Source organism: Hemiscyllium ocellatum, chromosome 17 (assembly GCF_020745735.1).
Source record: "Hemiscyllium ocellatum isolate sHemOce1 chromosome 17, sHemOce1.pat.X.cur, whole genome shotgun sequence".
NCBI lineage: Eukaryota > Metazoa > Chordata > Chondrichthyes > Orectolobiformes > Hemiscylliidae > Hemiscyllium > Hemiscyllium ocellatum.
In genome coordinates this window covers 38,958,494-39,030,582 of record NC_083417.1, presented here as the reverse complement: position 1 = coordinate 39,030,582, position 72,089 = coordinate 38,958,494, and positions in this window count along the sequence as shown.

Here is a 72,089-nt window from a genome sequence, read left to right as displayed (position 1 = left end):
GACATAGTCAGTCCTCCACTTGGGACATTTACAATCAGGGGATCTGTTCCAATCCAGTCCAACGGTCAGTCTTGTAGGTCCAGCACATGCAGTCAGGGGTCTGGTCAGTCATATCTAAGGACTGTGTCGAGAGTGTGCTGCTGGAAAAGCACAGCAGGTGAGGCAGCATCCGAGGAGCAGGAGAATCGATGCTTCAGGCATAAGTCCTTCATCAGGAATGAGGCTTGTGGGCCGGGGGGACTAAGAGATAAATGGGAGGGTGGTGGGGCTAGGGGCAAGGTAGCTAAGAATGCGATAGGTAGATGAAAGTGAGGGAGACTGTGATAGGTCACAGAGGAAGGTGGAGTGGATAGACGAGAAAGCTGATGGACACGTCAGGAGGGTGGTCGCTTGGGACTGGGATAATGTGGGGGGGAGGGAAATGGGGAAACTGTTGAAATACACATTGACCCTATGTGGTTGCAGAGTCCCAAAGTGTACTTCTTCCAGGCGTCGAATAGTAAGGGTTGGGCAATGGAGGAGGCTCAGGACCTGCAGGTCCTTGATGGAGTGGGAGGGGAAGTTGAAGTGTTCAACCACGTTAATGCAGGTGTCTCTGAAACGATCCACAAGGAGGTGTCTTGTCACCCGATGTAGAGTAGACCACACCGGTACAACTGATGAAGTAGATGACATTGGTAGAAGTAGAGGTAAATTATCGTCAAATGTGGAAGAATCCTTTGGGACCTTGTACGGAGATGAGGGGAGTGGTTTGGGTGCAGGTTTTGCACTTCCTGCGGGGCAGGGAAAGGTGCCAGGAATGGGGTGTGGGCTGGTGGGGGGTGTGGACCTGACAAGGGAATCGCAGAGGGAATGGTCTCTCCAGAATGTTGATAGGGGTGGGGAGGGAAATATATCTGTGGTACTGCGGTCCGATGGGAGGTGGCGGAAGTGGCGGAGGATGATGTGATGTATGTTGAGGTTGGTGGGGTAGAAGGTGAGGACCAGGGGGATCTATCCTTGTTGCATTGGGAGGGGTGGGGTTCAAGGGCGGTAGTGCGGGTAAATGGAGGAGATGCGCTGGAGGGCATCGTCAACCACGTGGGAAAGGAAATTGTGATCTTGGAAGAAGAAAGCCATCCGGGATTTTCTAAGGCAGAATGTTGGGAAGGGTAGGGTTCAAGGGCAGTGGTGTAGGAAGTGCATCACATCATCCGCAGCCACTTCCGCCACCTGCAAATAGATCCCACTGTGGAAGCTCAGCTTTGAGCTTCTGGGCTTCTTGTGAACGCCTGTCCAAGAACAGAGAACCACCACTTGATTAACACATTTCAACAGCACTGTTTTTATTCAAGACTGTCAGTATACGAATATACAAACAAGGCTTGGGAGAGAAAAGCCACCTTAGACCATGCCGGGTACTAAAGAGTGGATTCTCTCACCGTTGATAGGGAAAGTTGTTAAATTTATACAAAACTTCGTACGCAATACAGAGTCCCGTATCATTAAGCTATCGCACAGTGTAAAATTAAACAAAGCATACTTTATTGGAAGCTTACACATCAAAAAGTGCTCTAAATCTAACACACACACAGATACCAACAGCCTTCTGGTTAAGCTCTTAACATAGCCCTCATTATTCCTACTCTGCTTTTCAAGGTAACATTCAGATATCAAAAATTGCTCTAAACTAAACATGTATTCATTAGTACAGCTCTAAAACAATGAGGCACCAGTATTCCTCTGATGGTTGCCCTTTTATCTTGTGCTATGTACTATCTCATCCTTGGACCTGTGGGGAGGATTGTTTACCGCTAGGCTGGCTTCTTACAAATTGCTATGTTAGCAATTAGTTTCGCTTAGCCTGTCGCTTAGGATGCAGGGAAATACAGCCAATATGCCGGGGCCATTTTAGTTAACATTTCTGAGCTCCATTTTCTATATGGTCACTATATCTATTTCCAACTTATCACCACCATCAGAGATACATTTCCCTCCCCATCCCTATCAGCATTCTAGAGAGACATTCCTTCCGTAACTCCCTCATCAGGACCACAACCCCACCAGCCTACTTCCCACTCCCAGCACATTCCCCTGCCACTGATGAAGGGCTTTTGCCCGAAACATCGATTTCACTGCACTTTGGATGCTGCCTGAACTGCTGTGCTCTTCCAGCACCACTAATCCAGAAACTGTTTACTGTGAGCTGCAATCCCAGCCATCACTTTCCATTCTACAGATGAGAAGGGTTACGAGAAAATGGCAGGAGGGTGGACGCAGTTCATGCCACTTTGATGAGCAAAAGTGCAGGTAAGCACATGTGCTGGATACGTTGATGTTATAGCAATCAAAACATGAAGCAACCATTTTATAGGCCTCACATATATTTCACTTGCAATAATTTCATCGCTCATCTATCATGCATGCAGAGTGAAAATGCTCAGGGGATCAGTTGCTGGTCAAAGGTGATATGGAACATACCATTGGGGATTGCAAACTGAACTTGGGCATCTCAGTAATGTTCGAATGAGCAGCAGTGATGTTGCAGAAGGCCACTGTTGGCTGAAGGGGAGCCACACGCCATCACTTTCATAGAAATATAATGATGGTCTATACTGAAGACTGAGGTTGAGCATTTGATGTGTGCCAGGGGTAGGAAGGATGGTTGAGTGTTGCAGACACTCCCTTCCTGATGCCGTTGGGTGGTCCCTCAACTGGCATGGCACCTTCACCACGTTACTGCACATGTTGAGCCTGAAAATGAATGGATGATGGAAGTATATCCCTCTTTAACAGGGTGCAAAATATCTCATTGTATGGAGAAGTGTACTTAGCCCTCATCTGCAGAGTATGCCCCTGTTGATTATTCCGGTATCTAAGGAACTCTTTCACTCCTTCTGTGCTCAGTTCAGGTGCTTTCCACTGAGAGTCTGAGACCATGTACTTCCAAATAAACCTGTTGGACTATAACCTGGTGTTTATGTCATGTTAACAAAGTTGAAAAGACAGTGTTGGACCTTTGGAGAATGGTGAAGCTCCTAGGATGCATTTTTAAGCAGCTTAAGACCATGTTATATCTATCTGCATCTTAAGCAAACTAAAGCACACTGAAACATAAAGGTAAGGGTGAATGCAGGAAATCATCTGTTACTGTGTTATTGGGCAGACATCGTAGTGCATGGACTAGAGGGCTGCAAAGGCCATATCTTTCAGAAAAGCTATTTTAAGCAGACATGCACTGCAGGTTAAACAAAAGAATTAGACAGTTCCTGCTGTATGCTGATTGTCACTTCAAAAAGAGTTAGGATGAAGAATTTTCAGTCAAACTATAAAATCAAAAATCTTGAGATAATTGCGAAACTAGAAGAAAGTGAGGACTGTAGATGCAGGGAAATTCCTGATGAAGGGCTAAAGCTCGAAACATTGATTCTCCTGCTCCTCAGATACTGTCTGACCTGCTGTGCTTTTCCAACACCACACTCCCATCATTGCTAAACTGCTAATGTCAGTGCTACTAAAGCCATCCGGTATCCACTGATGTATAAGTAACTGCTGCTCATGGACAATTTTTGAGAATGGTCCATTCTTTTAATTTCTATCTTTTGGACCCATCTCTTTTTCACTCTAATCTGTATTTATATGTTTTACGTTATTATTTCTTCTCGTCTTTAATAATGAATAAGTTCAATGTTTTTGTTCATTTAAGAAAGCCTGGTTAAATTGTTTCCTTCTAAAACATATGTTCATTTGGAGTTTGGGGGACGGTATCTACAACAGAAAGGATCCTTTTAAAATTAACTTTGTTTTGATCAGCCAAGCACGTTGGTGAAAGTGAACCAAGAGTTTAATAATTTGAGGTAACCCACTTGGAAGAGAAACAATTCAGGGAACTATGACTAGGCTCTGATTGTAACAATGGGTTAGCTGAAAATTTCAAAAACTGAGATTGATAGATTTCCTTTAGGTGTCATTGAGAGGTACAGAACTGGGTAGATGGAGTTAAGATTCAGAACACCCAGGATTCAGTAATTGACACTCTGAGTCTTGGTCTCAACTTTTATGTTGGTAGAAACTAATTGTGAAGAAAGTTTATGTTTAATTTTCTATAAACCAGCAGCAGCATTATCTTTCCAGTTACCAAAGTAGAATTTGTGCAAAATACCAAAGTACAGTCACCAAACTAGCTACCTGACAAAGGAGCAGTGCTCTGAAAGCTTGTACTTCCAAATAAACCTGTTGGACTATAACCTGGTGTTTATGTCATGTTAACAAAGTTGAAAAGACAGTGTTGGACCTTTGGAGAATGGTGAAGCTCCTAGGATGCATTTTTAAGCAGCTTAAGACCATGTTATATCTATCTGCATCTTAAGCAAACTAAAGCACACTGAAACATAAGGACCATATAGCAGCATTTTGTTAACAATTAAGAGAAAAAAAAACACCTTTACTCTTAATTGAATTCACAATTAGGTATTTTATTGCAAGGTAGTGTATGGAACATATGTCAGTTCTGTGATATGGGTGATTTATTTATTTGATTTGATCTTCTTCGAGAGTCATAATTCAAAACTGATCTCCTGAACAAACTGCATTTGGGTTTTTGGTTAAGATCAATCTGAACAACTCAAACAGAAAAGCAAAAATGTATAATAATGTAAGGAGAAGTATCATGCTTGATTTGAAAAGATTTAGGATCTCTAAATTAAACCTTCTTTGTATGAAAAGGTTATTACTCTTAATTTTAAAAAAATTCAAAATTTGGGCAACGTAGTGGCTCAGTGGTTGGCAATGCTGCCTCACAGTGCCAGGAAACCAGGTTCAATTCCACACTGAGGTGACTGTCCATGTAGGGTGTGTACATTCTCCCTGTGTCTGCATGACCTTCTGCCAGGTGCTCCCTTAACCTTCCACAGTCCAAAGATGTGTAGGTTAGGTGGATTGGCCTTGCTAAAATACCTGTAGTGTTCAGTGATGTGTAGGCTAGGTGGATTAGACATGGGAAATGCTGGATGACAGGGATAGGGTAGGGGGTTGGGTCTGTGTGGGATGATCTTCGGAGGGTGGGTGTGGACCTGTTGAGCCGAATGACCTGTTTCCACACTGTGAGGATTCTATTCTAAAATAATTTCCATCAATATTCAATGTCACTGTGATCATAATAAATTATAATCCATTTATAGCTTTATTCTTACACAAGCAGAGTATTACAGATCATCAAAGATGCCTCCCACCTTGATACAGTTCTTCTCCAACCTCTTCCATCTGGCAGAAGACACAGAAGCTTGAACACACACACCAACAGGTTCAAAAACAGCTTCTTCCCTGCCATTATTAAACTGAAGACTGTGTAACTTTAAATAATGTTAATCTTGTTAATGCTGATTCGGCTTTATACACCTCCTGTGCATGTAACCTGCAAGCTTTGCTCTGTCGAAGCACCCTATGATCTATATATCCTTGTTTGCTATGATCTGCCTGCACTGTTTGCAAAACAAAGCTTTTCACTGTACTGAGGTAAATGTGACTAAAATAAATCAAATCAAAGCTTTTAGAAATCTGCAATAAAAACAAGAAATGATGGAAGTGTTCTGCAGATCCGGCAATATCTGTGGAAAGGTAAAAAAAGGGATTGCAACATCAAAATGACAAAAAAAACTTAGATCTCTATGTCCTGCCCAAAGTGAAAGTCAATCAACTGTTGATTCCTTCCTTTTTATCCATGATTTCTGCACTTTCTACAAAAGGAAAAACTGTGGAGTCAAATATTCTTCTATCACCAGTGTGCAGAATGCCATCACCTTAGCGGATACTGCACACAGAGCACTCCTTACAGGTGTCTATGGCACTAAAGCCAGCATTTTTCAAATATGTGCATACTGCTGTCCTGCAGATTCTGAATAGCACCATCATCTCTGATTGTAATATGTTCAATTAGATTCTGGACCCGATACAATCTGTTTTCCCACAAATCAGTGGCAGTGCTGAGGTAACCATACAATAAGAGGGATAAATATGCAATGGGATTGAAACATTGGATGGAATTCTCCCAGTCCCTGAATGACATGGCAATGGTGAGCTGTTTGGGACAATGCAACAAAATTAAAAATGAGATTCTCGACATCAAGAAAAACAAGGTCCAATATTGCGCCCAAGGTCTGAATGACAAGACGTGAATCTTACTAGGCAGTTTATTTGCATGCATTAAATGTGTCAATGATTGCCCATTCTCTCCTCATTTCTATGCAGTTTGCTACTCTCCCAGTCAGTCGAGTGAAACTGGATGGTGTTAATTCTGGACATGAAAGTCAGAGCAGTGCTAGGTGTGAGGAAATCAGCTCTGTACCCTGGGGCAGCCTACGAGATCTTAGATTGTCGTTGTGAATTGTAGCCAAAAGATGTGACTTTAAATGCCATCTGTGATTACTTCTACTTCACTGAGATGACGATCTCCAATCTGCAATGGCCAATGGCATAGTCAAGATGATTGTGACCAGGATCTGTTCCTTACACAGTTGGACACTGCATACAATTCACATGCGAGGTGCTGTGATCTCAGAATGACTTACTGCTAAACTCTGGACTGATTGTATTGGACCTGCAGGACTAACCATAGTCAACAGACCGGAAAGTAACGATACAGAACTCTTGTTTTTGACCACCAATGTGGCCAATTCACCATGTGTAAGCACCTGGAATGAAATCAGGTGCTTCCTTTAACTTCTGATTCTGGTGTTGCCCCCCCACCCCGAATGCTGACTGTCTCTCTTTGACTTGAGTCACAGTAGGTCAGTCACAAGTAATTAGATTAGATTAGATTAATTACAGTGTGGAAACAGGCCCTTCGGCCCAACAAGTCCACACTGACCCGCCGAAGCGCAACCCACCCATACCCCTACATTTTACCCCTTACCTAACACTACGGGCAATTTAGCATGGCCAATTCACCTGACCCGCACAACTTTGGACTGTGGGAGGAAACCGGAGCACCCGGAGGAAACCCACACAGACACGGGGAGAACGTGCAAAGTCCACACAGTCAGTCGCCTGAGTCGGGAATTGAAACCGGGTCTCAGGCGCTGTGAGACAGCAGTGCTAACCACTGTGCCACCGTGCCGCCCACATCTTGACCATGTTATTGGTGATTATAGATTGAAGGAGAAGTAATCATGGGTGCCTTTTAAATTGACATGTATGGGTCACAATTCACCAAGATTACATAGCTGCTCAAGGGCCTGGTATTGACCTCCCCTCACCTTGTGCTTTGTGTTTTCACCAACATCCTTTTACATTCACTGTTAGAGAGGTGTGGTAATGGAAAGACGAGATCTCATTAGTCAGGCTGCTCTTACAATCTCCAATCGTAATTTATGCTGAATTCAAGAATAAGGCCTTGCTGAACACCTTGGACAGAATCTCTGTGTACTGTGCCCTGCAAAGGTGGGCACAGGGGGATGTGATGGACATGGAAGAGCTAGAACAGTGATTAGAGTTTTCCAAGGAGTAAGATGAGGATATTGCATAGGAGGAACATCACCTTCTGCATGGCAGAGCACAGCAATGTGTGGCACAACAAGTCCAGACAGGACTTCATTATGGTGCAGTGTGCATTCATTGACTAAATATGTGATGATAAAATCTGTATCTAACTCTAAAAAAGAAAGTGGTCCCTGTCTCTTCCCAGATGCAAAAGCAGATTCTATTGGTTTAATTTTTTTTAATTTTTTGTTGTCGAGTAAACCTGCATGTTTTCAACTTTTTGAAGGCTTTCCTGTATGCAATGGTCACACATTGAACATTGAGATGATGTTAGGTTAGATAAAATATGGTTCCATGATGGAATGATACAAGATAATGCATGTATGAAAGGATGGACGCTGGTAATTTGTTTCCATCAGGTGGGGATACTAGGACCCATGGGCGCGGCCTTAGGATTAGAGGGGATCAATTTAGAATGGAAATGAAGAGACATTTCTTCAGCCAGAGAGTGGTGGGCCTGTGAAATTCACTGCCATGGAGCACAGTGGAGGGCGGAACGTTAAATGTCTTCAAAGCTGAGATTGATAAATTCTTGATCTCGCAAGGAATTATGGGCTATGGGGAGAGTGAGGGTAAGTGGTATTGAAATGCCCATCAGCCTTGATTGAATGGCAGAGTGGACTCGATGGGCAGAATGGCCTTACTTCCACTTCTATTTCTTATGGTCTTATGATATTAAGAAAAGTGAAGCTGAGTAGTTTGTTTTTAAAGAAAAGGCAATAGATTTACAAGTGTGCACTTATATTTGCTGTGTTACCTATATACCTTGAAAAGTGTTTGCTTTTCAGTTCCTATCCCACTATGTGCACCCTCACAAAGAGCGGTTCCAGATTGACAGCACTGTCAGAATTGACTGAAAACTAACAATTCCTGAAAAGCTTTCTTAACAATATCCTCCAGACTATTCAGGAAGAGTTAAAGAATAATTTTTCAGTGATTGTATCCTCTTTAGTGCTTAAAAACATGTCCTTTAAGATTGACAATATTAGATCCAAAAATTATTGATGTGAGAAATTATTTTATCAATGTGCGTGTTTTCACTTCACTAATGAGATAACACTTTCCAGATGCTCAAACCTTTTAATTGAAATGTTGATGCCAAGATAATGCATGTGGGTGCATATTTTCATTACAGATCAAAGTGCTTTATGATTTCAGCTCTAAACACTCTGGTCCCTATCCTCTCTTTTTTCACTATGTGCTTTTGATTTTCTTTTTATGGATTATAGGTACTGAGGTAAACTATTACCTTAAACTTCCGCTTTCATTGAAATTTGTGTTGGATTACATCAATGGAAAAATAGTAAGGGATTATATAAGAGTAATCAATTTGCCATGGCTCCCCAAAAGAAATACTATAAACCTGCGGTTTTATAATAGCTGAGTTTTACACATAACAAATTTATAAATACACATGTATAATGGTGATTGTTTACAGTAAAATTCACCTTCATTACATGAAATTCTAGAATTTTTGACCATTGTTTTGGGCATTTGTGGTTCGGTCTCATGGAAGTTAAAAAGGTAAGGTCTGAAAGTAGTAAAGGCACTTTTGGAAGACTGCGTGCATCCATTTGTATAACCTTTCCAATTTTAATCAATGTTGGCATAAATTCCAAACCATCAAAACACTAGTCAGGTACAATAAATGGTGGATTGAACTCATCCAGTGTGGCTTGTGGGTCAGAAAGAACTGGAATACCCACCCCAGCCCAACCATCTAATCTGTAAACCTTTGTACTACTTCTATGCCTTAGCCTCAAACTCTCACATCACTAAAACTGGAAATCCACCTCTCATTGATTTCGATCTCCAAAACTCAGATTGTCCATTTCTCCCCTAAGTTGAGACTGTGGTGCTGGAAAAGCACAGCAAGTCAGGCAGCATCCAACGAGCAGGAGAGTCAACGTTTCGGGTATTAGCCCTTCGCCACCACATTCACCAGCTTCAGTATCCAGTCCCTTCGTCACTGACAATGTGTGAGCAGTGTTGTTCCATCTATAAGGTGCAATGTATTAACTCATCAAGGCTCTTCTGACAGCATCTTGTGAACCTGAAACTTATGCCTCATAGAAGGTCAAGGGCAGCAGACATTTCAAAAATCCCACAACCCATAATTCCCCTCCCAGTCACAAACTATCCTAACTTTGAATTATAGCACTGTTCCTTCAGCGTCACTAGGTTAAAATTCTGGAACTCCCTTTTGTAATAACAATATGGATGTCTCTACATTATATGGTAGCAGTTCAAGAAGGAAGCTAACCATCACATTGTGCAGTACAATAAGAATTGGACAATAATTACTGTCTGTCTAGTGACATGTACATCATACTAACGAATACATAAAAGAGATTAGACTTTCTCCATATTCAGAGAGCACTGACCAACTGGATGACTGGAAACTGTCATCCAGGAGTGCTGGCTGGGAATGGTCACCACTGCCAGGACTAGAGGCAGTCCCATGACACTGAGAAGTCCAGGACAGTCTGGAATCAGGGAGAGCGGGGTGCTAAGAACCCATGTTCAAGCAACTAGAGGATATGAATAAAGGGGAAGAGGAACTTTTTAAGTCAAAACCTCCTGCGAGTACTAGGGGGCTTTTAAGTACCTAATAATCTTCTTTTTTAGGCTCATGAATGGGAAGGAGAAAGTGAGGACTGCAGCTGCTGGAGATCAGAGCTGAAAATGTGTTGCTGGAAAAGCGCAGCAGGTCAGGCAGCATCCAAGGAGCAGGCAGTATCCAAGGAGCTCCTTGGATGTTGCCTGACCTGCTGCGCTTTCTCAGCAACACATTTTCAGCTCATGAATGGGAAGGCCAGCCAACACTACCCCTGCTTCATATAATCTTTCACACCAAGTGAGAGTAGGTGTTTGGCCAGCAGGATTTTACATGCACCTCATCCCTATGCCTCCCCCTGCCTTCAAACTCATTATTGGGAAGTATATTATGAGCCTCATATAAAAGTTATTAGGGATTTCAAAACTGAAACATTAAATTAAAGATTAGAACTTACGATTACAATGGAGACTTAATTACATCTGAATCCTGTTTCACATGGAAGATATATGGCTCTGAGACATCATTTGTGATGATACGTCTTTATTAAAGATTGAGATATTTATGGTTAAGTAATTTTTTGTTGTCGGCATTTGCAATGGAAACTACCTTTGTAGTCATTTATGTCATTAATTTTCTTGCTTGAACTCTTATCTGTCTTGTACTGTGGATCTCCCATTATAGAAGGCACTAGACACCCACGAGATCCTAAATTTCCAGTCTCTCTATTTGCCTACCTACAGTGCTGGTCTTCCTAACCCATTCTTCGGCCTGACTGTACTTCAGAAACAACTTTGGACTTACCCAAAAACATTCTCCTTTACCCAGAGTTTCAGGGACAAAGGGAGAACTGAAAGAAAGTAATAAGCCAAGCATGAAATAGTAAAATTAAGGCAGAGTCTGGGTTTCAGTTGAATATTTTTACCTTAAAATAGTTAATGAAAAATTCTAACTACACATGTGCATCATTAATAATCACAGTCTCTGTAATTTGTATGATTAGCATACAAGAGATGTGACAAAAATTGGTGGTGTAGTAAATAGCAAGTAGGAGAGCCTTGGACTACAGAACAACACAGTTGGGCTGAGGAGTGGCAAATGGCATTTAAGCCTGGAAAATGTGTGGTGATGTATTTTAGAAGTACTACTGATGCAGGGGCATTTATGTTAAATTGTAGAAATACAGAGGATGAGGGGGACCTTCATTTGCATGTTCATTGGTGCTTGAAGGTGATATGACAGATAGATAATGTGATTAAGGTGATAGATAGAATATTGCCCTTTGCAGTCAAAACATTGTATACAAAAGCACGGAGGATATCTTGGAGCTGTAATAGTGTGTGCAGATCTGGTCACCACAGTATAGAAAGAACATGGTTGAATGTTCTAGAGAGAGTGCAGAGAACTTTGTGTGCATTGGCATGATTCAGTTAAGGAGTTGTTTTACTTAGAACAGAGAAGGCTGAGGGGAAATCCGATTGAGATGTATGAAGTTCTGAAGGGTATAGACTGGATAGTTTAGGAGACACTTATCCCCTTTTTAGAAGGTTCAAAACCAGGGGACACAATTTTAAGGTAAGAAGCAGGAATTTTACAGAAGACATTTTCACACAGACTGTTTTGGTATTTGGAATTCACCATTTGAAGGGGTGATAGAGGCAGCAACTCCTCCGATATTTAAGAATTGTTTCGATGACACTCAAAATACCATAATATAAAAGGATTTAGGCCAATTGCTGGGCAATGGAATATAAAATTCATGGACTTTTGATGATTGACGCAGATGGGACAAAACACATTGATGAAGGTAGAGCAGTGGATGTGCTGCGCATGGATTTTAGCTAGGCGCTTGATAAGGTTCCCCATGCTAGGCTCATTCAGAAAGTAAGAAGGCATGGGATACAGGGAAACCTGTCTGTCTGGATACAGAATTAGCTGACCCATAGAACACAGAGGGTGGTAGTAGATGGAAAGTATTCAGCCTGGTGCTATGTGATCAGTGGTATTCTGCATGGATTTGTTCTTGGAGCTCCGCTCTTTATGATTTTTATAAATAATTTGGATGAGAAAGTGGAAGGGTGGATTAGTAAGTTTGCCAATGTCACAAAGGTTGTGGAGTCGTGGGTAGTGTGGAAGGCTGTCGTAGGTTGCAACAGGACATTGACAGCATGCAGAACTGGGCTGAGAAGTGGCAGATGGTGTTCAACCTGGAAAAGTGTGAAATAATTCATTTTGGAAAGTCAAATTTGAATGCAGAATACAAAGTTAAAGGTAGGATTCTTGTCAGTGTGGAATAACAGAGGAATCTTGGGGTCCATGACCATACATCCTTCAAAGTCACCACCCAAGTTGATTAAGTTGTTAAGAAGGCATATGGTGTGTTGGCTTTCATTAGCAAGGGGATTGAGTTTAAGAGCTGTGAAGTTATGCTGCAGCTTTATAGAGCCCTGGTTAGACCACACTTGGTATATTGTGTTCAGTACTGGTCACCTCATTATAGGAAGGATTTGGAAGCTTGAGAGAGGGTGCAGAGGAGAGTTGCCAGGATGCTGCCTGGACTGGAGGGCATGTCTTATGAAGAAAGGTTGAGGGAGTTAAGGCTTTTCTCATTGGAGTAAAGACAGATGAAAGGCCACTTGATAGAGATGTACAAAATGGTGAGAGACATAGATAGAGCGAATAGTCAGAGACTTTTTCCCAGGGCTGAAATGGCTATTACGAGGGGTCATAATTTTAAGGTGATTGGGAGAAAGGTTTAGGGAAGATGTCAGAGGTTAGTTCTTTACACAGAGAGTGGTGGGTGTGTGGAATGCACTGCCAGCAGTGGTAGTAGAGTCAGGTACATTAGGGACATTTAAAATGATAGCAAAATGAAGGGTATATAGGTCAGTTTGATTTTAGAGTAGGATAAAAGGTTGGCACAACATCAAGGGCTGAAGGGCCTGTCCTGTGCTGTACTGTTCTATGTTCTAAGATGGGCCGTAAAATCTCTATGACTCAATGGATCTCTATTCTCATGGCGTTTGATTTTTACACTATCATGATATGATGGAAAATGATGCATCCCGTCTTTTTTTTTCCCAGAAGGCTTTGAAACAAAGAAGAGCTTTCAAAGGCTTATTTCTGGCAGGTCTGAAGTTAAATGCAGCTGGGGCCTTTGAGTGATGAACAATTCATGGACGATTATAATTAGAGCAGGCATTTTTCCTTGGTTGACATAAAACAAAACAAACATGGCATTCATCAAAATAGCTTTCATTTTTATCTTTTTGCCTTTGTACATTGGATAATAATCCAGTTTTAAAAATCTCTGACATCTTTGAGAATCAAGGATTTTTAAAACAAATGTGGCAGCTGCAACATAATGAAGTTTTGAGTGATTTCTACTGTAATTTATGATTACTTATGGAAATTTATATATTTATATTTATTCCAGATTGTACAGGATAATTATAACCTAACATACCAGCTGTATTAACTTCAACAAAAGATCAAATGAGGAACTAATTTGACTTTCCAGCAATATAGATTAATTCAAAATATCTTCAATGGGTCAGGGAATGACTAAATGTGTAGCGAAGGGTAAGTTTCTACTTTGACATACCAAAATCACATAGTAGCAAATTGAGTCCCTCAGGCATGATTTACAATGCATCAAATTTAATGGATGGAGCACCAGAACTAGAGGGGTTTAACTTCTCGATATTTTCAGAAAATAACATGGCCTTACAGGCGTACTTGGGAATCACTTTGGTTAATGTCGAATTAGTTTGTTTTTATTCTGAGCGAATAGTGATGTTGAATGTTAAAACTAGCACTTGCTTCCACATTTGTTTGCAAAAGGTATTAATTATGCTCAAGCAAAGCATTATAATTCTGAAGTCTTTTAGAAGTAATGCGTTCACAACGTGACAAAAACAGATATTTGCAAAATTTGTTTTTTTGTTAATATCTAAAATCCAATATGTTGCATATTTCCAAATGCCACGTGGATTATTTTTAAAAATCTCCCATCTTTCACCTTTTGAAAGCTCGAAGTCATCCAAAACTCTGTTGCCCAGTTTCAAACCCACACTAAATCTCTTTCACACATTACACGTGTGCTCATTGCCTGAGCTACACAACACAAATCTAACTATTTCAATCTTGTTCTTAAATCTATCCATAACCTCATCCCTCCCTATTTCTGTTATTCCCTCAGGCTCTACAGCCATCACAAAGTACTTTACTTATCTTATTCTAAACTCTTGTGAACTTCTGAATTGAATCACTCCACCATTGGTGCTTGTCACTTCGGCTAAGGTCTGACCTCTGAAGTACCCTTCCCAATTCTCACTGCATTTCTATCTCTTTTTTATTTTAATACTCTCCTTAAAAGCTAATTCTGAGCATTTACGCTTCTATGACATTGGGTGGATTCATGTAAAATCTTGTTGCTGGCTCTCCTGTAAAATGCCTCAAGACATTTCATTACATTCAATGATTGTATCAATTTAATAAGCTGTCAAGTGATGTATCCACTTGGAAGTAGCCTGGGGTCTACAGTCTGCATCCATGCTCTCCCAACTAAAAGGTCATGGAGATATGCATCATAGAAACTTTTGTCCCAGCAATATCCTCCAACCCTGCAGGAAGTTCCAACCATCTTAATATATTCAAGGGAAGATGGTGGTGTTGTGCTAATGTCACTGGACTTGTAATTCAGAACTGAAGGAAGGTCACTGGGTTAAAACTTTGACACTGCTTTTTCTCCACAGATGCTGCCAGATTCATTGAGGTTTTCAAGCAGTTATTGTCCCAATCTAGCCAATCTCTCTTCATAACTAAAAATGTGTCCTCAATATTGACTCTAGATGCCATGAAGTCTTTAAGTCAAACATGGGCGAAGAAACCTCTTGCTGATTACAACATACCAGCCCCACCTTGGCTAGAATTTACTGGCAGCTCCAGTGTTGGATGGAAATCTGGTATTATTTATTGTTAAAATGGCATTACCATCCTAATTGCATGAGAAGACCTTGGTTTAAATGTATTCATTAGGTCCCCATTTGTATGAGATGGGGACCATAGCTATTTCCCTGAAAATGCAGGACTGTGTGGTGCACAGTGATAAGTATTCCACCACTGTATGCCCATTCTGCTCCAGTGCTGTCAGAGAGACAGTGTTAAAATGGAGAGTTTCGTGTAAGCTCCATAATTGCTTTCAACACTGAGGTATACAAAATTAAACCATTATCCAACCAATTAAAGAAGGTTGCCCTGAATAAATAAACAAAATAATCAATTCAAAAGTATGAACCAGTAATAATATGATAGTGTCAAATAATTGAATAATAAGTGATACCAATTTCCATTTGCTTTGTTTATTTATATTGACCCTGAATTATCACATAGAGGTACAGGGATCCCAATTAAATTGAATTGTCAAATAGAATAAATTTGTAGCAATCATTGTTTATTTGATTGATTATAATAAATATTGCTTAACAAGAGTGAGATTTTACCTTTCCACAGTTATGCAGATGAAACTTAGTATGTAAATATTGTTTGTTTTGTTCTCTGCATTCGCATAATTGTATCAATATTCCAAAGAATTTTTCATTTCTGTCTATTTAAATTAGCATCCAGCTTTATTCACCCAGAAGTGACATTGTTTTGACAATGGATTAGCCTCAGAATTAATTTTGCATTCATAGTATGTTTCAAAGTGTTGAAACACATCACGATAGACATTTATAACTCTTAACAACCATTTTAAGACTTGAATAATTTCCTATACTTCAAAGAACAGTTTATTTTAATATAACTAACCATTCAATTGCCAATGGTATTCATAACAAATTGGAGGATACAATCTAGCACAGTTCTGTACAAAGCTGAAGTTCATTCATTATTGTTTCTGTACTGTGTCCAGTTGAAAAGCTGGAGAAGGAAATCATTGAGTTAAAGAGGAGATGGGATGAAGCCACTTGATATAAAAGACTTGAAACATTATGATTTGATTTTCAGCCCATAATCAATGCCTCTTGTAATTTGCTTTGGAGACACAAGGAGAGTGCACTGAGAAGATTAACCAGTGAAACAGGCTTTCTGTCCTTGTGCCTTCTATTAAAGTAAGACCCAGAACTGGAGTCTTCCCTCATCTATATCATCTGCACAATGTGCAGCTCAGAAGCTTCAAAGCTAGTTCTGAGTGTGCACTTGAACGCAAATGCATAATCTTCACTTAAGACTGAAATTGTGGCATCTTATCAGACCACACAGCTTTTCTACAGCTGAGAGCGGCAGAGGCTGGGCGGAAGTGAGATCGGAGCAGAGAGGTTGTTGGGAAGACAAGTGATTGCTATTTAAGTAGGTGTGTTCATTGCCAAGAAGCGCAGTGGAGGTTGGGACCTTCAATCTCTTCAAGGCAAAGATTGATAAATTCTTGATCTTGCAAGGAAGTAAGGGCTATGGGGAGAGTGCGGATAAGTGGAGTTGAAATGCCCATCAGTCATGATTTAATGGCGGAGTGGACTTGATGGGCCAAATAGCTTCACTTCCACTCCTTTGTCTTATGGTCTTATTGTCTTAACAGCTTTCACCTCATGTCACTGTGAAAAGCTATGTTCAAAATATATTTTAGATAAGAGGTAGAATGTTCTCAGCAGAATAGGTATTGGAAAAGAAATGCCTATTATGTTAAGCCGTAATGTGGAGGTTCCAGTTTTGGACTGGGGTGTACAAAGTTAAAAATCACACAACACCAGGTTATAGTCCAACAGGTTTAGTTGGAAGCACTAGTTTTCAGAGTGTTGCTCCTTCAGGTGGTTGTGGAGTAGGATCATGGACACAGAATCTGTGTCCTACTCCAGGATACACCAGCCCACACCATACTGCTACCAGCGCCTCGCTCTGGGCTACACCAGCCCACACCATACTGCTGCCAGCGTCCCTCTCCGGGCTACACTAGCCCACACCATACTGCTGCCAGTGTCTCGCTCTGGACTACACCAGCCCACACCATACCACTGCCAGTGTCCCTCTCTGGGCTACACTAACCCACACCATACTGCTGCCAGGAGTCCACTCCATGCACAGGGGAGAGTCCTCCTCCAACCTTCACAGGCTGACCAACCTACTCTGTAGACACGCTGCCTCTGAAGATGCCACCGCCGTTCCGGAGCCCATCGAAGCTGCCTCCTTATCAGGTAAGTTAGTGAAGAAAGAAGGGGAAAATGGAAAAGGAAACAAAATGCTGATGAAAAGGACAAGCCCAGGCACAGGAACCTGTACTCTGCCGCAGCCATAACGAAATTTACTGAATTAACCCAAAATGAAGACATTACCAAAAAGGTTTCACTGTTTGGTAGCTTTTAACTTCATATGATTTGGAATTCACACAAATCAAACATGAACTAACAGACAAATGATACTGCAAACAAAAGGATAGGGTTCAATTTATGTTGATGCAATAAGCACAAATAGCTGTGTTTTTCCACACGAACATGTGGCATCACTGACAAACATGCTCTTATACAGAGTAAGTCAGGAATACGATTTAACAACAAGTTTCATCTTTGATCTTTCTGCATTCTACTGTCATCAGCCAGACTCACATCTGTAACCATTCTATCCCTTTGCCCATGACAGCCTTGATAGTTACGCCTCTCCAGTGTTCCAACCAACACCACCCAAGTCCACAGTCTGAACATATTTTGGAAAAGTGTCTAGCTCTCTCTGAGCTATTAACACAGTTTTTCAAATTTTAGATAATTTCAGCCTTCATACATGTTACCTCCAAAATTTCTATCTCCATTGCTGCCAGAACAAAATAATTGACCTCTTTCTTTGAAAGATTTCTTTAATCTGCCCTCAAGAAATCTGAGATTCTCTTTCCACACTGTCTGTTTCCTTTTGTATCTGTACACCAATGACCTTTATCCTCCTTCTCCTCTGCTTGTAGCTGTCCTTTGTATCTGAGTGCTTTTTCACGTCTGCCAGTCACATGGCCTCTTTTTTTGAAGAACTTCTTTCCTGCTGGCAGTGCTTCCCATGATAGGGGTCGCCAGGTCACAAGGATCCGTATCTCATATTTTTCAAGAAATTACAGTTAATCTCTATATAATCGATGCAAACTTAAGTCATTTAAAGACAGTCATAAAAAAATTACAAATTCTGCAGATATTTAAAATATATTACAAATTTGTCTTACTGTATTGCTTCTGGGTCAAAAGTCATCACAAGTTATTCTTTAGTCAATCCCATTTAGACTCATCATCTTGTTTATCACAAGATAACAAAAAAAACTGCAGAGTTTTATGTCCAACTCTGAGTGGAGATTTCCCATTTCACTTTAAAAATGAATAATTCTTATTTTAAATGTGCAAACCTGATTAACAGGGTAACAGTAAGCAAGCCTATTAAACCAACCCCACAGCATATTAACAAAATATTAACACAATCAAATACTTCCTTCATCCCTGAGTCCAGGACTAGAGGGCATAGGTTTAGGGTGAGAGGGGAAAAATATAAAAGAGGGGCAACTTTTTCATGCAGAGGGTGGTACATGTATGGAATGAGCTGCCCGAGGAAGTGGTGGAGACTGTACAATTGCAACATTTAAGAGGCATTTGGATGGGTATATGAATAGGAAGAGTTTGGAGGGATATGGGCCGGGTGCTGGCAAGTGGGACTAGATTGGGTTAGGATATCTGGTCGGCATGCATGGGTTGGACCGAAGGGTCTGTTTCCATGGTGTACATCTCTATGACTCTATGACTCTACCCACTACCTCTTCCGTTATGTAATTTTCTGGGATGCTTTAACCAAGAACCAGCCCAGGTCACTCTTGCTTCTAGTAAAGAGTCAGTATCTACCATACCAGCCAGGTATACCCTTCCCTACTCTCAGAGAAAAGAACAACCAATCAATGTTCAAAGTATTCAGATTCCCTGGTATTCCTCAATCTGTTAAGCTGTCAGTAAACAGCTATCATTTATTATTTCATGGAATTCATGAGAAAGTCCTCACTGTCCCTCCAAAGAGTAATCCACCCAGACCAATTCCCCTACTATTCTACATTTACCCCTGACTAATACACCTCAACTGTATATCCCTCAACAATATGGGCATTTTAGCATGGCTAATTCACCTAACCTATGTATTTTTTGGACTGTTGGAGGAAACTGGAGCACCCAGAAGAAACCCATGCAGATGCAGGAAGAATGTGCAAACTCCACACAGACAGTCGCCCGAAGCTGGAATTGAACCCCGGTCCATGGTGATGTGGGGCAGCAGCACTAACCACTGAGCTACCGTGCCATCCCATGTTACAGGGATGTAGTAGAGGGTTGGATCTGAATCGAATGCTCTTCAGTTGGTCTACCTTCAATGGGTCAATGTAGGCTCAATTGGCCAAATGACCTCTTTCTATTCTCTGGGGATTCTACAATTCAATGAGGAAATTACCTCATGCATATAAAGAAATTGTGCGCATTTTCTACTTTAATTTTGATAGGTAAGAAATTTCTGGCTATAAAATTTCTGGCATAATTTATTAACCTGTGATGGACAAATTTTAGTTTGCCAATGTTAATCTGGAGGCTAATTTTACAGGTGTGTCTGATGTTACTAAAGGGCAGCATAGGTGCAACACATGAATATGAAAGAGAAAAAGACTAAAGATTGATACGAATGAAACTCAGAACTGATGGTGCAGACAGGGGAGAAATTAAACCATTTCTGGTGAGACATCACCTATACCTTGATATGCTGTGATACATCATTTGCTCAGTTCTTGATTCCTGTGACACTACTGACCTTGCCAAATACAGTAATGCCAAGACATGTGCAATTTTACAGCAGATGAGAGTGTGAAGATAAAACTTGATGCCAATAATAATTAATAGTCTCTTAAAGCTAATTACTGTTTACAATTTGGGCCATAATAACTCTCAATGGCTACCTCATAAAACAATGCTAAATGGATGGAAATTATGATGCATTAACTTATGTACAGCCACCGAAAAACTGGTAAGCATTGTTTGCACACCGTGATAATACAATGAGAGAGGCAAAAATGGGCAAAATGCATGAAGATCTGGTCTAGAGGTTCTATACTCAGTTTCTTATGTATTTAGCTTCCCATTCAGTAAGAAAGCAAGATATCAATTAATATTTTTGATTTTACATACTAAGATTGTAAAATAAAGACTGTGGAAATATGAGTTACGAAATGATCCCTGCTGCCTTCTCCACCCCGCCATATAAAATCAGCTGAAAACCTACAAAATCTATTGCAAGATCAGCAATATTTGCCTCCTGTGACACATTTTATGTCAAATATTAAAATTGAATTTTCTAAAATGTCAGTTTTTTGTAAATTTTTTCATGTGTAATATTTTTCATTATGGGAAGGAATATATAAATAGATTTAACATTTATCATATTAATGAATTTAAAATCTATTGGATGGATTTTCTAAAATAACATGTTGTCAGAACAAAATGGAATGTTTTAAGTAAAATTTGACTAACCTATGAAAACTAGGTTATTGAATGGGCTAACAATAGAGTGAAGCGATTACAAGATATGAAGAGAAGGCAGCTTGGAAATTAAAATTTATGGAAGATTCTTGGGCAAGTCAAGTGGTTTCCTCCTGTTCCTGTACATTTCTAAGTGATCACCTCTGAATAATCTTTCTGGTTGTTGATCGCAACTGCATGATTTAATATCAGCTAATAATTACAAACCTTGGATAAATATTTGTGATTAAGTACATATAATTACTGCCCATTCAGGAAACAGGCATATTCTGATAAGCAAAGCTGAACTTAACCATAAACTAAGGCACTCAATCAGCTTTCAGAGATGATAATCACAGTTTGGCAGAGAGCAAGTATGAAATGTGCCTCATGACCCTAATAAGACATTAGACAGGCACTGATCCAAATGTGGCAGATTAGAAAATTTGATACTAATGTTGCAGATGGACAGTAAGGGGAGGTTTACTGACCTGGAATTGAGTTTCATCTCACAGGAGATACTAAAAAGGGATGCATTAATCTTTGGATTGTCCACGTGTAAATAAATGGTGTCTTAATGACAGCATACCAGTCTCTGTGGAGTTATTTCAAACCCATTACTAAAAAAAAAACTTAATCCTTGGATTGGAAATATTAACCATTTCAACGATATTCAAGAAGGTAGGTTTGGCAGCAAATAGCAAAGTGATTAATATTATTCTGCTCAAAGAAAAAGCTGGCAGACAGTTTGTATGTAATGATATGAACTACAGAGAGCTCAACTGACCTGTCTTACTTGTTACTTCACTGTTTAAACTCTGGTTTACAACATGAGAGTCCTTATGATTGGTCTCTCCAATATCCCCATCAGCTAAAGTAATGTATTCTATCTAGATATAAATGAAGAAAACAATGTTTACATTCTAATCTGGGATGGTCACCTGAGGATTACAACCAGAAGCTCCTCACAGATCTGATAGAGCTGTGTCCTACTTATATCAAAAAGATGTAATAAGTCATGAGTGAATCTAGTGCTGTTACTTTCATGAGGAGGTGTCTCCCATTTATTGATTAATACAAAACAGCTTATTGTAATTGAAAAACATACTAAATGATTGCTTGCTCGGAGATAGAAGTCTTGGATTCAATTCTCATTTTAATGAGGTAATCTTTCATTGAAACATAACACTCAATGCTGAGATTTGGGTTAAACAATAAAATAAAGCTTATCTTGCAAAAGAAGTGAAGAAAAAAAACATTTATATATAAACAAACATTTAAAGATTTCAAAACACACAATAAAATGTAATCCCATTAATTCCAACAACACTCCTCTACAGTAAACACACTGGAGAGAATTTTCTTGTCTTTCCCATCTATAGGACTTAATTTAACTTTGGCATCACTTCCCCATCTTGAGGTACTGATGGCTTTTTCTGAGAGCCTTCATTCAATTGAGTATAGACTTTCTCAGCTTTAAACAAATCCTTCAGGGTTAAAACCAAATACTTCTGGTCTGGACATTTCAAACTAAACTGATTACATTGAGGAGACCTTTATTTTACAGCCTAAATTTCATAACTTTCTGAGGAGCAACTGTTATACCTATCCAGCTTCAGTGAAGACTGATGCAATTTCCCCAAAATAAAATTAGATAGATCTTATTTTTCAAACTATGGGTGTTTCCCCAAGCCCAAAAATAAATTCCAGAATCTTCAAACTTGAAGCCTAATGTAGTACCTTGTTTACATTGTTTGCTTGGAAACTCTTCCAATGTAAAATAATCCCCATTACTCTCCAGAATGTCTCACCAAAACCGTATTTATAAAAAAAAGGTGACAGAAAACTTATGTTAAACCCCTTCAGACACAGAAATTCCACATGCTACTAGGTTAAAATTCAAAACTTGGAAACTATATTATATTAAAATATATCTAAATCACACATCTAATCACATTATGACTAAAGTTGTAAGTCAGAAACTGAATAGCGGAACAGACAGATTAATTAATCCATCTTTAAGATGAGGAAGTTGAATCATCAGAAATATATTAGTTAAATGGCACAATGTGAAGAGCTACAAAAAGGAAGATACCATTTCAGCAATGAGCAACACCAACTTTGAGATAATTTTGTGTTAGACAAGCAAGCAGATAACACACCTGTCTGCAATATTATTACTAAGAAAAATAACATCATCAGAAATCAAATATAGAAACAAAATGATATTTCAAGGAACTCTTTTTCAGTAAACTGAAGGAGATGGAGTTGAGAATTGCTAACTGAGATGTGTAAACTCTTTCTCTCAATCCCACTTTCTCTCATGAAGGGAAAACACCCAATTTGAAAGCACTGACTGGGAATAAGTATCTGACAAGTAAGATCTTAAAAGATAATTTGAGAATGCGCTACTGATGACTGCCCAAAAAAACTAATAAATAAACCATGGTCTCAGGTTACAACCTGAGGCCTCAAGGACATCTGAATGCCGCAAAGTTGTATCATCCTCTGTACTGGCCATTATCACCTTTTAACTTTATACGTGGGTGTCATGTAAGGCCTAAGTGACTGCACAAAGGCTGCATGCCTTGGTGTTGCATTTTTAGAATTTTTGTCAAAGTTGAATGTAATCAAATTGCTTTACCTTCCACTTGTCTACAGTGACCATTCAACCATGCACCTATTCATTCTCTAACATTTAAACTGGATCATTACATTTATCATACAGCAGTTCATGCTGTATCTGTCTACGTAAGGGCACTTTATCTCACCAGTTTGTTCAATGGTACTGCTCTCACCACTGGTGAATTGTTTGTTGTTTGAACTGATTGGTAGAAATCATGAGAACTGAGTACAATAAACCATATGAAGTTAGTAATTTTTGTTTTCATTGCAATCCTCTTTTTTTACCTTTCTTTGTGCTAGAGCTGATATTTGTTCTATCTCATAAATGTGTTTTCTTCCACTTTAAGGCATATAACATTATTACAGCATTATCTACATTATTTGAAGTCTAAATACCTTTCCCTGTCCATGGTACACTCTCCATATTTATGTACATAAATATGTTCCTTCCAGTTTACTGTAATTGCAATTACATCACTTTTCCAGATTTGCAATCTCCTCCAGTCTACTTGTTATAAAGGATAGTTGGGACCTGAAAGGGTTCGTTGATGTTGCAAGATAAGCTCTGTCTGTGAGGATAGAGGAGATAATTAGAGTTGTGAGGTGTGCCTTATGAGTTCTCCAGGTGTTCATCAGAATTGCAGAGAGCTCCTGACTGATTGTTACTGTTGACAGCTGTAGTATGTATTTACTTGATATTGATGTCTCACAAGAGACAATCATGTATCTTAGATTTAATGTAACCAGCTACCAAGTAAAATGTAATCAATCTTTACTGTTTAATCAAGTCAGAGCCTACCTTGTTCCTAAACTAGCTTGTTGGTATCCCTCTCCATTTATCAGTAGCTCAACTCATACCAGAAAGAAGGATTGGTGGTAGTAAATCAATCCAATATGTACCAATATATCCCAGAAACCAACATTTGCAGTGTCTTGGCAATGCTAGAATACAACATTATTACAGTACTATCGACTTTCTGTGCAGTCTAAATAGCTTTCCCTATCCATGGTACACTCTCCTTATATACGTACAAATAAGTCTTTTTCCTTCCTCACATTTATCCTTGGTTTCAAGGACTTTCTACATTTTCCATTAACACATCTTCCCAGTTGGAGTTTGGTTCACGTTGTGAGATATATGAAGCAGATGCTTTCACTGATATCCTACATGTTTTTTAGCCACATTGCCAAGAGCCATCTGTTGTGGGAATTCCCATGCAGCACTTATCATGACTCAAGATGGAAACAAAATGCCACAGCTACTGGAAATCTGAAATAAAATAAAAACCTCTACAAATGCTCTTTGCAACATCAGAAGACAAAGAAACAAGAGTCAACATTTTAGGAGTCTTTCAAACATCCGAATTTCACTGCAGACTTCAGAATCATAATGTTGATGTGGAAAGCTTGGAAAAAATATTGCCATTGTTTTTCCTATTTTAGAGGATTAGCAGACCTGAAACCAGGAGACACGGTCACTGCTGACAAAAGACTTCAGGAGTGGACCTGGTAAGTTTAATAAAGCACAAAGATTTGGGTGGGGTGAGGGTCTGAAGGAATGCCTACAGGACATTGGGGATTTAGGGGCTGCCTTCCCCACATGTGGACCTCATCTTTGGAGCATGGACCCCCCCCAAGCTGGGATTATGCTCAGCCTACTGTGAACACACAGGCTGGCACAGGGGAGGCTGTCTCCATTTAGTAGATAGCCTACCCACACAATGGGGCTACTCCATCATCAACTTTAAATGATGCAAAATGGCTCTTTAAAGAATAGAGCTGATCCATATTGCAACCCACCACAAGGAAAATGTCTAGAAGTGGAAAGACATCCTAGTACAATTCCCTGTTATTTTATTAAGATCCTCACACTGACTCCTGGCCCATCCCCTAAGTTTGGTATAATTCTGTCCCTCATTGTTTCCCTCCTAGATGGGCGGCACGGTGGCACAGCGGTTAGCACTGCTGCCTCACAGCGCCTGAGACCTGGATTCGATTCCCGACTCAGGCGACTGACTGTGTGGAGTTTGCACGTTCTTCCCGTGTCTGCGTAGGTTTCCTCCGGGTGCTCCGGTTTCCTCCCACAGTCCAAAGATGTGTGGGTCAGGTGAATTGGCCATGCTAAATTGCCCATAGTGTTAGGTAAGGGGTAAATGTAGGGATATGGGTGGGTTGCGCTTCGGCGGGTCGGTGTGGACTTGTTGGGCCGAAGGGCCTGTTTCCACACTGTAAGTAATCTAATCTTTCAGACCTGCAGAACATTTTTAGCACTTGCTGTCCTCTCTCCTCTCTTGATGGATGTCAAAACATAAGCATGTCTAATTTTGACAGATGACAGCGCCTATAATACAAATGTATCCTATCCTCTTTATTCATACTGGAAGGTATATTGAGCAAACCTCAAATGCTCACCATTTTGAAATAAAACTGATGAGCATTAAAGGTTAATTAATAAGTAAATTGTCATGCACTGATCTGCATTAGTCTTGAGGGTTATACTTTCAATGCATTGGCAAAAATTGATGCATGTTAGCCATTCAGTGCTTTTACACTTTTGTTTTAGTGATTGGTTCAACTGCTGTTGCGCAATGCCAGTTTGCTGGTATTTTACAAAGTACTGAAGTTTCAGCTAGAACATGATGAGAAAAGTGTCAGAATTAAATAGAATGCAAACATTGCCATATAAAAGCAGTCAAGAGAAGAATAATAATAAAAAGTGAAATTATACTGAAAATAAACCCTCTCTTTTTTTCATCATGTTGACAATAATGCTGACAGGAATTGCAAGGAACATTGCAGGTTAGCATCTTCAAATGTACCAAATCATGTTGCACTTTTAGCATGTTCATTTCAGCTCTTCTCTCATCAAAATGGTGACTTAAATATATATTTCATACAGAAGGAGTAATTACCAGCAGACAGATTTCAAGCAATGAAGAAATGGATCAGAATCTGCTACATGTATTTTAATGTAGACAAATGTATTGCAATACACTTGGTTAAGGGAAATTCCAAACACTGGTACCACATGTAAAGGTCAAATTCTGAAAATATATTAAACTGAGAATTTGGATTAAATATACTTAGGGACCATAATCAGTTCTCACGAGACAATTGGTCAACCTGCTAACACAATTAAACAGGAAATTGGGAGATTCAAGATGGTATAGTCTGCAGATGCTGGAGATCAGAGCTGAAAATGTGTTGCTGGTTAAAGCACAGCAGGTTAGGCAGCATCCAAGGAACAGGAAATTTGACGTTTCGGGCCAGAGCCCTTCATCAGGAATGAGGAGAGGGTGCCAGGCAGGCTAAGATAAAAGGTAGGGAGGAGGGACTTGGGGGAGGGGTGATGGAGATGTGATAGGTGGAAGGAGGTCAAGGTGAGGGTGATAGGCCGGAGTGGGGTGGGGGCGGAGAGGTCAGGAAGAAGATTGCAGGTTAGGAGGGCAGTGCTGAGTTGAGGGAACCGACTGAGACAAGGTGGGGGGAGGGGAAATGAGGAAACTAGAGAAATCTGAGTTCATTCCTTGTGGTTGGAGGGTTCCCTGGTGGAAGATGAGGCGCTCTTCCTCCAACCGTCGTGTTGTTATGTTCTGCCGATGGAGGAGTCCAAGGACCTGCATGTCCTCGGTGGAGTAGGAGGGAGAGTTAAAGTGTTGAGCCACGGGATGGTTGGGTTGGTTGGTCCGGGTGTCCCAGAGGTGTTCCCTGAAGCGTTCCGCAAGTAGGCTGCCCATCTCCCCAATATAGAGGAGGCCACATCGGGTGCAGCAGATGCAACAGATGATGTGTGTGGAGGTGCAGGTGAATTTGTGGCGGATATGGAAGGATCCCTTGGGGCCTTGGAGAGAAGTAAGGGAGGAGGTGTGGGCGCAAGTTTTACATTTCCTGCGGTTGCAGGGGAAGGTGCCGGGAGTGGAGATTGGGTTGGTGGGGGGTGAGGACCTGACGAGGGAGTCACGAAGGGAGTGGTCTTTGCGGAACGCTGATAGGGGAGGGGAGGGAAATATATCCCTGGTGGTGGGGTCCGTTTGGAGGTGGCGGAAATGACGGCTGATGATACGCTGTATACAGAGGTTGGTGGGGTGGTAGGTGAGAACCAGTGGGGTTCTGTCTTGGTGGCGGTTGGAGGAGCAGGGCTCAAGGGCGGAGGAGCTGGAAGTGGAGGAGATGCGGTGGAGGGCATCGTCGATCATGTCTGGGGGGGAATCTGCGGTCCTTGAAGAAGGAGGCCATCTGGGCTGTACGGTATTGGAACTGGTCCTCCTGGGAGCAGATGCAGCGGAGACAAAGGAATTGGGAATATGGGATGGCGTTTTTACAGGGGGCAGGGTGGGAGGAGGTGTAGTCCAGGTAGCTGTGGGAGTCAGTCGGTTTATAGTAGATGTCTGTGTTGAGATAGAAATAGAAAGGTCTAGGAAGGGGAGGGAGGAGTCTGAGACAGTCCAGGTGAATTTGATGTCGGGATGGAAGGTGTTGGTAAAGTTGATGAACTGTTCAACCTCCTCGTGGGAGCACGAGGCAGCGCCGATAAAGTCATCGATGTAGCGGAGGAAAAGGTGGGGGGTAGTGCCAGTGTAGTTGCGGAAGATGGACTGTTCCACATATCCTACGAAGAGACAGGCATAGCTGGGGCCCATGCGGGTGCCCATGGCAACTCCTTTAGTTTGGAGGAAGTGGGAGGATTGAAAAGAGAAGTTATTCAGGGTGAGGACCAGTTCAGTCAGTCGAAGGACGGTGTCAGTGGCAGGGTACTGGTTAGTGCAGCGGGAAAGGAAGAAGCGGAGGGCTTTGAGTCCTTCGTGAGGGGGGATGGAGGTGTACAGGGACTGGATGTCCATAGTGAAGATAAGGCGTTGGGGACCGGGGAAGCGAAAATCATGGATTAGGTGGAGGGCATGGGTGGTGTCCTGAATGTAGGTGGGGAGTTCTTGGACTAAAGGGGACAGAACCATGTCGAGGTACGCGGAGATGAGTTCGGTGGGGCAGGAGCAGGCTGAGACAATGGGTCGGCCGGGGCAGTCAGGTTTGTGGATTTTGGGCAGGAGGTAGAAACGGGCGGTGCGGGGTTGTGGGACTAAGAGGTTGGAGGCGGTGGATGGGAGATCCCCTGAGGTGATGAGGTTATGGATGGTCTGGGAGATGATGGTTTGGTGGTGGGAGGTGGGGTCATGGTCAAGGGGGCGATAAGAGGAGGCGTCTGCGAGCTGGCGTTTGGCCTCAGCGGTATAAAGGTCGGTGCGCCAAACTACTACGGCGCCTCCTTTGTCTGCCGGTTTGATGGTGAGGTTGGGGTTGGAGCGGAGGGAGTGGTGGGCTGCACGTTCTGAGGGTGAGAGGTTGGAGTGGGTGAGAGGGGTGGACAGGTCGAGTCGGTTAATGTCGCGGCGGCAGTTGGCTATAAATAGATCGAGGGCGGCTAAGAGGCCAGCACGGGGTGTCCAGGTGGATGGGGTGTGTTGGAGGCGGGACAAGGGGTCTTCAGAGGGTGGGCGGGAATCTTGGTTGTAAAAGTAGACACGGAGGCGAAGGCGACAGAAGAATTGTTCAATATCTCGCCGTGTGTTGAACTCATTGATCCAAGGGCGTAGGGGAATGAAGGTGAGGCCTCTGCTGAGGACTGATCTTTCATCCTCAGAGAGGGGGAGGTCTGGGAGGATGGTGAAGATCCGGCAAGGTTGGGAATCTAGGACCTGATGTGGGACTGGGGCTGGGGGTGGGGCGGGGTTGGGGGCGGGGACAGAGATCGACATGGGGCGGGGTTAGACGTGGTTTGGGGTCATGCGTGTTGGTGCCGCGGGCGCTGTAGGGGCCGCGTGTGTAATCGCGTCCGACATATTATGGAGGCCGGTAGAAGATTCTCGAAACGTTGAGGAACCACGAATGTGGGGGTAAGTACATGAAAGTTTGTGGTACTTACTGTCTTTAATTTCTGATATGGCTAGGAAGAACTGTTTGTTTAGTGTATGGATTCTTCTGTAGATGAAGAACAGTAGAGGTCCTTTACAAGTTTGTAAGAGTGTTGTCCTGAGCTGGGGTAGGGCTGATTGCAGGGAGTGTAGGTAGCGACGCATGGCTGCAAGGGTGGAGCGGAGGATCCGGAAGGAGGTCTGTTGCTGGAGGCTTCGGATTTGTTGCAGGTACAGGTTGTCCTGGTTGGGTCCAAATTTTGTTGGTTGGAATGTAGTCCGGAGTCTGTGCGGGATCAGTCGGTTCCGTAGGCAGGTGCTGAGGAAGGAGATGTGGCTGTGGTAGCGGGTCTGTTTGAGAACGTGGCTGAAGCGCATCTGTGCAGAGGAGATGACCTGGGGGGTGCAGTGAGAGAGAGACTCACTGAAATCCTTGTAGAGGGAGGAAGAGAGCTTCTTCAAGGAAGGCATCCTTGCAAGAGGATTCGCAGTAGGTTAAAATCTTCGAGTAAAAAGTGATGTCTGCAGATGCTGAGGATCAGAGCTGAAAATGTGTTGCTGGTTAAAGCACAGCAGATTAGGCAGCATCCAAGGAACAGGAAATTCAACGTTTCAAGCCAGAGCCCTTCATCAGGAATGAGGAGAGTGTGCCAGGCAGGCTAAGATAAAAGGTAGGGAGAAGGGACTTGGGGGAGGGGCGATGGAGATGCGATAGGTGGAAGGAGGTCAAGCTGAGGGTGATAGGCCGGAGTGGGGTGGGGGCGGAGAGGTCAGGAAGAAGATTGCAGATGAGGAAGGTGGTGCTGAGTTCGAGGGTTGGGACTGAGGCAAGGTGGGGGGAGGGGAAATGAGGAAACTGGAGAAATATGAGTTCATCCCTTGTGGTTGGAGGGTTCCTAGGCAGCAGATGAGGCGTTCTTCCTCCAGCCGTCGTGTTGCTATGGTCTGGCGATGGAGGAGTTGCATGTCCTTGGTGGAGTGGGAGGGGGAGTTGAAGTATTGAGCCACGGGGTTTTTGGGTTGGTTGGTCCGGGTGTCCTAGAGGTGTTCTCTGAAATGTTCCGCAAAGTTGGGCTTGTCTCCCCAATATAGAGGAGGCTACATCGGGTGCAGCAGATGCAGTAAATGATATGTGTGGAGGTGCAGACGAATTTGTGGCGGATATGGAAGGATCCCTTGGGGCCTTGGAGAGAAGTAAGGGAGGAGGTATGGGCGCAAGTTTTACATTTCCTGCAGTTGCAGGAGAAGGTGCCGTCTTTCGTCACTACACGTAACCCCGCCCTCACGCAAACCTTCGTCACCACGCGTAATCCCGCCCCCATGCCGACTTTCGCCACCACACGTAACCCCGCCCCCACGCTTACTTCCGTCACCACACATGATCCCGCCCCCACACTTAACCCCACCCCCACACCGAGCTAAACAGTTGGGTGATCTATGTGTGGAACAGGATTGGTAGACATCTGGAAGCATTTATATCCAACGGGAGGAGATTTTACGTTCTTTTCCAATCCTCATAAATGCCACACAAGGATTGATTATTTTTTAACTCCCAGGGCTTTTTTAGAATTGGTGGTATCCTGTTCAATTGAGAATATTGTCATCTCTGATGATGCAGCTGTGCATTTAATGGTTAAGATTAAGGATGATGTAATGGGTTCAAAATACTGGCCAATAGATCCTTTATCCTCAAGGAAAGCAAGTTTATGGAATACTTCTCTCGGGAATTTGAAGTTTTTTTGGCCACCAGCTCAGGTACAGCTAGTAATCCATCCATTCTTTGGGAGATTGCTAAGGCCTATGCTAGAGGGATAATTATCTCATACTCGGCCAGTCAGAAATGACAGAAGGGAGAGCAGCACTGTCTTCTTAAGGCATGATTGAAGGCAGGTGAGACGGCATATTATAGTAGACCATCGGTGACTAAGCTGCAGTGGATCATAGCTCTCCGATCCACCTTAAACTCCATGCCAGCGCGGACAGCAAGGAAGGAACTTTCTTTTGTGAAGCAGAGGCTGATGGACCATGGTGATAGGCCAGTTAAATACTTGGCATATTTGGTCAGGAAGAAGAATGCCTCCCAGTCTATTACTTCTATTAGGGAAAGGAATAGGACTCTTACTTATGATGCTAAAAAGATCAATGAGGCATTTAAGAGGTTTTACTCTGAATTTTACCAATCTGAATGCTGTGTGGACAGATGGGATAAAATGGAATGTTTCTTTAGGCACTTCGATCTTCCTGGTGTGTCTGCTGAACATGCGTCTCTCTTTAATGCTCCATTAACAGCACAAGAGATGCAGGAGGCGGTGCGGCAACTTCAAAGTGGAAAGGTGCCTGGCCTTGATGGTCTTCTTAGTAAGTTTTATAAAGAATTTGTAAACAAACTGTCAGGACCAATGCTAGACATGTATTAACTATTCATAGAGTTGGGATACTCTCTCATCCTCAAGAAGGGAAGACCCTGGAAGACTGTGCTTCTACAGACCATCTTGTTCTTAAACTCCGATTTTAAAATTTTATTGAAGACACTAGCATTGAGATTGGAAAGGATGTTGCCCTCTATTGTTAGGGAGATGGGCTTTATAAAGGATCGTGGATCCTCTAATAATGTTAAGAGGTCGCTTAACATAATTCAAGTGTGCTAGCAATGGTCGGTTCAAGGGCTGGTAGTTTCCTTGGACAGGGAGAAGGCATTTGACCGGTTGGATTGGCCATCTCGTTTTTATACCCTGGAGCGCTTTGGCCTGGATGAGGTGTTTACTAGATGGGTAAGGATCCTTGACAGTCATCCTCTGGCAGTGATTCCCACTTAATGGTATCAGGTCTGATCATTTTCACATTGGTAGGGGCAGTCAGCAAGGCTGTCCCCTCTCACCTTTGCTCTTCACATTGATGATTGAGCCACTGGCAGAGGCAATCATGGGACCCTAATACAGCTGCCCCAAAGGTAGGGTCGAAGGTGCATAAGATCACATTATATGCGGATGATGTTCTCATTTTTATTTCGAACCCGGCGGTTTTTGTGCCCTATTTAATAGAATGTATTAATTCATTTGGCTTTTTCTCAGGTTACAAGATCAATCTTTCAAAATCAGAGGCATATGGCTGGTGGGGGGGGATCTTAGGGGAATACCGGACGTTGAAGTTAGGTTCCCCTTTAAGTGACATTGGGAAGCTTTCTCTATTTGGGCCTCTCCATTGCCCCTAGTTTTGCTCAGTTATTCAAGGTTAATTTTGTTCATTTGTTTGACAAGATTAAACAAGACCTTCAAAGATGGGGGCCTTTCCAATATCATGGCTAGGTCAAGTTGTTCTTGTTAAAATGAATGTTCTTTCTCTTTTATTATACCATTTGTGGATGTTTCCCTTGCTTTTGCCTGGAGAAATGTTTTGGAAATTAAATGGTTGATTTAGTTATTTTATTTGTCACCATAAAGTGCCCTTTATCAAGCTTACGAAATTACAAATGCCCCAGGGGTTGGGAGGAGTGGATCTCTGGATGTCAGAAGATATCAATTGAGCTCCCTTCTATCTTTTGTGAGTGATTGAACCTGCGAGGACTCAGCGTTGCTATGGTTGGACATTGAGGCCTCCCAGGCAAAGTGTCCTCTTATTAACCTGTTGTTTCTGGACAAAATGAGGACAGTTGTGGAACATTGTCGTAATCTAACAGTTACTAACACTGTCAAAGCATGGAGGGCAATGAGACAGATGGAGGGGAATATGTCTAAAACATCTTTCCATACTCCCATAGTTGGGATGCCAGGTTTCTGTTCACGGACAATAGATCCCGGGTTTAAGTCCTGGGCGGATAGGCAAGTCTCTTGTTTGGGTGACCTGTTTGAAGATGAAACATTAATATCATTTGATCAAGTAACTCGTAAGCATGGATTATCAAATAGGGACCTCATTTTTTTTCAGATTAGAGATTTTATCCAAAAAGAGACTATGCTTCTGACTGAGGGCTATAGATCTGATACAGAAAAGAGGGCTCTTCAGGCTAAGAGTACTCTTTCAGTGAGTGCTCTCTATCATTTGTTGGGAGTAGGTTCCTCGGGAGCCATTGAGCATCTAAGTGAGGTCTGGGAGAGAGAGTTAAGGGTGGAGATCACTCAGGAAACTTGGGAGGATATTTGTGAGAGTGTGAGGAAGATTTCGATATGTAATGTGACCCACGCCATGCAGTTAAAGGTTCTTCATAGGGGCCATCTGGCCCTAGATCATCTTGCAAAATTTAAGCAGGGTGCGTTTTCAATGTGCCCCAAGTTTAAATTAAATACGGATACCCTCACTCATTGTTTGTGGTCCTATCACAGACTCCATACTGGAGCGCTGTGGCAGGAGTAATAGAGAGGGTCTTGGGGGCCGAAGACAAGGTGAACCTATTTTCTCTTCTGGGTTTGCTGAATTTATCTCCCTTCAATGTACATGGGAAAAAGCTTTTAACATCCTCACTTTTTGTGCGAGGAAGAACATTTTAAAGTACTGGGTGTCTGAGAATACCCCTGGGTCTGTCAAGGTAGCATAAGTTAATTATGGAACACGCTTCTTTGGACTTTCTTATAAACATGGTGCAACAGAAAACGGACAACTTTTATAAGACATGGCAGCTCTTTTTGAATTATTTGGAAGCAGATCTGTACTGCCATTTCAATTAGGGCTTTTGTCTAGCCATAATGGTTTGGTTTAATAAACCTAATGTCCTGAGAGGAATAATTTCAAACAAACATGAGTTTAATAGTTGATGCTCACGAAGGTTGAAAGCTGAGCTCTTGTTACACTGAGCGGCATTATTTATTTATTGATGTGTAATGAGCGTAGTTGTGAGTCCTTTTGTAGAGTAGTATAGTAGTTGGTTCATTGTTTATTGTTGTTGTAATGTTATTTTTCCATATTTTTGTAATTTTATAATTTTGTAAAGAAAAATGTTTTCAATAAAAATATTTTTTTTAAAAAATAGGAAATTGGTGTTATTGGCACCATTGCTGTGTCCCCAAACCTGACAGGAACTGGTACCAGAAGTGGTGTACCTATTGTTGCTGCCTCTCCCTCACCATCCTACTTGGCACCTCTTCACTGATTCACTGGCAGCCCTGCTGATTGGCCCCTTATTGTCCTGTAGCTGCAAATTTCAGAGCAATTTGTTGTGAAGCTGAAGAGGACAGATTGCAGGGTTAACAGGTATCAGATTTAGTATTGAACTGTTGTATGGAACAGGCACTTTCCAATGTTCTGTTCGATAGTTAGTCTGCACTTTGTAATGTTCGATTGTATCACTGCATCACAACAGATTCAACAATACAATTAGCAGATATCTTCAAGGTCTATAGTCAGGCATGAGCAAGTTTAATCTCTGTCAATGGTATCAAGGTACTACAACTGTTCTACAGTGGGTGCACCCCTGCAGTTGTGATGACAACAAATGCAGACATTGGAAAAACAACAAATAAGACTTTAGAGTGAATTAGTAGGAAAATTGCATTTAGAATTTAAAAAACCACAAATCGATACAGACGTTGGCTAGAATGCATCTCGAGTACTCTTTCCAGTTTTGACTCCTGGGACAGGGGATGATACAGAGATACTGGAAAAGGGAAGTCACTTGATTGGTTCAAGACCTGGAAAATTAGGCTTCCAAAAATTTGTTCAGTAACTCCTGTTAATTTGGCGGTATGCATGCTATTTGCTTCCAAAGTGGCATTTGCAAGGCATGTGAGCAATTTTAGTGAAAGTTTCACAGGGGCACTATTTTGCTGAGGATGTTAGTTCACAGTTATGATTGCTTTTTCTGTTCATGTAACAGAATAGATGGACTGTGACACAAGTCAGTGAGTAACACTGATGCCAAAGTCGCTGTTTTGATCTCAACACTCCAATCATAGCCATCTCTTAAACAGTCACAACTAAACTGAACTAAACTAAACTGAAGAAGGGTCACTGGACCCGACAAGTTAACTCTGTTTTCTCCCCACATATACTGCCAGGTGTGTTGGCATTCTCTCGCAAATTCTGCTTTAGTTACAACTAAACAGAGGTTCAGTAATGGTAAAGATCCCATGCCAGCACATTTTAAGAGGGTAGTTACAGGCTAGTTGCTGACTGATTTCTATTGGAAATTCTGCACACACTACTTGCTGCCAAATGTGGCTGGTGCAGTATGCCTCTGCTAATGACCTAGTGGTATTGTCACCACAATATTAATTCAGCAATGCAGCTCGTATTCCAGGGACCTAGGTTTGAATCCCTCATGGCAGTTGGTGGGATTTGACCGTAATAAAACTCTGGATGCGATGACCCCAAAACCATTGTTGATTTTCAAGGGAATGGAAAAAGCCCATCAGATTCACAGATATGTTAGGGATGGAAATCTGCCATCTTTACCAGTCTGATCTACATATGACTCCAGACCCATAAGATCCTTAGCTGTCATATTGGCATGGATTGGTTTACAGGCAACAAAAGAGCACTGGCAGAGTAGCTATAGTGGGAGGATAAATTATATCATTGGAGATAGAAGAGCAATATAATGTTCCATGGACCTGTTGGAACTCTGTGATGGCACACCCAAACCCAGTTAGCTATGGAAGGGCAGATTGTTGGACTCTTCATATCCTCAAAGCCTTATTTCAAAACCGCATTAACCGCAGTTTGAGCCTGCATTGCAGCAACCCACTTATGCCCAGTACCACACCACATGAACTTACATGTCTTATATCTAACTTACACACAATATTAATACTTATTTGTCTGACCTTCTGCTGCAGCACTCAGCTACTGGACAACTTCTTAGTGCACTACAATATAAGCTGAGATGTTAGTGAGCAAATGTTATTTCGCAGTTTCAAATAGATAAACAGAGTTGTCCTCCAATTCGACACGTTTGAAATGCATAGGTTTCATCCTCTGTATAAATGCTTTGCCAAGTGGGTTAGAGATAAAAAAAACTGCAGATGCTGGAATCCGAAATATACTGGCAGGAAGCTGGAAGAATACAGCAGGCCAGGCAGCATCAGGAGGTGAACCCTCAACATTTCCCAAAGTGCTAACCCATACTCAAGGTTCCCACCAATTTATGAGGTAGAAGTTAGCTTCTCTACATCCTGATGCTGCCTGGCTTGCTGTCTTCTTTCAGTGTCCTGCCTGCCTGTTTTTTCCAAGTTTGTGGCAGTTTCTCCGTGCTCCTTAATATTGACCATAAATTTTCTGACAGACTCCATATGCATCAAACATATCTTTTGCTTGCATCCAGTGTTCTTCTGATGTCTGCTCCATGAAAATTTTTATTTGAACTCTTGGCAATAGAACCAATGCCTGACCTCACCCTCCTGGTACCTGCACTATGGTTATCCTCAGCATCAGCTGCAAACTGCCCATGTCTGGTGTCACTCTACATGCACTGTTATCATATCATTCCTCAAAATTACACACAATATTATTAGCGAAGATGACAGATCAAGCACGAAAATTAAGTGATGGGCAACTTCATAATTGCCTCTTGTTCTTCATCCAGTGCCTGACAAGAATGTACATCTTCAATATCATAGGCATAAGTGGGTACTGCAGATGCTGGAGATTAGGGTCAAGATCAGACTGGTGCTGGAAAAGCATAGCAAGGCAGGCAGCATCCGAGGAGCAGTGACATATGGCTTCAGGCAAAAGCCCTTCATCAGGAATGAGGCTGGGAGCCCTGGGGGTGGAGAGATAAATGGGAGGGGGGTGGGGCTGGAGGAAAGGTGGCTAAGAGTACAATAGGTGGATGGAGGGGGGTTAAAGGTGATAGGTCGGAGAGCTGGGTGGAGCGGATAAGTGGGAAGGAAGATTGACAGGTGGGACAGGTCATGAGGATGGTGCTAAGCTGGAAGTTTGGAACTGGGGGAAGGTGGGGGAAGGGAAATGAGGAAACTGGTGAAGTCCACATTGATGCCATGGTGTTGGAGGGTCCCAAGGCAGAAGATGAGTTGTTCATCTTCCAAGCGTCAGATGGTGAGGGGGTGGCGATGGCGGACACCCAGGACCTGCATATCTTCAGCAGCGTGGGAGGGGAGTTGAAATGTTCAGCCATGGGGCGGTGGGGTTGATTGGTACGGGTGTCCTGGAGATGTTTGCTAAAGCACTCTGCGAGAAAGCGTCCAGTCTCCCCAATGTAGAGGAGACCGCATCAGGAGCAAAGGATACAATAAATTACATGTGTGTAAATGCAGGTGAAACTTTAATGGATGTGAAAACCTCCTTTAGAGCCTTGGACAGAGGCGAGGGTGCAGGTGTGGACGCAAGGTATGCCATTCCTGCAGTGACAGGGGAAGGTGCCGGGAGGAGAGGATGTGTTGTTAGGGGACATGGACCTGACCAGGTAAACCGAGGGAACGGTCTTTACAGAAAGTGGATTGTGGTGGGCAGGGAAATATATCCTGGTGGTGAGGTCCATTTGTAAGCAAAGGTGTGGGACGTGGATGAGATGCGTTGGAGGGTATCTTCAACCATGTGGGAGGGGAACTTGCAGTCTTTAAAGAAGGAGGCTCTCTGGTATGTTCTGTAGTGGAACTGGTCCTCCACCCTTGAACCCCACCCCTCCAACCGCAACAAGGACAGAACCCCCTGGTCCTCACCTTCCACCCCACCAACCACCACATAAGTCATCCACTAACATTTCTGCCACCTATAAACAGACCCCCACCACCAAGGATATACTTCCCTCCCCACCCCTAACCACTTTCCACGAAGACCATTCCCTCCGCGACTACCTGGTCAGGTCCATGCCCCCAACAACACACCCTCTCCTCCTGGCACCTTCCCTTGCCACCGCTGGAATTGCAAAACCTGCGCCCGCACCTAACCCCTTCACCTCCTTCCACGGTCCCAAAGGAGCCTTCCACATCCATTAACATTTCACCTGCACTTCCACACATGTCATTTATTGTATCCATTGCTCCCAATGTGGTCTCCTTGACATTGGGGAGACTGGACGCCTTCTCGCAGAGCGCTTTAGAAAACATCTCTGGTACACCCGACCAATCAACCCCACCATCCCATGGCTGAACATGTTAACTCCCCATCCCACTCTGCTGAGGACATGCAGGTCCTGGGCCTCATCTTCCACCACGGGATACTTCAACCCTATGGCATCTATGTGGACTTCACCAGTTTCCTCATGTCCCCTCCCCTACCTTACCCCAGTTCCAAACTTCCATCTCAGCACCGTCCTCATGACTTTCCCCACCTGTCAATCTTCCTTCTCACCTATCCTCATAACACTCCTATCCAACCTATCACCTTTACTCCCACCTCCATCCACCTATTGCACTATCAGCTACCTTGCCCCCAGCCCCACCCTTCTCCCATTTATTTCTCTACCCCCGAAGTTCCCAGCCTTATCTCTGAAGAAGGGCCTTTGCCCAAGATGTTGATTTGCCTGCTCCTTGGATGTTGCCTGATCCACTCCCATCTTCAATATCATGTCATGATCCGAGATAAGAACCCTGAGATTCTGTGGAATGAGACAGAGAGATAGATTTTGCTTCTTTCAGTAGCTTTGACTGAAGCAGACCCTATAACTACAAGTTCAGCATGGACATTCTTCCTCCTCACGTTATTGTGGAGAAACCTACCGCCCAGATCTGGAATTTGGGGCCTCTGAATCCAATCGTCCTTCCTTAGCAACCAATGGGAGTTGCAAGTATTATCGACTGGGGGCTTAGCTCTGTGGTATGAAGATAACCTGAGGCAGAGGACGGTCTATTGAGTCCAAAACTCCTGAACCCCTTTTATTGTGTTTTCATGGGAAAGCATCAGTTGTATGGCTTTTTAAATTCCAGATTTGGTTCAGTCAGTCACTTTCTTTGGGTCACAATATTATTAATTCCACAAACTAAGCGAACCCTTAACATTTCCCAAAGTGCTAACCCATACTCAAATGTTTCACCAATTAATGAGGTGTATGTTAGCTTAACGCAGAGCCAGCTAGTTTTAATTGGTGTTCATAACTCATGATATTAGCTGCTTGCGGATGTGTTTAAACAATCAATAGTGCAATTAGTGTTGTCCGGATGTGGGAATGATTCAACCAGCAGTCAGTACCAAGTTGGCATGTTGCCTGCTTTGCATTGAATGGGCACAGAATAATTATGGATTATCCATTATTGAGGGGGGCAATTGAATTTTGCCCCTATTGGCTTTAGACAGATGAAAACTACATTTTAAGGGGTTAGAGATCCTCCAACTTTGGAGGTTGTCACTTCTTCCAACAAACGTGTATCAAAATACTTGAACAGCATTTGCATTGATCTCTTAAATATGTAGAATACTGTTTGAAATTATAGCTTCATTTTATATACTCAGAGCCTTGCTAGAAAAATAACTTAATGTCAGAAATACTACTTAGAAATCAGAAATGACTTTGAAAGTTATCCAGTTCTCTTTCCAAATTTTTTTAATGAAAATGAGACAAAACTCTTTATGCTCTATAATATTTGAAGAAATTGCTGTCACTTATTTTGTTAAACTGTCAAATCTTAGTTGCTTTAAAAAAAAGTGATTAAAAAATGTATTTTAGCAAAATATAGCTAAAGCAATTGAGGAAAACTTTGACCATCTGATAAAAGTGCACCACCATGATTAGTAAATAGATTTAAGAAAAAGTAGTGTAAATCTACAATTTACCTCAATGGCAAACATCTGCTTGAAAGTAGACCTCTGTAAGGACTTGTGCACATAATCTAGGCTGACATTTTAACTCAGCACTGCTGGAGGTGAGACCTAAGAACACATTTCCATTCAGATTGTTATGAAATGTTCCATGGAACTGTTGGTCGAACATGGGAGTTCTCACAGAGTCTGGCCAATACTTATTCCTGACCAATATCAAAAACAGATCATCTGCTCATTGATTTCAATGGCACTTGCAGGAGCCAAGCGTGCACAATTTCACTGTTGCATTTCTTATATTCCAGTAGTGAAACACTTTCAAAAATATTTTCAGTCAATTTAACTGTCTGTGAAACACTCCAAGACATCCTGTGGTCATGAAAGGCTCAATATACATGCAAATTGTTTCTCTAAAACTGCCATATTTTCAGTTACTGGGAGAGAACTGCGTGCTTTAACATTTTTCCATTTAATTCTTCTGTTTTTAAGATGTTTTACCATAAGCTATTGCACTATAAATATTTTCTCTTCTTTACAACTGGTGTTCTGGAATTATATTTTCATCAAAAAGATATTTTCTACGCTATTTTGTTGTCCTGCCAGCAATAACGACTGGTACTGGGAAGATAGTTAATCCTTTAATTTAGTTGGGATTACATTTCACTGCTAAAGGATTAAGCTACAGCAAACATGTCAAGTCTCCCACTGTGCTCATACTTTCTCTTCCAACACACTTTCAATGTTTTCCTTACTTAGTAATGGATAAACATGAATCCCCGTGACAAAAGCTTGAGCACAGGATTCAAACTGTAAAATAATCCTCAAGACCCTTTGTCCATATTGTAATTGTCACTAATGTAGACTGCAGCTCATAAAACCAGCTCTAAGAGAGCATTCTGAAGGCATGTCAAACCTCAAACTCAGACAATTTTATGGTCTGCCACCTCATTAATTAGTTTAATTGAAGCTGAGGGTAAGTGGTTAATATACTACATATGCTACATATCTTGGCACACGCATCTAGCTGGCAAAGAAATAGGTATTCCATAATAATGTAAATATAAGAAAATGATTCATGTTGTTGAAGCATGTCAAGCTCCACCAAGTTACTAAGATACTAATAGCCAACACAAGATTAGCAGCCAAGAAGTGTGGCATTGGAAAAACACAGCCAGTCAGGCAGCACCCGAGGAGACTAGCAGACAGGCTCACTTATACTTGCTGAAAGCTACATGTATTTACATGAAGAGCATATGACATATGCCAGCTTTCAGAAACCCTCAAAACCTGGGGATAACTGTTCATAGTGCATCCGACCTGGGAGCACCATGACCAATCTAAGTCCACGTGCCAGTCAATTAGCATGTTTTCTCACGCAGTATAAATTGATCTCCTTGACAACTGATATTCTTGTGATAGTCGCATGTTGAGTGCAAGATTAAAAGCTTTGGCAGTATCCCTGTTATTATAGCAAAACTAAAGAGTTTTGTTACCATGTGACCATTTAATTTAAATGATATGAAAATAAATGTACTGCAAGCATTTTGAAACTTTGGATTTTGGGAAGATTTTGCAGACTGCAATAAAAATTATACAACAGCAGAAGCACAAGATTGTGGAATTTAAATTGACCAGATTAACTGGGCAACCACATTTCGTCATCACCAAACCTCATATTCCATCTATACTTCACATATAAGAGTTCTTGCCTAGGAAGAAACGTGGAAATAGTGCTAAAGGCCAGACTGCGCCATGGGTGTACCTATACCAGATTGTCAGCAGAGGTTCAAGATGATGACTCACTACCAAATTCTCAAGGAAATTAGTGATCGTCAACAAATACTGGATCGTGCCAGCAATTCTCACATCTGATGAAAGAATAAGGCAAAGGTGGAAAGCTCCAACATTTCTTGATTCACCACTGGAGACATTGGTGTAAAAGGTGAACAAAAAGATAATGCACCTTTAGACCAGAGGGTCAAGAAGCCTGGGAAGGAGGTTGGAGCAAGTCACCATCATCACCAATGCCAGGAATCAAGCCCTAAGGAGAGAATTAAGTGCAGGAAGAAATCTGCAGATCTCTCCAAATGGCCAAGTTAAGTGAAATCATAATCAAATATCATGTCTTTATACATAAACTATTGAAATTGCACACTGCTCGATTCACCAACTCTATTTGACTCACTAACTAACATTACTAAACATGGCTCATTTGAGACAATTTACTCATAATTTGGGCAGAGGTTTCTGAATTTAGAACCTGCAGATACAACAGGGCCATTACCAAGGTGGGAACCCATGGGCAGCTGGAGAGGGCTTTCCTGACGCTTCTTAACTGGGTATACAATATTTCTCAGATGTACTCTTTCAAATTGAGGAAGTGAAGGTTAGCACCACAGCCAGGTATCAGCAGGCTGAGAGAGTAAAGGCTTTGTTCAGAGCATGAGCATTAGTAGTAGTGGTGAGCAACTGCTTGAGCTTTTCAACTAATATTGAATTAGTTGAAAATGACAAATGAAAGGCATTAGAAAAATCAGCATTTGCAAGTTTCAAAGTGTTGCTGTAAGTGACTAAATCAAAACTGATGCCAAACATTAGGATAAAACATAATATGAGGGCTGTCAATGATAAATACCTGAGGAATATAAACAATGCAGTCAGGAGGCGATAAAGGATTGAAAGCGCTGAAAGAGAATGTAAGACTAACAAATGATATAAAAGGTAGCAATAACAGCTTTTGAAGCAAAGATAAGTATGAGTTAGTAAGAGGATAGGCTTTTGGGTTATGTGTTACATTTCACTGGAGCAAGGCACAAGAAACTAAGCCATTATTGCAAAATCATCACAATGGTTAAAGATTTCATCAAGGTGTGCAGAGTGCCCAAAATTCTCTTTCTTTACCTAGCTTAACAGAATATGTGGACCAGATTCCAATACTAATTACTACTAAGTTTTTTTAATAAACATATTCTTGCTATAGATGAGCAACAATGAACTGTTGGTGTACAATACTAGTTAAAACTCTAGCCCCTCATAAAGTCCCCTGCACACACAACCAGGCAAATGTCAACAGGGGAACATGCTGGAGTTATGGGTAGAACGAAAGAGTGGAAGGCAGTTCAATGGTCTCTCAGCATTCACTGAGGTTATTCCTTTGGCTTGTCAGGACATTGCTCCTTGATTTTCCTGATCCAGGTACTTCCACTTACTTGCAGAAGGCAGAGGACAGTTGGTTCACACTTTTAGAGTCTCTGACTTACTGGTTAAAAAAGCCTCATCACACAGTAAGTGATGACAGAAAATAAATTGGTTTTCTTCAGGCTTGAGGTGTTTTTAAAGGAAGCATTCCTTCATTTTCTGAGATTCAATTACTTTCCTCCAATCATTCAAATCCACAAACTATTCAGCTTCTTTTAAACAACTGCAATTTCACTTGCATTTTAAATAAATTACAAATCATTATTATGCATTTTGCATAATAAACAGATGTTCTATTGTTAAACCTAAACCTGCAACTTTCCATTTGTGTTTCAGTGTAAAACCAAAAAAAAGTTCTATCACACAGATAGTTGCTGGCAAGCAAAAGGCCTTTCTTATCAATGCCTGATCATCACTTCACAGATCAATCAACTACTTGCTGCTTGCCAAATATCTATTCATGCACAGGTCGCTAGCTCCAGATCACTGTAACTGATCTTCCCCCACCTTGAACAAACAGTCATTTAAACACATTGAGTGACACTTTTAAGAAGTCCAGCAATTATTCAACTGTTTTTGGCTTTTAAGCCATTCATTTTCTTCATAAAATATATGGAAATGGAAAAATATATGCTCTTTACATATGTCTCATCATCATTATGTCAGTATACCTTGAAGACATATGCTCATGATTTCAATACTGTATCAATATATACAAAGGTATAAAAGCCTCAATACTATACCTTGCCTTGGGTTACTTGAAACATGACTCCCTACCTAAAGTATGCTGCTCTATTTACCTTAGTAGCATAACATTACTCAAGCATGTCTGAAAAATGTAACGTTTATGTGTAAAAGTGAGCTGTAATAAATGCCTATTGGACTCTCCAGTACCAGGGCATCCATGTGTTCTTTCTTACTTTCCAGGAGTCAGAATCAATACAACTTAAACATGAATGAAAACAAAATTTAATATTTCAAATGAAATGATAACTTTCACTTTAAATAATTGATATAAAATATTTATATAGCAGAATCATCTGAATTACTTCCGATACCACAATGGCACCAAGTACAATCTCACAGCCTTTCCAACTCAGCCAGTACATTGGATCTCTGTCTTTCCCACTGACTTGATTTGGTCATCAGGTCATGTTTGCTGCTGGCTGTATTCTATCTGAAGTTCATGGATCAGATTCATATTGATGGACGTGAATCCTCTCTCACTCATATCTCATAATTCTTAGTGGCATTGCTGTATGGAACTCCTTCTCAATCAGCCAACCGACAATACCAGGTTTACAAACATAACTCTCAGCTCTTTTGCATGTCAGAGCATATTAACACCTTTTTTGCAGGATTTGGCTTCTTTTAGCTTGCTATGATATCACTTCCTCAGGAGCTTCTGGAATTTTCTGTTTTTCCTCGACAAACTAAAAACCAAACCTTTCATTGAGAGCTTTGTTGGTTTCACCTCATACAAATTCTGTGTTCCTCTTTATGTCTCTGACTACTTTCTCTTTGTGTCTGCATTTGGGTGTTGACTGCCTTCCTCCTTGGTCTCTTCTTTGTCTTAACTTCTTTCCTATCCCTACAGTTTCCAGGTGAAGTAAATTACAATAGATCCCTTTGCAATTGATGTAAACTCTTAAAAATCCCTTTCAAACATTCTTTTAAACAACTGCAGTTTCCCTTGCATTTTAAATAAATTACAAATCATCATTTTTGCATAGTAAACGGATGTTCTATTGTTAAACTTAAACCTGCAACTTTCCATTTGTGTTTCAGTGAAAGACCATCTTGTTAAAACCAAGAAAAATGTTCTCTCACACAGATTTCAAACTGTAATCTGACTTGTCCAGTAATAACATTAGCTAGGATCATTACACCCTTTAAAATAAAATCAAGAATTATTATACATGTTTTTTCTCTCCTACTATGTGCATTTTTTTGTGGTAATCCCGATCATACAAAACAAAGTTCAGTTCCATCTGAAGCAACCTATTTACATGGACAGTCAGTGAGACAAATTGTTTTCTCCTTTGTAAATGGACTGAGACAGGGCAACTCAAAATGATGTGCTCCCTTTCACATGTATGGGACAAGGAGGTTTCCTTGCATTAAGCAATTGTAAGGAACAATATTCTCAAAATCACAGCACTCCAATGAATTGTAACTGACATCTACAGATGTACAATGACAAAAAAGCTAGGAGAGGTAACTTGCGTGTTGCTGATCTACAAATTCTTCATCTTGCAGCGAATGTCCTTTCCACATGTCTACTTCTTCATTAATATACTGTCAGTAAAAACAGCAATTACAGAAGAAAAGATGGCTCCTGTGATAATCAGTATGTTTACATTCTTTGCACATGCTTCTATTGCTGTAACGTTAATGTACTGTGTCAGTTCAAATGTTATGCAGCAATATGATAGAATTATAGAATATTATTGCATTCAGTCCATTATGTCAGTGCTGCTCTGTAGTTCGGATTTACGATTTAGGACCACAAGGCAATTGGAAGTTTTGATTGACCCTTGAATGATTGCAACTATCTTTTTATGCCATACCAAGCAAGGAAGCAGATTTGGCATTTCATACAAACTCTGTCTGTACTCACCACATCTCAGCAATTTCTTTATCTTCCCTTTTCTTTCTTTCTTGGAGTTTGCTAATGGCTTCTTTGAGAGCTAGTAAATACAGTTGAGGACTCACCTAACTTTCGCATCTTCCTCCCAATTCTCACCATTGACTTTGGTCTTCCTTTGACCTGCCTAAGCCTGAGAAGGAAGATAATCAGCCTTTTGTAACAGCAGCTTCCCAGAATTATGTGCTGTTTTCCCCCAGAAGAAGAAATTCAATCTATATGATTTGAAAGTCAGCAGCCAACCACAATATAATGATGCATGTGAAAGACCGGGCAATTACAAAATGCCGTTTCAGGCCTTTGGGGCAGAGTTGGGAGTGTACATAAGTGCAGCACTGTGATAACCAGAATATTTCTAAATTGAACATATAAAGATTACTGTCAACCTAACTGACATTAATGATATGCTCATTAGTCCCTTCAGCGACAAACAAAATGATTTGAATAATGTAATCTTTGAAATTATGGCTTATTTACGATATAATCAGCTCTTTAAATTTATTTTAATGTTTGCCTGCATCCTCACTTGTTAAATCAAACCCTAAATTTATGAGTTCAACATTTCAAACTTTTTATTATGGCCACAATTTCTCCTTTTTGCAACGAAAGTGGATTAGCAAGAAGCAAGGCTTGTTACAAACATATTATTGAGAAAAGTCCGGCTCCACTACAGCCTACACATGTCCACATGTGAAAGAAAAGACATAGGTAGTATATTATGTCCTTAGTGGGTGATAGTTATAGGGTCATAGAGTTATAGAGTCTTAGAGCACAGAAACAGACCCTTTCGTCTAACCAGTCCATTACTGAACATAATCTGAACTAAACTAGTCCCAACTGCCTGCTCCTGGCCTATATCTCTCGAAACATTTCCTATTCATGTACATATTTAAGTCTTTTAAATGTTGTAACTGTACCTGCACCCATAACTTCCTCAGGATGTCCATTCCACACACAAACCACTCTCTGTGTAAAATATTTGCTCTCACCTCTTTGTAAAATCTCTCGCCACGCATCTTAAAAATATGCCCCCGGTCTAGAAATCTTCCACCATATGGAAAAGACACCTAGAAATAACTCTATCTATACTCCTCATGTGACTAAATTTTGCAGTTGGCATTAGGACTCCCCATAATTTTGGTTGATCAATTGGTGCATCTTTCCAGGGGGTGGCATCCTAATAAGTTGCTTCTTTCTCAGTATCCTCCTGAGAGAAGCCTATGGGCTCCTGAAGAATCAGTCCCAATCAGAGTACTCTCAACGTCATCCAGTCAACAGCATCACCAGGAGAGGTGGACATTGCTGAGGTAGGTGCACACAGTAAAGGATCACTATGACATTACAGCAATAACACAAAATGGTCCGTCGGTGGGGGTCTTTATTGGATCAATTAGCTACCCACCTCTGTGCAGTAGCAGACAGCTGACCTCATTCTCAACCACACGTGTTAAAATCCCATTGAGGTAGGAATTCATTGGCAAGCAGCTATCCCAATGTGGCTTCCCAACAATTTCTTCCATTTTTCCAGGCTTCATCTCCAGGCCCATCTAAATGGGGCCAGGAAAATGCAGGGCAATTGCTCAGTTGCAACCTTGTGCTATTGCTGAGGCACATTTTAATCAACTTTTGCATTTTGTATAGAATGGTTGGACACAAGGTAACTCTGAGACAATATTATAATTGCATGTGAAAATTATTAAACTCATAACACCGTCACAATTCCAAACATTACATGAGTTAAATTACTGGAATAACATCCTGCTATTTCATAATTGTAAGCATTACCTTCCAAAAACAGACAAATAGAATGATTTGCCAAGAAAGCAACATGAAAATATAATTTAAGAGATGATGGATCACATGGGAATGATTGGCTACTTATCTAGCTGTTAGATTAAATATTGATTCTGAAGGCCCCCTGGTTGGGAACATCAAAGCATTCTAAATTATAATGCAGAATCACAGTGAGGAAAGGTCTCAGCAATGCCTGTTTATGCTGAATGAGATGGTTTCTATCTGATAGCATCAAAGCTCTCCAATTTGTCTCTGTGACCCCAGGGTAGGAAGAGAAAAATCAGCTAGAGCTCCTAATCCTAGAAAGTGAATGTGCGTTTACATCAGACAGGAGTAGGATCAAACTAGCTGCAATGTTCCCCACATTACAAACACAACCGAAGCTTATACGCGACAAGTAGCCAGTTGGTGAGCGGCCAGAGGAGTGCTGACAATACTGGAACTGTGTACTTGCATGAATTATTGCCTTGAGCAAAAGAGGAGGAGGAAAGCATTGAAAAATTCCATGAAGATTGATGGACTTCCGACAGAAATAAAAGTAATATGCTTCCTGCTTTAAATTTACTTTTATTCTAGGTGAACCTTTTAACAAAGTTCAACAGCTTACTCAGAAATTCATTCTTTCCCTGTCAAGGTTGTTGAAGCCTTTCATTCATGGTTTCAACTTTTGTTCTGCCTTGCCTATATTTTACCTTCAAAAATATGCTCTCATAGAAAACTGGTTGATAAATGAATGGAGAATGGCAATCAGAACAGAGCAGATTCAGTGTAGGGCTTAACAGCTGGACAGAAGTTCAGGGCTGCTTTTAATGATGGATTCTCAAAACAGTTATGCTCGTAAACCATGTATTATGGCAATCAGAAAGAAACATCACTGAAAAGTACACAAATATTCATCCCACTCAATTTCTGTTTGGAAACATGCAATTACATTCTTAGTATTACTGGCTGGCTTGTATAGTTATGTAACATCTGCCTTTACTGTAAATGCCTTAGACTGCAATTTATGGCAGCCATTAACACACCACGCATCACTTGTAAAAGGTAGAATTACATTCATCTATTTAGTGAAATGTAAACAGCAACAAAGCTATTTAATGAAAATATGAGTAATTCTGTAGAATAAAATTTGCAACATAGCCAATAAGCATCCTAAAAACATTTAATTTTAAGATATTAGGTCAGAATCTCACACTTCAAGTGCAAAACATGAGCTGTGAAATTCAATGGGCAGCTGTAATGATGTTGGCTTAAGTATTATCTGCAATGCTACAAGGAAATAATCTGTGCTACATAGGGTGCTACTTGATCTGGAGGTGCAAGGTCAGCCAGCATGTTGAAGATCAGTAAGAAATAACATTCACAAGCTTTGTTACATGATTATTTAAATTTAAATCTGTGACTGTCAGTGTCACTCTTGCAGACTGTGCTGTGACATTGATGGTGAGAAAAAAATGCATATTGATAAGTATCAAGATGTTTACGATTACATGAGGGCAGGGCTTTTGCAGGGGCTAGACATATCTATAATATGGGGATTTGAGCCATTTGATCAAACAGAACTGGTGTCAATACTGTCAATGACAAATGGAAAGCATGGCTGGAGGAGTTTGAAGTACATGCTGACTGTCGCAATTTGTTTATGGATGGGGCAATAGCGGTACAGAAATCATAGTAGTGGGCCTTACTGTTTTTTCAAGTGGATGCTTTGTTGAGAGACATTTTCAAGATACTACCAGACATAGAAAAAAAAACTAATGATGGACATGCAGTGGGAGCTGAAGATGCAGTGACGTTAATGCCTCAATCCCACAGAATGTTTTCCATTAACATGAAACAGAAAGAGGGGTGGCTCAATTTATGACTTGTTTGAGGCAGGAGTCAAATGGATGTTATCAGATTGAGACAAATCTGAAATGCTGAACAGCAGATCAGGTGATCCAAAATTGTAAAGTCATAAATAGAGATGTAAGTGGCTGGAAAGAGCAGGTAAATTAACATTGGCAAACACAATGACATTTGCAGCTACATAGGATGCAGTGAATAAACGATTTTGTAGCATTCATCTAACAAACAACACTTCTGGGTGTGCCTGCAGTGATTTAAAAAGGCAGCTCATCACCACTCTCTCAATGGGAATTTAGGAATGGGCAATAAACTCTGACCTAGTCAACATCCTAAAAGTGAATTTATAAAAATTTTGAAAATTAAACAAAACAAGTGTTACTAATTTACCAGTATAATTATAAGCAATCGTGTGCTGTGAACTTCTTTCAACTTTCTGCTTCCCTCGAAGATTTTCATCTTATGATTCATTCACTATTTCTTTTTGGAACTAACCAAAAGATATCCCACAACCTTCTAAAATGCTCTTTGATTTCATCTCAGTTTTATAGCATAAAGGTCTCTAGGCATACAAGTTCACAGAATCTTTGAATTAACTTTGGATAAGTGATCCCCTTTCCACAACAAAATCTCAGTCTAAAGTTAAGCTTCACTGTATTTTCTACACTAAAGGCTTGGTTTTATTGCGAGGGATGTAATAGAAATGTCTTCTGTTTGCTCCATGTTTTTGAATCTTCCAATCTCAATTCCCCTCAGGATCTTGAAGTGAGGAACCTACAAAAGACCAATCTACAACTACAATGAGAAACAACAGCTAAATGTAAGGAACAAAACTTTGAAGTCCACAGTTCATCTTCATGGAAAAATGGCTTACTTGGAATGTTCTACTCGGAGTGATCAAGAAATTGCCCTCAGAAATTAACCAGCTACTGTCTGTTACTGTCTGTTGTTAATTCGAAACAGATGCAGTGTAAGCACTTTTATTTTGTCTGCGAAGAATAGAAACATCTGTATTAATATAATCAGAGTCACCATGTCTGCTTTGAAATCTAAATAAAACCTGGCAGTTAACAGGCAATCATCATTCACTACTGCATTCTCCATTGAAAAGTCTCTACCAATCAGAGTTCCTTGCTAATCAATCAGAACTCTCCTTGCATGGTGGTTTGTCTTTTATTGCTATTCTTGCAAATTGTCCTGATGGTTCCAAGACAAGAAGTTTCATCAAGTTATGTCTTTTATCAGCAAAATTCAGATTCTGAAGATAGATATATAATCTGTATGTGAGTAGTTGTATCTTTACATTCAATAATATGAAATAATTTGAGTTTGCTTTTTTGCTAGTGTGTTTAGAATTTACTTTAGATACTGCTGGCTGACTCATAATCTTCCATTTGGGATCTGCTTCATATAAAGGTCAGAGCCCTGAGCTTACTGTTTCGAAAATGAGTGCATTGTGAAGTCTGAACAAGAATTTGATCTTAAACAAGATCATTTCTGCACATTTTGTTGCTGATGGCCGACATTATTTGTTGATTTTTGTTCATTTTTGTGGGAATTATATAACCATGAAATGGGACTGAAAAGGTGATAATTCTTGCCTCCCAATCCCCAGTGCTGTGTGCATCCTTGTTAAGCAGGCCTGTGAGAATGACTTGGTGTGATTCTATGACTCTATAACTGGAGTCTATTGCCATTTCAAAAGCTGTTTTTCCCATGACTATCAATCGCTATGATAGTAGGTTCTCCCTTGGAAAATTATTTATTTAAAATTGGACTTTTAAAAAAAGATCTTCAGCCAGTACAGTTATCCCTCTTATACTGTGGTAGTTAGTGAAGATATCTATTGCTCCCTGAGGCAAGTATGACAGTATTACTGGGAATATCTGATGCCCACAAAACATCCATTGTTCTGTCCCTTTGCAAAGAAAGTGGAGAGAGATGCAATGGTTTTTGTTGAGGTTCATCCTGAGCGGCTCCATGAAACAAAACTCTGTGCCCTGCGTTCTGTTTTCCGGTCTGCACGTGGAAACAAACACTGACTGCACCTGAAGGACCATCAGCTCTGTGAAAGATGCTCTTTAGTCTGGCCAAAACCTGTTGGTGTTCCAGAGCAAGGAGTTGACCTCAAGTGAGTGTTGCAGACTGGTCCAGAGATGTACTAAACATTCGGGCAGCTGGTAAAGTGGGAAAGAACACCGTCTGAGGTCTTTTGGCTAAAGTACAATGAGGGCCTGTTTAGTTATTCGACCCTTCCAATGCCTCAAACATATGTAAATAGTGTCTTGCATTATAAGAAATGACTTGAGTTTGTTTATTGGAACTGTCAGGAAAGTCAATGTCCAATGTTTGTTTGTTCTCCGTATGCTAAGAATGTACAGAACTGAGCTGCTTCAGTGACTATATATGCATATGAATTATTTTTATGAATAAAATATATTTTTGAAATAAAAATTCAATGATTCCGACCCACAACAAGAGATGGTCTGATCCTATATCAACAAGGTGGGGAAAAGTTCCACTCTGCTCTGCATTTGCCCCCAAGAAATTTTTGTGAAATGTCCAGGCCAAGGAGAACAACAATTTTATTCACACAGATTATTAATAGATCATACAGCTGGAATAGTTCAACTGCTGGAACATATCCATGAAATGGTCATGCGTTTATAAATCCATTGCTAATTGGAGTTAGATCTCCAATGATTCTTTATGATCCTAATTGCTAAAAATGTGTCTAAATCAGCGCAATACATTTTAAAATTATTTTTAAAGAGCAAACATAGTTGCATTAGCAAAGGGACAGAATACAAATTAAATGGTGTTGTTTTGTTTTGATGTCAGACATTACCCAAACTGAGCACTGTGAACAATTCAGCAACAAATCATAGAAAAGATATGATTATTCCTGTGAAGGGACAAAGGCAAGACTGTAGGTGTTCTCAGTTATTGGCAATCCAATTTACGGGGAAAAGTTATTAAAGCTGAGCTAATTTTGTTTAGGCAAGAGGAGGATGCAAAATGATAAAGCCAAGTTAAAACACTCAGGATTTTAATGGGTAAAAATAGAAAGTAATCTAAAATTGGCAAACTGAGAGCCCAGCCTGGAAGGTTAGGCTTCATTCATGCTAATGGCTGCCTTCAGGCAAAAGAGGCCAAAGGTTAGATGAAAGACAGTGACACAACTGTTAGATTAAGGAGCAGAAAGTCATGGACTAGAAGCAAGGGCACATAATTGTCACGGAAGTGGACAGTTTCTTTTGGTGGGGTAAATGGGGGGATGCAGTGATTGACAGAGGAATTTAGAAGCGTGATGGGAAGAATAAGTCCTGAGGCATGGGCAGCCTGTGTTTTCCATTTGACTTCATGGGGAGCACTCTTATTAATACCACTAGATAATTATAAGATACTAAAAATAACTTAACTTGCTTTACTCTTCCCATTTTGAATCCATTCCTGATAGGTTTGATCTGATGGTTGCTTATTAAGACTGCCCTGCTCAAGTTTCAGTTTAAGATTACAGTTGGGTTCGATGGCAGATTCAGTATATTTAAAGAAAAACTCTGTCCCTTGGCTCTGGATGGTGTTCCCTGGTGCTGCAATTTAAAGGTTAAATTGGCAGAACCAGAACAATAAGCCAGTATAACTTTCTGAATCTATTATAATCCCCACAATCACAAGAATGTATATATTGTTTCAGAGTTAAGAGCAATATTTTCCATGCAGCAACAGAACTAAAATCTTATTGTTTTATCTCATTAAAAAAAAATGCCAAATACGTATAACCCAATGACTGGGCAAAATATATGTAGACTATGTATATGAGGATCAGATACCTCAGCTCAATGGCAATTGCCCAAATGTACTTAGAATTACCTTAATCTGGGATCCACTTCTGCTTCTCATAATCAATTTAGATTTTTCTGTTAACATGCCATTTATATAATGTATACAAACACATGTAAACGCTAAAATTCCTCTCTATGCTTTATTTTGAATGATAAAAATGCACAAATTTTATAAAATGCCACTGGTTAAATCTCAATGGGACCACAATAAAACACAAGCTATGATATGCATTTCATTGCTGCTGTTATGACAGCTACTTCTTATTTAATTCTAGACAAACATGCTTTACATGATTTATTCAATTTTTAAGCACCTTTCAAATTGAGCCTAAACACACAGCAGTGAAAGCTAAGTACAGAGCACTTAAACACAACAAAGTCCCTCAGCAAGTAATCTGACAAAAGGCCTTGTTTCTGCAATTGAAAATGTAAGCTTGTTCTTGCTGTCAGAAAGAAAAGTTGATATTTCCGATCAGTGACAGACAAATTACAATATTAATGCTGTGTGCGCATTGTAAATTGAATAATAAGATCTGTGTGTCTGGCTAATGGACAACAGAGTACAGTTTCAACAGGTAGTTTCAGATGTTGAGATCATGTTTCAAGGGGAGAACATAATACTGCAAGTTAAGATGTAATGCCAGTTTGCTTAGAGTGAAGGATATGGAAATGTGCTACTTCCAGGCAGAACTGTACATACCATCAGAAGAGATGGTCCGATCTGTACACATTCCAATAATCCATGCTGAGAAGTGAAACCTGGACACTGCCTAGTCCATATTTTGAAATCATCCTCCTGCCTCACACTTAAGTACAATTAGGTAATCGGTGTGACAGTTCCATCATTACTAATAGTAACATGGACTTTCCTTCAAGAATCACCATATTCATAGAGTCATAGAGCATGGAAACAGACCCTTTGATCCAACTCATCCATGCTGACTAGATATCCTAAATGACTGCAGTCTCATTTGCTAACATTTGGCCCACATTGCTCTAAACCCTTCCTATTCATATACCCATCCAGATGCCTTTTAAATGTTGCCATTGTACCAGCCTCCAGCACTTCCTATGGCAGCTCATTCCATACATGTACCACTCTCTGTATAAGAAGCCATCTTTTAGATCCTTATTAAATCTTCCCTCTCTCACCTTAAGCATATGACCTCCAGTTTTGGACTTCCCTACTGTGGGGAAAAGACCTTGTCTATTCTTCTTATTGATGCCCTTCATGATTTTATAAACCTCCAAAGGGTCACCCCTCAGCCTCCGATGCTCCAGGGAAAACAACCTCAGCCTATTCAGCCTCTCCCTGTAGTTCAAATGCTCCAACCCTGGCAACATCCTTGTCAATCTTTTCTGAACCCCTTCAAGTTTCACAACATCCTTCCTATAGTGGGGAGACCAGAATTGCACACAGTTTTCCAAAAGTGGCCTAACCAATGTCCTGCACAGCCGCAACATGATCTCCCAACTCCTGTACTCATCAGATGGAAGGAAAAAGGTTGTTTACACAAATATTTACAATCTGTATTAATGACTTGAGTGAGGAAAATGAAAATATTTTAGCTAAGTTTGTGGATGCCACAAAAAGTAAGTAGAAAGGCAAATGGTGAAGCTGACACCAAGTCTGCAGAGTGATATAAACCAATTAAGTAAGTGGGAAAAAAAAGTGGCAGTTCGAGTACAATGTAGTAAAATATGAGGTTATGCATTTTGATAGGAAGAAAAAAGGTGAGTTATTATTTAAATGAACTACAGAACAAAAGGTTATGAGAGTCGTTGTACGTGAATCATAAAAAGCTAGCATCCAAGTTGAGTGGCTAATAAATGGAACATTGGCTTTTATTTCAAAGTGAACGGAACATGAAAATAGCAAAATCTTGCTTAAACTGTACAAGGTATTACTCAGACTATCAACTGGTATACTGTGACCAGTTTTGGGCCCCTTATCGAAGGAAAGATAAAATGGCATTGGAAGCAGTCCAAAGAAGGTTCACTAAGCAGATAATGGGTATGGTGCGATTGTCTTATGAGGAAACATTGAGCAGATTGAGCCTGTACTCATTGGAGTTTAGAAGACAGGCGACCTTATTGAAACATACAAGATTCAGAGGGAACTTAACAGGATACATTCAGAGAGATTGTTTCGCCTCGTCGAAGAAATTCAAGACCAGAGTGCATTAACTCAGAATAAGGTGTTACTTATTTAAAGCAGAGACAAGGAGGAATTCTTTCTCTCAGGGGATCATGAATCTGTGAAATTCTTTATCGCAAAAGGCCGTCAAAGCTATGTTTATCTATACTCAAAGCTGAAATAGACAGATTTTTAATCATTAAAGAAATCAAAGGTTTTTGGGAAAAGGCAGGGAAGTGAGTTTGAGTATTTTTAGATCATCCATGACCTCATTTAATAATGGAACAAACTTGATGGGATGAATAACCGATGTCTTACGCCGATCAGAGCAAGCCAATCAGGTTGAACCAGAAATGTCTTTACCAACTGTAACCTTTATAACTGCATTTATCTAGTAGATTTATCTAGTAGACTTTTTCAAGGGTCTGTGTACCAAATGGGATGTGAACCCATGTGATGTCTTTCATGTGTTACTCTGATCGAAAGGTTTGCTGAGCAAATGATTTGCATCATTAAATTACTTATCCTGAAGAGCAGGACTATGAAACAAGGTAGATGTGTTGGCATGCTAATGCACATATCTACACCTCTGGATATGGGGTTACGTTCTTGGGCTGAAATCGTGTTCTGAAAGCAAGTTAAAATGATCGCGCCAAGTCACCATCTTTCAACATCCTCTGAGATACAGGATGCAATTCTTGAAAAACTGGGAGGGTGATGCCAGTGCAAATCTTGCATGTAGGTACTGAATTATCTCAACTATGTGCAGGACAAAAAGTCAGAGTTACACATCCCACAATGCAAACATGTTTACCATGTGCACTGTGAGCCCAAGGCAAATAAAATTAGGACATATGACAAAGCAATGCTGAGGAGGAATAGAAGCCAGCTAGGGGAAGTGTACATTATGCTATGGTGGACTGCAAAGACAAAAAAGAGCATTTAGATGACAATATTATGATGAAACACGAAGACAACAATCAACACATTGATGACACGTCTGCAGACAAGGACAGGTACGGTTGTGATCTGCAGTTAGTAACTCATCATGCAAATGACGGATTCCTGAAGAAGGGCTCATGCCCGAAACGTCGACTCTCCTGCTCCTTGGATGCTGCCTGACCTGTTGCGCTTTTCTAGCAACACATTTTCAGCATCATGCAAATGAGCCAAGCATCTGAATGCTGTCACCTGACCACAGATTCTCAGCACTGTAGCACCCATGGCATAGGCTATGTCCACTGTAGACATTTTTCTGTGCATATTAGTTTAGCTGTAAATAAATGCACCAGAGCTCTGCAAATAAACAGAATTCACAGATCTCATTTGTGTGGCATTTAGATTACATTATTAAAGAATGAAGTGAAAACAAAATTGTTGTTGATACAAAAGTAATCTGTAGGCATCTGAAAAACAGTCCAGTGGTTTTTGGTATATAAACTAGTGAAATGGTGGTGGTGCAGCCAGAGCTGTTATCAGGAGAACAATGGCATATGTTCACCATCTCCATAATCAAGCAATTAGAACAGTATTGCGGCATATCATAAAGGAGGCAAAGGAATATTATTTTGAAAAGGTGCAGCTAACTGCTGATACCAGTGACATGTTCTAAGATGCACAGTGCAGTGACTATCTCTGACACAGCTTGTCATTTTTGCAAAGTAATTACCAAGTAGATGTGACTTTGCCAGTATGTGTCAATGGGTGAGTACAATTAAGAAGCCACTGTACTCAAAAAATTGCAGCATAGAATACTGAATATATTGCTACTGAGTTAAAACAAAAAAGCACAAATGTTCAGAAGTAATTTAAAAATTCTGCTGTAAATCTTGTTTTAGCATTCTTTGAATTCCTTGATACTTGAAGGAGAATTGAATTGAATGTCAATCACAATTAAAAAGTTAATAAATTTATATTTCAAGCATGAACATTTTGACAGGAGTCTGAACGATTTGAAAAACATGACACAGAGTTTGCATTTGACAGTGTGTCAAGTTTGGAAAGTAATAGATGTTTTCACATGGGGTGTCTAATGGCAGTGAGTAATGGAGGGGTTGTTGATTTTGAGTATCTGAGCTTGATTTCAGGCAAAAACACCAATGGCAGTTTGACTATACCAGTATTCAAGCACCCAATTATAGGTCTTATAATGCTTTTGATTTGCTATATTCTATTTATCAAAATAGTTAAGTAAATTAAGTGAGTGATTTTAATCATTACATTGAGGAGCTACAATGTGTTGATCACTGTGCAGAGAAATTAGGTTTGCTATAAAAGATAATGTAGGCAATGCTCAAGTTTTAGTGGTATTATTTGGTTTGCAACTTTCAGAAAGGGAAGTGTTATTGAGTGTGACTGCAGGTGAGAAGTGGAGATTCTGCAATTCTAGTGAACCATTATAAAGAGATTATGCTCTTTACTTTCTTAGTTCAGATTTTGTCACGTTAAACTGGGGTTACCCTATTTCAGAGTACAAAACTTTAAGTGCTGCTGGGTAAAATGGAGGCAGGTTTAGGGGCAGCCAGGGGTTTGTATCCCTGAGAAATGCTAGTGTTTCAGAAATCGGACATAAATCCATCCACTGCCAGGGTTTCATTGGCGTGCACCTGTTCTGAGAATGTGCTTTCACTGCTTCAGAAGTGATTTACAACTTTATGCAAGTAATTTTAATGATCATTGGCTTTTTTCCACTTCAATTTCATATTCCTTGCTATCAGTCTTCACTGAAGAATGGGTGCTATTTATACAAAAATAAATGTGTAGCTCTACATCAGGCCTCAGATGGGATAGAAAAGGCGCAGCAATAGCACAGGAGCAACACAAGCTTCCTTTCCCTTGGCCAAAAACTGCTTCACAGAACAGAAGGAATGGCTACAGAGTTTCAACTTGAAGAAAGCAAACCTCCAACACAGGCAAAGAATCAACTTTATTTATGTCTGTTAACACCAGTGTCTTATAGGGTTCAGGTTATTTATGACGTCTGCAGCCTCTTATAGACCAACCCATTTTCTGCAGTGGGCTACGTTGGCACAAGTAGACTGACCAAGTGCTATCACTGCTCTGTCCTGATGAAGGGTCACTGATCTCAAAACATTAACTCTGGTTTCTCTCAACAGATGCTGCCAAACCTGCAGACCATCTCACCCTAGTTTCAAACTTCCAGCTCAGCACTGTCCCCATGACTTGTCCGGACTTATCCTACCTGCCTAGCTCCTTTTCCACTTATCCACTCCACCCTCTCCTCCCTGACCTATCACCTTCATCCCCTCCCCCACTCACCCATTGTACTCTATGCTACTCTCTCCCCACCCCCACCCTCCCCTAGCTTATCTCTCCACGCTTCAGGCTCACTGCCTTTATTCCTGATGAAGGGCTTTTGCCCGAAACGTTGATTTCGCTGCTCGTTGGATGCTGCCTGAACTGCTGTGCTCTTCCAGCACCACTGATTCAGAATCTGGTTTCCAGCAACTGCAGTCATTGCTTTTACCTTGCTGATTTTCCCCAGCAATTTCTGTTTTGGTTTCAGATTTTCAACATCCACAGTTCTTTGTTTTACTACAGTAGTCTGCTTTCCCTTGGATTTCCATGCAGTCTTCTGCTGTAAGAATCAGAAATATAGAAGATGAGGTCATGATATCAATTCTGAGGGATGGGTGTGAGCTGAAAATAGGGTGAGGGTGAGTGTTCACGTTAGTTGTTCAGATGGATATGTGAGGAGATGACTGAAATGAGTGGAGTTGCAATGTGTGTTTGTCTGGGGAGCACTGCGAATGAGAGTCCTGGGAAATTCAGTTAAGCAACCCCTAATTAACTACATAGTTGACATAAAAAGTTACACAACATTTACTGTAACAGTATGGCCATCATTTATGTGTAGCAGTACATTACATTGGATTATTATTGGACCATGATATTGTGAAAGCTCAGCCACGTTACCTGGCTTCCTGTGAACGCCTGTCCAAGAACAGAGAACCACCACTTGATTAACACATTTCAACAGCACTGTTTTTATTCAAGACTGTCAGTATACGAATATACAAACAATCCTGGGAGAAAAGCCACTTAGACCACGCTGGGTACTAAAGAGTGGATTCTCTCACCGTTGATAGGGAAAGTTGTTACATTTATACATAACTTCTCACGCAGTACAGAGTCCCGTGTCATTAAGCTATCGCAAAGTATATTAATCAAAGTATACTTAATTGTAAGCTTACACATCAAAAATGCTCTAAATCTAACACACAGACCAGCAGCCATCTGGTTAAGATATTAACACTATCTTTAAAGTCAGACATTAGTCCCCATTATTTTCTCTTGCTTTTCAAAATAACAGTCAAATCTCAGAGATGCTTTTAAATGTAAACATTCAAACCTCATTACTGTGTTACAACTAGACCATAAGGCACCAGTACTCCTCTGATGGCTGCCCTTTGACCTAGTGCTATGTACTATGTCATTCTCAGATCTGTGGGATTGGACATGTTTACCCAGCCTGTGCAAGGATCCTTACAAGTTGCTGTGTTAGCAATTTGTTTTGCTCAGCATGCTGGGCAATACAGCCAATGTGCTTCAGCCATTTTAGTTAACATTCTAAGCTCCATTTTCTATATGGTCACTATATCTATTTCCAACTTATCAATATCACTACAGTTCTTGCATTCATGAAAGGAATATTCAAACTCATAATCCTGTCTTATGAACATTACATGGTTGACAATGTATAGTTCATTCAAACACTAACCTAGCACAACATGTAGCAATGATTTGGAGGTGGCGGTGTTGGACTGGTGTGGACAAAGTTAAAAATCACACAACCCCAGGTTATTGTCCAACAGGTTTATTTGGAAGCACTAGCTTACAAGGCTCTGCCACTTCATCAGGTGGAATGTGTTTGTACTGGCTTTTAGCCAGAGGGGACAAAATGATTGGGCAACACTTCTCCCTTCTACATCATTGATAATTTTAAATAATTACATACTTCAATATTAAAATTTGCAAAGATCCCTACTCAACAGTTCCTGTGGCAATTCATTCCATGTCTTGGAAGTGCATTATGTTATTTTCGTGATGATGTGGAGGTGCGGTGTTTGACTGGGGTGGGCAAAGTCAGAAGTCACACAACACCAGATTATAGTCCAATACGTTTATTTGAAATTATAACCTTTTGGAGCATTGCCCTTTTGTCAGATGAAGGGATGAAGGAGTAGTGCTCCGAAAGCTTGTGATTTCAAAAAAACCTATTGTGCTATAACCTAGTGTCATGTGACCTCTGACTTTATTTCAATGAGATTCCTGGGATCAAAAGTCTTTCCATGGTACCTATTTGTTAGTGTTCTATTAAGTATCTATATTTAAGCTTCACATAAGGTATCTATGGTAACATCTCTTTTCAGAGACTCTTTATCATCATATGGTTTTTTTTATTTTTGGTGGCATTTTTGCATTTTCCTTGTGTTCAGCAACTGTTGCTAATGACTAACAAACTATTTTAATTGTAAAATGCAAGCACAGAATCAGAATTGTTTTGCATTACCAAGTATCTGAGTTTATATGTTTATATATATATATATATATATATATTATATATATATATTGCAACATACCATTGTATTGTTTCTGTTATAAAAAAAACATGGATACACAATAAGTTGGTCTTGTTCAGGTATCCTTTTGGATTTGGAATAACAATGCCATTCATGCAGTTGATAATGCATCACCATCACTATAGTTGGCAGTTCAGGATTATAATAGCTGGAATTTCTGATTAGCATCTTTCTTTTTCAAAAGACTTCTGCTGATGGTCTTCCAACAGCAGGTTAGATCCTGTTTGATAAGTGTCACAATGGTTCATTCACTTGTCTGACATGTAAAAATGAGCCCACTTAATTGACCACTCTCATGAACACCTGTAACACAAACAGAAATTGGTGGAAAAACTCAGCAGATGTGGCAGCATCCGTGGAGAGAAAGCAGAGTTGACATTACAGGTCCAGTAACTCTTCATCCAAACAGACCCTTCATATGCACATCCCAACCTCTCTCTCTCTCTCTCTCTCCATCAGAACCACCTCATGCTGACTCAGAGCTGCTCCCAGTTCTACTTCATTCTCTGGATAGTTTTCCATTAAAAGCCAGACCTGCTGAGTTTTTCCAACAATTTCTGATTGTGTTTCTGATTTCAGCCATCTTCAGCTTTTTGATTTTTTTTTTGTCCTGTGAATATCTGTGTTCCTTCATGTTGCTACATGATAGGATTCCTTAATAGCCATTGTCTTCTCTGGGTGTTTTAAAAAAAGATAGCAGTATGGAGTGCTATACCTGCAGCAAGGTCCATCTTTTAAAAACTTTTCTAGTAAAACGATCGTAATCCTAAAACAGAAAAAAAAGTTCAGAAGAAAAGCAATATCAAGCAGATTGAAGAGCCAGTTTAAGATTAAAATGCCATACATGGAGGTGTTGGGGATCATCTGCTATCGGGGTACCTACATTGGGGCTAGGGAGGGGAGCACCATTATTAAAGCAGACATTGTCAGGTAACAGCTAAAACACAGCCATGTAAAGTAAACCCAGCCACTGCAGGACTGTCTGCCTGAGGCCACATTCCTTGGGGATTAGAACATGTCCATCAGTTTCAGATCATCCTGTTACAATCTCATTGTTAATAAAGGAAACCGGTAACTATCGGATAGTGTAAATCGCACCGATACTACACTTAATTGATAAAGTACTTGTTAATGCCTCCGCTGACGTCAAACTCCATCGGGTCCTGTGTTAAATGATAATACCTGTATATTCAACTATGGAGAACTATTGTGAACGCCCAGACAGCCAGACGCATAGCAATGAGGAAACCCTTCCAAACAATAAACTTTTGAATTACAAGATCGGAAACTGCTGAACCCAGGATGACTACCCATTGTTCAGCACAGCAGGAGCTGGACAGGTATCTCGGGGCAGCCAATAGAGACACTAATCCCTTCACAGACAGGTGAACCGACCAATGAGAGAACCGAACGAGGGGAACCTGACCGGGAACTCGAGGAGGCGCGAAGTATAACTGCTCCAGGACCGAAGAGGAAGACAGAACGCCTTCTCCAATGAATTGCATGCTCTTGAATTCGTTGTATAGTTTGCCAGTCTTGATTCTGTAATAAACGGTGTTTTTGCTCCAAACTCTAGTCGGTGTGATCTCTCCTTCCAAAGATCTCTCCTTGCAGTTACTAGCGGTGTACCACAAGGATCTGTTTTGGGACCATTGCTTTTTGTTATCTTTATAAATGATCTAGAGGAAGGACTTGAAAGCTGGGTAAGCAAGGTTGCGGATGACACGAAAGTCGGTGGAGTTGTGGATAGTGAGGAAGGAAGTGGTAGGTTACAGCGGGATATAGATAAGTTGCAGAGCTGGGCGGAAATGTGGCAAATGGAATTCAATGTAGCTAAGTGCGAAGTCGTTCACTTTGGTAGGAATAACAAGATGATGGATTACTGGGCTAATGGTAGGCTACTTGGTAGTGTGGATGAGCAGAGGGATCTTGGTGTCTATGTACACAGATCTCTGAAAGTTGCCACCCAGGTAAATACTGCTGTGAGGAAGGCATATGGTGTACTGGGCTTTATTGGCAGAGGAATTGAGTTCCGGAGTCCTGAGGTCATGTTGCAGTTGTATAAGACTCTGGTGAGGCCTCATCTGGAGTATTGTGTGCAGTTTTGGTCGCCATACTATAGGAAGGATGTGGAAGCTTTAGAACGAGTGCAGAGGAGGTTTACCAGGATGTTGCCTGGAATGGTAGGAAAATCTTATGAGGAAAGGCTGAGGCACTTGGGGCTGTTCTCATTGGAGAAGAGAAGGTTTAGGGGAGATCTGATAGAAGTGTATAAGATGATTAGGGGTTTAGATAGGGTAGATACTAAGAACCTTTTACTGCTAATGGAGTCAGGTGTTACTAGGGGACATAGCTTTAAATTAAGGGGTGGTAGGTATAGGACAGATGTTAGGGGTAGATTCTTCACACAGCGGGTTGTGAGTTCATGGAATGCCCTGCCCGTATCAGTGGTGAACTCTCCTTCTTTATGTTCATTTAAGCGGGCATTGGATAGGCATTTGGAAGTTATTGGGCTAGTATAGGTTAGGTAGGACTCGGTCGGCGCAACATCGAGGGCCGAAGGGCCTGTACTGCGCTGTATCCTTCTATGTTCTATGTTCTAGAACACGTGGAGACGAGACCCTACGGGTCCGTCCCAACAGAGGAAATAAAAGAATCACAAGGGAAGAATTGAGAGTGCAGGTACAGATTTCAAGGGGCATCAAATACATGTAAAATGTGACACTGAGACATATGTATTAGACATCTCTGATACAATAAAATGACTAAATAAAAAAAACCCTAACATCCACCATAAGAATCCAGGGGCCAGGAGGCATTGAACAAAAAGTAAAAGGCTAGTTGACTACAGTACTGCACTATAAGCTAAAGCAATCATTGGAACCTGATTTCTTTCAGAATCAAGAATGTTCTTTGGTAAGCAAAAGAGGATGCTCAGATTTGAAAGTCATTTTCAAGATTGTGGAATGGACAGCAAGGAAATAAGAGATGGATCAAAACTTAATTCACAAAATTATTCCCTGGCCTGGGGAAGCTAAGGATACCTGACTACAAAATACTGAGAGCAGATGTCAGATACTTTGCTTGGTCTACCTTATTGAACAATAGATTTATACAATCTATTAACAGGACAATACTTTGAAACGTTGCAATTTGAAAACTAGGCAAATGTTTCACGTTGGCGCTAACATAACATGATTTTTCATTCATTAATTTTGTGTGCTTAATGTTTGATATTTTTAAACAGATTTATCATTTGAAATCTTAGTGCTGTTTCCCTACTGAACAACTCTCATAAGAGATAACATCCACATTAAACAATGTTGAGTGAAATTAATGGAATTAGTCTTTCTTGTTCTGTTTTAGTTAAAATGGACAGAATCACATTATTTTTGCCCACAATTTTCCAATTTCCCCGTTGAATGGCATTCCTCACCAAGTACTTGAGTGAATAATCAGTGCTGCTGTACCATCCTTGGACCACACTATTTTCCTATCAATTAATGTTTTTAGTAGGAGGGAGCTATTTGATTTAGTAGATGTCATTTGCCTTTCAATTTTTTTAGCACTAATCTTTTTCATTAATTAAACAAAGTCTTTCAGCTGGTTTTAATTCAGTCAGCCCATAGCCAAGTAGATAAGTGAACAATTACATTTGTTTTCTGAAAATTGTTGAGTAATGAGTATATGGCATTCACTGCCAAGGACAAACTATAAAGCTTCTTGCAAATTATTTTTAAATCTCTCTTCAATCAATATTGACCTCATAAAATAGGAATTTATGAGCCCATTCATTTGGATACTGTTTATCTTGTCTTGCAATACTGCTGATTTGAATAATTTATGGCTAATAGCAGGCTTCTATGTATATACCAAGGGACCTTAGAAAATGTTTCTGAAATAACTCCACAGAGGCCAGTACCCCTTAATCCAGTCACCATTTATTTACACATGCATTGTCCTGGACACTGGTCCAGCTTCCTCAGAGCCAGCTCTCAGAGTGAACTGAACCTCTGACGCGCCTACTGATATCTGTAAGCCAGGGTTCCCTGAATAGACGAGATGAACAGCCCCATTGGGGGGATTCATACTTTATCAATCCATCTGGCGGATCTCATTACAATCACTACAACTCCTAGATTAGTAAAGCTTTTATTTTGTGATTCTAGATTAGAGTAGTGCTGGAAAAGCACAGCAGGTCAGGCAGCATCCGAGGAGCAAGTTTCCAGCATCTGCAGCTCTCAAATAAGAATACAGACCACCAAGACATTTCAGACAGGAGCCCTTCATCAGGCTTCCTGACCTGCTGCCTGATCTGCTGTGCTTTTCCAGCACCACTCTAATCTTGACTCTTTTATTTTGTGATATCCATTACATTTATTGTTTTTTTCAATCAGAAAATACACATCTATGGCATTACACTTTATAAGTTTTACATTTATTTTCAGATAATCTTTTGAACTGTCCACAATTTACACTGATATTGCAATTACTGAACATGAAATAAACTTTCCCAAAATGCACAAGGATTGCGGTATTTGCTTAAGTGCCAAGTGGTCCCCTGTCCTTCTCCAATCATGTCACCTTTTATACTGGTGAACTGAAACAACCATTTCAGAATGTAAAGCGAGAAAGTGTCTGAGACCTGGGTTTCCATGTCAGCTACATTACACGATAGAATGTTCCTCCTCTTCAAGACAAAGTACCCTCTCTATCATAAGTCAAAACTGGTGCACAACCACTAAAAGCAGGATCTAAACAGTAAAAGCAGATATGTGCTACATACCTCTATCCCTATAGAGGTGGCAGAACTGAGGCTATGTGCTGTGACAGGGTTAAAAACTGGAGGTGCAACTATACCCAGATATTATCAACTTTCACACAGCCCACTTCCTCCAGATCCTATAATACCTTCTTGTTTACAAACTGTATATGCATGCACCTCTTCTTCTCTGCCCTGACCTTCTACTCATCAGGAACCTGATCCACATTCCTTTCTCCTTTCAGAACTGCTATTTGGCCAGACAATGTTGGAGGGGAAAGAGGTGGAAGACAATGACGAAGAAAAGCACTGTCAATAGCTTTCACACCTGCTCAAATACTGACACTGCATTGCACTACACTGCAGTTTTCAAAAAGCAATAATCCCATCTCAGTGAAACCTCATTGACCACAATACTGTGACTGCACAAAGCTTAGAGGCCAGTTTTCTGAAAAGCAAGATCAAATTATTGTGCTCAGTTGCAAAGAACTTCAATAAAGCTTGAGGAGGAAGCTGATGTTGTTGCACATTGAAATTTAATTTCATATATTGAAATTGGCAGAGTTAATCCTATTGCAAGGCTATAATTATAAAACTCATGTTTTGGGATTCTGGATGGATCTTCCCAGGTAAAAAATGACATAGGCGATGTTGAGAAAGTTTGGAAAATCATATGAGGGCTGGCAAAGGGGAGCTTCTTGCTTTCAACTGCAAACATCCCCATTTTTCCACTGAATATGGCAGGGTGAGATGAGATTTTCATTGACGAGTGGTGAAAGGTCTATTAGCATGAATTGGCATATGTTAACTTCTCATTATTAGTTTATCTCACCTCATTGATACACAGATTTGCATTCTCCAACCATCAGATAGAAACTAGATGGTAACAATTCCTCACGTGAAAGTACGAGTGGTCATTTGGCAGCAAACCATCATCTCCCAGAACCATGACCCCACCCCCTATCACCAAACCATCATCTCCCAGAATATGACCCCTCCCCCCATCACCAAACCATCATCTCCCAGACCATACAGACCCTCATCACCTCAGGAGATCTCCCACCCACAGCTTCCAACCTCATAGTCCGAGAACCCCGCACTGCCCGGTTCTACCTCCTTCCCAAGATCCACAAGCCTGACCACCCTGGCCGACTTATTGTCTCAGCATGCTCCTGCCCCACTGAACTCATCTCTACCTACTTCGACACTGTCCTATCACCCCTAGTTCAGAAACTCCCCACATATGTTCGAGACACCACCCACACCCTCCACCTCCTCCAAGACTTCTGTTTCCCCCGCCTCCAATGCCTCATCTTCACCATGGATATCCAATCCCTCTACACCTCCATTCGCCATGACCAGGGCCTCCAAGCCCTCCGTTTTTTCCTCTCCAGACGTCCTCAACAGTACCCTTCCACCGACACTCTAATTCGTTTGGCCGAACTGGTCCTCACCCTTAACAATTTCTCCTTTGAATCCTCCCACTTCCTCCAGACCAAAGGGGTAGCCATGGGCACACGTATGGGCCCCAGCTATGCCTGTCTCTTTGTTGACTACGTAGAATAGTTGATCTTCCGTAATTACAACGGCACCAGTCCCCATCTCTTCCTCTGCTACATTGATGACTGCATTGGCGCCACCTTGTGCTCCCACGAGGAGGTTGAGCAATTCATCAACTTCACCAATACATTCCACCCTGACCTTAAATTTACCTGGACCATTTCTGACACCTCCCTCCCTTCCTGGACCTCTCCATCTCCATTAATGACGACCGACTTGACACTGACATTTTTTACAAGCCCACCGACTCCCACAGCTATCTGGAATACACCTCTTCCCACCCTACCTCTTGCAAAAATGCCATCCCGTGTTCCCAATTCCTCCGCCTCCACCCTATCTGCTCCCAGGAGGAGCAGTTCCACCATAGAACACACCAGATGGCCTCCTTTTTAGAGACTGCAATTTCCCTTCCCACGTGGTTAAAGATGCCCTCCAATGCATCTCGTCCACATCCCGCACCCCCACTCTCAGACCCCACCCTTCCAACTGTAACAAGAACAGAACGTCCCTGGTGCTCACCTTCCACCCTACAAACCTTCGCATAAACCAAATCATCTGCCAACATTTCCGCCACCTCCAAAGAGACCCCACCACCAGGGATATATATTCCCTCCCCACCCCTTTCCGCCTTCCGCAAAGACCGTTCCCTCCGTGACTACCTGGTCAGGTCCACGCCCTCCTACAACCCACCCTCCCATCCTGGCACTTTCCCCTGCCACCGCAGGAACTGTAAAACCTGTGCCCACACCTCCTCCCTCAACTCTATTCAAGGCCCTAAAGGAGACTTCCACATCCATCAAAGTTTTACCTGCACATCCACTAATATCATTTATTGTATCCGTTGCTCCTGATACAGTCTCCTCTTCATTGGAGAGACTGGGCGCCTCCTAGCAGAGCGCTTTAGGGAACATCTCCGGGACACCCGCACCAATCAACCACACTGCCCTGTGGCCCAACATTTCAACACCCCCTTCCACTCTGCCGAGGACATGGAGGTCCTGGGCCTCCTTCACCACCGCTCCCTCACCACCAGATGCCTGGAGGAAGAACGCCTCATCTTCCGCCTCAGAACACTTCAACCCCAAGGCATCAATGTGGACTTCAATAGTTTCCTCATTTTCCCTTACCCCACCTCACCCTAGTTGCAAACCTCCAGTTCAGCACTGTCCCCATGACTTGTCCAGACTTGTCCTACCTGCCTGTCTTCTTTTCCACCTACCCACTCCACCCTCTCCTCCCTGACCTATCACCTTCATCCCCTCCCCCACTCATCCATTGTACTCTATGCTACTTTCTCCCCACTCCCACCCTTCTCTAGCTTATCTCTCCACGCTTCAGGCTCACTGTCTTTATTCCTGATGAAAGGCTTTTGCCCGAAACGTTGATTTCACTGCACTTTGGATGCTGTCTGAACTGCTGTGCTCTTCCAGCACCATTAATCCAGAATCTGGTTTCCAGCATCTGCAGTCATTATTTTTACCTACTTGGTGGCTCTAGTTCACCACTTGTTCCTCCATCCAGGATGGCACGGGTCTGGGTGGGTTAATCTTCGGAGGGGCGGTGTGGACTTGTTGGGCCAAAGGGCCTGTTCCCACACTGTAGGATATCTAATCTAAAATCTTGACAACCAATTACCAACAAATTAGGCAATAGTTGAGGAGTAAATGGTGTACTGGTAAAGTCACTAGCCTAATGATCCCAAACTCCAGGTTAGTACATTGGGACCATGGGTTCAAATCCCATCATAGCACATAGTGGAATTTGAATTCATTTGATGGCAAAAAAGAGGATATCCTAATGATGATCAATTGTAAAAATTCATCTGGTTCCCTAATATTGTTTGAGTAAATAAATCTGCTGTCATTATCTAGTTTAACCTATATGTGACTCCAGACCCATAGCAATATGGCTGTCTTTTAAACACCCCATTTGGCAGTTAGGGTTATGCAGTAAATGTTGGTCTTGAAAGCAATGCCCACATCCTATGAATAATGTTCCTTCTAAGTTGTGTGGCCATTCTAAAGTTCTGTACCCACCGATTAGTATGCTGATGCATGGAGTCCTGGTTTTGGAAGATGCTGCCACGCACAGATCTCAGAGGTCAATTCACTACAGAACCAAAGTAGAGAGATTGTTACCCAGGAATGAATGAAAATACAATCCAGTTCAATCAGTCTGGGAAGTTATAGGAAGTAAGTTGGGGAATGGTAAACAGATGAGTCAGAGGTCTGGTCAGTACTCAGTCAGAGCCGCCTGCTCAAGTTGGTCAAGATAGGGGTTATAGTCTGTCCCAGGGGTTATCTCCATCTAAATCATGGAGAGATTATCAGAGGTCAAATGAGGGAAGTCTATCTTGAGGATTGTAGACAGCAGAGAGGATAATAATTGTGAAGTGGATAATCTCAACAGATAAGAATAGTGCTTTAGAGGACACAGGGTATTGCAGGAGTAGAGGATCATCAATGGTCACAGTCGCAGTCATAAAGATATACAGCACAGAAGCAGATCCTTTCAGGTCAATTCTTCCATGCTGACCAGATATCCTAAATTAATCTAGTCTCGTTGGCCAGCATTTGGCCCATATCCCTCTAAACCATTCCTATTTATATACCCATCCAGATGCTTTTTAAATGTTATAATTTTGCCAGCCTCCACCACTTCCTCAGCAGCTCATTCCATAACAGGCACCACTCTCCATGTGAAAAAGTTGTTCCTTAGGTCACTTTTAAATCTTTCCCCTCTCCCCTTAAACCTATGCCCTCTACTTCTGTATTACCCCACCCCAGGGAAAAGACCTTATCTGTTTACTCTTTCCATGTCCCTCATGATTTTATAAAGTTCTATAAGGTCACCACTCAACCTCCAATGTTCCAGGGAAAGCAGCCCCCAGCCTATTTAGTCTGTCCTGATAGTTTAAACCCTCCAACTCTTGCAACATCCTTGTGAATCTTTTCTGAACCCTTTCAAGTTTTATAATATTATTCCTATTGGAGAAAAAACAGAATTGCACAAAATATTCCAAAGTGGCCTAACCAAAATCCTGTATGAATGACCTCCCAAATCCCAAACTCAATGCTCTGATTAATAAAGGAAAGCTTATCATACACCTTCTTCACTATCCTATCTATCTGCGGATCCACTTTCAAGGAGCTATGAACCTGCACTCCAAGGTATCTTTGTTCAGTAACACTCCACAAGACCTTCAATGTAGAAGTCCTGCCCTAATTTGCCTTTCCAAAATGCGGCAACTCACATTTATCTAAATTAAACTCCATCTGCCACTCCTTGGCCCATTGCCCATCTGATCAATGTCATGTGGTACTCTGAGGTAACCTTCTTGACTGTCCACTACACCTCCAATTTTGGTATCATCTGCAAACTTACTAACTGTAACTCCAAGTTCACATCCAAATCATTTATACAAATGACAAAATTTCACTGACCCTTCTGGCACTGTTCACAGGCCTTTAGTCTAAAAAGCCACTCTCCACCACCACTAGTCTCTGTTTTCTACCTTTGAGCCAGTTCTGTATCCAAATGGCTAGTTCTCCCTTTACTCCATGTTATTTAACCTTGCTGACCAGTCTACCATTGGGAACCTTGTCAAACGCCTTACTGAAGTCCATATAGATCACATTCATCACTCTGCCATCATCAATCCTCACTGTTACTTCTTCAAAAAACTCAATCAAGTTCATGAAATATGATTTCCTACACACAAAGCCATGTTGACTACCCCTAATCAGTCCTTACCTTTTGAAATATATGTAAATCCTGTCCCTCAGGATTTCCTCCAACAACTTGCCTACCAATGACATCAGGCTCACTGGTCTATAGTTCCTGGTTTGTCCTTATCACCTTTCTGAAATACTGGCACCACGTTAGCCAACCTCCAGTCTTACGGTACCGCATTTGTGACTATCAATGAAACAAATATCTCAGCAAGGTGCCTAGCAATCATTTCCCCATTTTCCCAGAATGTTCTAGGGTATACCTGATCAGGTTCTGAGGAGTTATCCACTTTTTACATGTTGTAAGACATCCATCACCTCCTTGTCTGTAACATGGATATTTTTCAATATGTCACTATCAATTTCCCACATTCTGCATCTTCCATGTCTTTCTCCACAGGAAACACTGATGCAAAATAGTTATTTTGTATTTCCCCCATATCGTGCGGTTCCACACATAGGCTGCCTTGCTGATCTTTGAGGGGCCATATTCCCTCCCTAGTTACCATTTTGTCACTTAATGTATTTATGCAATCTGTTTAGATTCTCTTTATTTGCCAAAGCGATCTCATATGCCCCTTTTGCCCTTGATTTCCTTCTTAAGTATATTCTTACTTCCTTTGTACTCTTTTAGGAATTCACTTCATCTCTGCTATCTCTGTTATCTATACCTGGCATATGCTTCCTTCTTTTTCTTAACCAAGACGTCAATTTCTGTAGTCATCCAGTATTCCCCCAGCCACCATCCTTGCCTTTCACCCTAACAGGACCTCTCGTTATCTCATTTTTGAAGGCTTCCCATTTTCCAGCCATCCCTTTACCTGCAAACATCCACCTCCAATCAACTTTTGAAAGTTCTTGCTTAGTGCCATCAAAACTGGCCTTTATCCAATTTAGAACTTTGACTTTTAGATCTGGTCTATCCTTTTCCATCACTATCTTAAAACTAATAGAATTATGGTTGCTGGCCCCAACGTGCTCCCCCACTGACACCTCAGTCACCTGCTCTGACTTGTTTCTCTAGTAAGTGCATCCACATACTGAATCAGAAAATTTTCTTAACACTATGGTAGTCCCCTGGTCAAAATCACTGTGGCCTCAATTTGTGGTAATGGGAGGGAAATGGTGCAGCATGATGGTTCATATGGCTAAGATGTAGGACCAGGTTCAGTTGGTAATGATAAGAAGTGAAGTTGCAATTCAAAGTGAAGT